We start from the raw sequence: 65,314 nt of genomic DNA, 5'->3' as shown, positions 1-65,314 counted from the left end.
TCTCTCCCTTTTTGATGTTTGACAACCCGTTTAAGTTAGGGAAATAATATAGCAATAATAATGCAAATAAACAAGCAATCTACACATGCATAAATCATGGAACCTAATCTTAGGCTCCCCCCTTCACCTAATCTCTCCCGCAAAAGGAAAACTTCTCCCCCTTTGCAAATAAATGAGCAATCGCTCCCCCTTCATCTAAGCTCCCCCTTGAGTTAGGATTTCTTGCAAAAGTATGTAGGTTTCCCACTTAAACCTAAACTTCTCTCCCTTTGTAATATATCAAAAAGAGCTCCAACAATATCTCAATTATTGGACTCTTTGACCTCTAATGACCATGAACATCATGTATTAATCTCCCATAAGATTACATGCATGTTCACCACTCTTTTGGTCATTTTCTAATGCTGGAAAATATTTTCAGACCATATCAGTTGACTGCTATAAGTTTCAGTTGACTAACATCATCAAAATGAGCTTACAGAGACATTTTGTGCTCAAAATTACTGTAAGCTCACTTTAAGATGTGGATGATTCCACTTCTTCCTCCTTTGAAGATATGGATGATACCTCCTCATCTTCCTTCTCTTCCTCGGATGTTGAATACATGTCAACATCCAATTGGTCCTTCTCCCCTTAGACCAATGAGCCCTTCTCCTTGTGCTCCTCCACTACTTGGAGTTTTGTAGGATCCTCATGAAGCACAATTACCTTTTTCCAAAGGTCGCTTGCGTTCTTGTATTCACCTGCATTCAATACCAAATTAAGAGGTAATAAATTAATCAAAATTCTAGTTACCTCCTTGTCCGCCTCCGATTGCTCCTTTTGCTCCTCGGTCCAATACCGAAGCCAGAGGCGCTTTCCTTTCTTATCCGTTGGAGCTTCAAACGGTTCCTCCAACATAATCCATTGGTTTTAATCCATTTGGAACCAAGTCTTTAACCGCTTCCTCCAAGACTCGAAATTATCTCGATCGTATGGAGGTGGGATTCGGATATCCCATCCTAGAGGGCCTTCGTACTCCATCTTCCTCTAGCGCTTTGCTCCCTCGAGGATTAGTCCGTAGAAGAGTGACCCACTTTGATACCAATTGTTAGGACCTTGACGCCCGCTAGAGGAGGAGTGAATACTATTTCACCCAAAACGTCGCTTCCTGCAATGGTTAGTGTGCACAGCGGAAATATAAGACAAATACTAACAAAAGAAGACAAACTTAACACGTTGTTTAACGTGGTTCGGAGATGAAACTACTACTCCACAGCTGTCCGTAAGGTGGACGATCCCGATCCGTCGGTGAATGACTCCCCGGAAAACCTCTGGCTAGCTCGAGTAACTCCTTGTGGGTGGAGAAACCTCGCCACAAACTCGCACAAGCTCTTGATCACTCAAGAATACCTTGGAGACTCTAATAGGGGTTAACCACCTCTATTTTTGTCAACCTTGGCCAAGCACCCCGAGCTCTATTAAATAGATCTCGAGAGGAAAACACCTACTATTTTTCCCGCCACCAGTCGATTAGTACAACCACCAGTCGACTGGTCCTAAGTGAAATTCGACCGTTACAAGCCAACGGTCGGCTACCAGTTAATTGATGAAAACACTAGTCAACTACTATAGTACTGCTATAGTACACTACATTAACGCTACAGTAAAACCCTAATCGTAGGATTTAATCTCCGAGTATATTCACTTGCCACTCATCCTCGCCTGACCAACCTAGACCTAGCCTTCTAGCCTCCTCTATCAGCCTTGCGCCTCTCGAATGTCTCCTCATCCTTCACGTCTTGCTTTCTGGAGCTTCCATCGACCTTATCATTGTTGTCGAGTCTTCGTTTGTCAAGAGATCGCGCCTCCGGGACTTCATCCATTGTCAAGTCACACTTGGACTTATGTTGCCAAGACTACATGCTTGGACTTACACCGCTAAGACTCATCCTTGAGCTTTCCTCCTTTGCCAAGATCACACTTGGACTTTGCCCAAATATCAAAACCTAGGGTCACTAGATTGCTCCAACAACAACCATATATGCAACCAAACACTAGTTATTTGTAGTGAGCTGAGCATACACCCAAATGCTATCATGGATAGAGCTGCCAAGCAAAGTGCACGATAGAAAGAAAGGAAGGGAGGGGGAAATGAAAGTGGATGGAGTTTCTTTACTTTTTCCGTTTGCTCTTGTGCTGCTCTTTTGCTCATGGTCATGACCTCCTGACATCTAGATCTTATCATTATCATATTGATCGTCTATTGATCTTGGAGATCAGTCTATCAAACCAGACCATGTCATCAATTTGAGTCTAGACTTAAACCTTGTCAACTGAACCCGATCAATTTACCGATCCATGGGATCAGTCTACCGATACTTGGGTTCAATCTAGTGATCCTTGAGATAGATTAACCGAAACAACTTGTGTTCAGTTCAACTTGAGTCAAGTCCAGTTCACCCTGAACTTAGTTCGACTGCATTCAGCTGCCTTTGTCTGCTTTCTTTCTTGCTTCTTGCTTCTAGCTTCAAGATCCTACAAGATAAGCATACAAACACAATAAAATAAGCAAACATAATCCTATAAGTCTACCTGACCTATTGACTTATCTCTTACTTAAAGTTCACTTTTCCAAGACTACCACCTAAGGATCACCCCCTTGGTATCAAACCAAATTCAGTAAATCTACTCGACCTACTAGACTTCTTGCTTGAACTTCCTCGAAGACTTTACTGCCTAAGGTCCACTCCTTAGGATCTCACCACCTAAGGTTCACTATTCTAAGATTTATCTTTGTCAAGCCTCCAGTCCTCCAGACCCGCTTAGCTTGGACTTACCCTTGTCTAACATCATGCTAGAACTTTCTTTTGTCAAGCATCCGGTCATCCTTGATCTATTTGGACTTTTTCTTACTAGTCATGCATTCAGCTTTTGACCTAACTAGACTTTACATTTGCTAGTCATCTAATTAACATTTGACCTGACTAGACTTAGCTCACTTTCAAACATCAAGTTCTGTTTAGATTAATCCCTTAGTCAAACTTGACCAGACATACGTATATTGTCAAATATCGAAATCTTGAAGGTTGATTGCACTAACACTCAAATCTTTAGCTACAATAAATGGTTGAATCAAGATCATTCATTGTCAGTCATCAATGGTCGACTGTTTCACCTGATGGTTATAGATCCTCCATTAATACCTCTGTTATACTTAAGCAATAAGCAAAAGAATAATTTGAGTGATAAAATATTAGTTGATTTTGCTTGGGTAAATTATATCCCGATCGATTTGATATTCGACACACATAGATCAAACTCGTACACAATTCAATTTGATTTAATGCAATCTGGATTCTGATTTTACACCGTTATACATATATTCACAACTTCAATGCTTGTACGTCAAGAGACACCGCGCTTCCTAAATTTACTTAGTGGGCCGAATGTGGGGCTAGACCGTTTATCCTAGGATTGATCGGATTATAAGATCCGGATACTTTATCAAAAAAAATAAAAATTATAACAACTTCAATACCTGTGATAGAGGGTAAATCGACCTCAACCATACTCCCCAACGTGAGATTAAACTCCCATGCACGACTTTTCCATCCACCTCTCTTGTCTGCATATAAATGATAGAGGGTATCTGATCATTTAAATTTTTTATATTTAAATGTTTTAGCTGATCAGTAAGTTTGATATTATAAATTTATTGGTGTATTTACAAATTTAATAAGGGTTTATTGATGATCATAACTGATAAATTTTATTTATATATGTTAATCACAAATGATTCAATATAGAATTAGTAGAAAATCAAATTTATTCCTTAAATTTATGCAGAGACAGGTTAAGCTTACATGTGGTAAAAGATAAGGAGGTAAATCACGAAGTTTAGATTAAGCTTACATGGTTGCATATACATGTTCAGAAGCAACTTGGCAATTAAAGGAAGCTCTTCTCGGCAGCAGCTGCTTGATCTTCTCGAACATGTGGCTCTTCTTCTTCCTCTGTGTCAGCCAGCGGCAAAATGCCCTTGGGGAGGGAGAGGTCCTTGAGCAACGGCACTAGGTGCTGCCTGCAGACGCCGTGCCCCTTGTGGATCTCGGCGCCCCTGCGCTGCTCCTCGATCAGCTGGGAAGCCATTGATCTGATGATGAAGGAAAGAGTTCGCGAGGGGTTGGACTTCTTATAGCGTGGAGCGGCAGAGAAACAGAATGCCCCTGTTCCCTTCTTCTCATTGATGTGCATTACACGACGCGAGATTTATTAATCTCTGCTAGCTTCTTAGAATAGCTTTTAATTACTGAGGCCATTACTCGAGTCTTTGAGCGACGGCTTTTTGTTGGAAATTTTAAATTAATGTTTTACGCATAGCTTAATGGCAAACTTTACAAGTATATTGAACTCCTTGAATTTGATGGTCAACACACTTTTCACTTGATTCATGACAGATCATCCGAGTTGGTATCTGGTGGGATGGTTACCACATGAGGTCGCGGGGTCAAAACTTAAGGTAGTCGGGACATATATCCCTGGTCCCTGTGCAACTCACCCCATCTGTCACATGCTCGCTCAGGATGTTGTGATTTACCTCCCTCGTGATGACCTTGGGTCGGGTACGATGAGGACGCTGGGGACGAACGATTTCGTCTTTTGTCACATGTAATTAATTCATTTAGTCCCCACAAATTTGATAGAGTGGTAACAGATAGAATGTCTTTTCAAACAATTCAAATTAATCATTTTTTAAAAAATAATGATGGATTTAATAGAAATTAATTTTTTTAATTGAATCATAATAGATTTAGCAATTTGTGTTTGTATTTTGGTTTGTTTAATTTATTTGAATAAGAAATTTAAAAATCAAAACTTTGATCACATTAACTAAAAAAAAATATTTCTTATTAAAAAATAAAATAATCAAACTGATTTTTTCAGTCGATTCGATAGAATTATGCTATGTTTATTCGGAGGTGTGGATTATAAAAGGAAAGGAATTATTAAAGGAAAAAAAAATCCTGTGAGGAAGGAAGAGAAAAGGAAAAAATTAGAAGGGAAGAGAAAAGAATCTCTCAAAGGGAGAGAAAAAGAAAGGTTCTTTCTTTCACTATCATCGAGCATGATGAGGACTTCCCTTTCATCTCCGCTAGATTCATCTCCTCCTGAGAAATCAGGATGCAATAGCCTTTTCTCCTTCTCCCTTCTTCTACTTTTTCTTCTTTCTTCCTCTTTAGATCTCCTTTCTTGCTACTCTCACTCACCGGCAGAAGAGGTACCGTTGAGAAATTCAAGAGAAGCAACGGCGATGACCGACGACATCTACCCTCCTCCCTCCAAGCCCACCACCCACCCCGGAGGCCCCCCGGCCTTCCCGCCCACCAAGGCCCAAGCGACCGACGCCGCTCACCAGCCGTCATGCTCTTCGCCGTGCTTGGCGGCGGCATTTTCTTTGCCATCATCATCCTCGTTGCTCTCACCGGTAGCAATTTCTATTCCATTTACCGCCTACCTCGACCTTAACATCACCTCCTGCAACTCCAACAAGAAGCTCGTCTACCACTACGACCCCATCGCCTTCTCCAACCTCTTCGGTGCGCTCCAACCTCGGCGACAGACCCTTCCGTACGTTCGTCCAGGACATGGGGAGCGTGACCCCTCCCTCTGCGTTGGCTTCCATCTCCAGTCAAGCATTGGACAATGCGACGACGTCAGGCTTGCAGTGGAACTGCGATGGGTGGAGGTAGAGACCGGCGTGAATATTGGCGGGCTGAAGACGAAACAGATCGACATGAAGGTGTTGTGCGAAGGGCTTAGCGTGACATTGCCAGCGGGGAAGAAGGCGGGCGTTGCCTCGCCAAGGGATGACTGCACCGTCAAGCTCCGCCTCAAGATCTGGAAGTGGCAGAGGCAGCTACATTAGGCCACACATGTTCTTAAGGGTAGCGTGACAAGGAAGGATGGAAAGAGGCGTTTCGTCTGATTTTGATTGGATAAAATTTTGTTCATAAGTGAATGAGCGGATGGATTTATAAATCCATCCACCTTATAAATCCATCCACCTCTTGTTTTAATCAAGTAAATAATAGAAAAGATATAATATCCATCTTATCTGAAGTAAATGGAGAAAATTTTCATTAACAAAATTTTTACATACCCCTATACCTAAGAGTGCAAGAGAAGCTTACTACAACAACATAGGTAAACTAGTCCGAATGCAATGGTGCAATGACAAAACATCTTAATTTGTAGAGATAAAGTTTTAAGGATGAATTAATGAATAAATTTTATTTAATATATAATTATTCTAAAAATGATGAACTAATAGATTATTTGTTGTAAGAACTTTTAAATTTTCTTAAAAAATTTCATAAGATTAGACTGATCAAGAGTCAATATTATCCAGCTTAATTAATCATTCTTGATTTTTTCTAATAATCGATAGGAAATTTCTATGGACCAAGTGCGCAAAAAAAAATAAATCTTGGTAAACCAGTCCAACGAAATAGTGAAAATCTCTAAATGGGAAAATGCTTGGCGAGACATAGTGATCTTGAACATCGCCGCATGGGAAGATCCCGGGTGAGGCATGGTGATCTTTATCAACGCGGATCCTCTGGACCCGTTCTGCCCTGGTCCCCCCTAGACCACGAAGTCCATATAAATTGATGGATCACGTGTCGCTCACCTGCAAATCCCACGCAGAACGCGTTGAAACTCAGACGTGAAGCCCTAACCTTTCCTCTCGCGCTCCCACACCTCCGTCGGCGGACCGTCGCCATCCTCTCGCCCTCAGAAACGCTCCTCCTGTGATGTCCCTGAGCAAAACCCAGCCGGCGACACCTCCGCCGGCGACGCCGAAATGCAGAAACGCAGTGCTTGCACCACGCAGGAAACGCAGCACTACCTCCTCCGAGCCAGTTCTCCTACTCCTCCGCAGAAAACGCATCAGGCGATGAAATCCATATAGTTTCAGATCTGCCTACTCCTCCGCAGATCTGCCTCCTCCGAGCCCTCGCCCTGTCTCAAGATCCTCAACCTCTGCCGCCGTTAGGGCTAAATTGCGGTACTATTTCACCCTAATCCCATCCTCAGATTTGGTCGCCTATAGTTTCAGATTGTCATTCTAGCTTGTTGTCTTCTTCTTCAAAGTTAATTAAAATGCAAATTTTGGTACTGCTCAAATGCAAATTTTGGTACTGCTGCCCCTTTAGCTACACGTTTAAATATGTTGAACTATCAAGTATCGATTGAATTGCTTAATTTGTGTTTCCCATTTATGCTTATTTGATGCAATTCTTCAAGGTTTGCTTGATGAATGTTGTCCATTAAATCTAACTGATCAATTTGTAAATACGAACATTGTTAATGGCCACATTCTTAATTTCCTTTAGAGCAGATGGTGATTTCCAGACACCCATAACTATACTGTAGAGATAATTATTTTAGTCCTAAAATATAATTTTAAAAAAATTGTTTTTTTAATTTTTTGTAGGATCAAAGTAATTATCATGGATGGTGAATGTATGAGTTGTCGTCGTTTGAATTTTGAAGGAACTGAAGATAGTTGGGAACGTGACTTTGATATTATTAATGAAGGTAATTAGATTCATCTTTGGGAATGTATTGAGCTTCAATATATCGGATTTTCCTTTTTAGACATTTTTATTTGTTTGTGTGTTGTTATAGGCTTGAACATTGAAACAGATTTGGATATACCACAAATGGGGCTAGAATTTGAAACAGAAGAAGATGTATATCAATTTTATTTGGCATATGCTAAAAAGGTTGGGTTTGGCATAAGGAGAGGTAAAACCCATATGGATAAATCGGGTAAATTACTTGATAGGGTTTTTTATTGTTGTGCCCAAGGTAAAAGAGGAAAAGACAAACGAGATCTTTATATCAAAGTAAGTCGTGATGAAACAAGGTTTGGTTGTGAGGCTAAAATGAAGATTAGTATTCGGAAAAAAACCAAGTTTATTGTGGTACAATTTGTTAAAGAGCATAATCATTATCTCTCAAGTCCAAACAAAACACACCTCTATAGAAGTCATAGAAATTATCTTCTTTTGCAGCGATACAGATTGATATGGCAAGTGATGTGGGAATCCTCCCAAAAGCATCTCATGATCTTATGGTGAGACAAGTAGGTGGGAGGGAGAATCTAGGATTTATTCCTGAGGATTACAAAAACTACTTGCGATCTAAAAGAACAATAACATGAGAGTTGGGGATACAGGGGGTGTATTGGAGTATTTACAGAAAATGCAGTTTGATGATCCGAATTTTTTTATGCTATTCAAGTTGATGAAGATGATTTGATTACTAACATTTTTTTGTCTGATGCTAGGATGAGAGCTGATTATGCTAATTTTGGAGATGTTGTTTGCTTTGACACTACCTACAGAAAGAACAATGAAGATCGACCAATTGCGTTGTTTATAGGTGTTAATTATCATAAACAATCCATACTTTTTGGTGCAGCTTTATTATATGATGAAACCAGTTTAACATTTGAGTGGTTGTTTGATACATTAACTAGAGTTATGAGTGAGAAAAAACCAACTACTATTCTTACAAATCAAGATGCAGCAATGACAAAAACATTAGCTTCCAGATGGCCTGAAACACATCATCGTTTGTGCATTTGGCACATTTATCAAACTGTCGCTATACATTTGAGTCGAGTTTTTTCTCAGTTTAGAGACTTTGCTAAAGATTTTGCCTCATGTATATATGATTTTGATGAAGAGGATGATTTTATTTCAGCATGGAATATAATGTTAGCAAAGTATGCACTTGAAGATAATGATTGGTTGAGGCGCATGTACAATATCAAGGAAAAATGGGCTTTGGTATATGGATGACAAATGTTTTGCGCGGATATGACTACAATCCAAAGAAGTGAGAGCATGAATAGTATTGTGAAAAAGTATGTCACTTATAAACACAAGTTTTTAGACTTCTTCAATCACTTCCAAAGACTCCTTGATGATCGTCGATATGAAGAATTAAAAACTAATTTAAGATCAAATACAACTGTTCCATATTTAATGTTTCCAATTGAGATTTTAAAGCATGCTAGTGAAATTTATACTCCTGAGACATACAAGTGTTTTCAACAAGAGTTGTGCCTATCTCATGATTCTAGTCTAGAGATTGTTGAGGATGTTGATACATTTACAAAATATAAAGTAACTCCTCACAAAAAGAGAAATCATCATATAGTTACATTTGATAAGAAGTGTGAAAAAATTGAGTGCAGCTGTAGAAAATTTGAATTTGCTGGAATTTTATGTTCTCATATTCTGAAAATATTTACATGGAAAAATATCATGAAGATCCCTAGTGAGTATGTATTGAAAAGGTGGATAAGAAAAGCAAAAATTGGATATTTTGAAGTTAATGATTCAATGACCAATAATGCTAGTTTGGATCCAAAATTAATTCAAAACATGCGATACAAAGAGTTGTGTGGGTTGAATGTTCAATTGGTTACCAAGGCAGCGGAAAGGGATGACACTTACAAGTTTGTTATAGATGCTATGTTGAGTTTGTGTAAGATGGTGGATGATAAGTTACAAGTTAATGAATCAAATGTCCAACAATCAAATGTGAGCCAAGCATCATGGGAATTTGATTATGGTGAAGGGAACTCTACTGGAGTGAAAGGGATTAAAATGAAGAAAAAAACGATGTCAAGTAAGAGGTTGAAAGGTGGGTTAGAGAAGATTTCAAGGAAAAGAAAAGCAGCGAGGAAAACAAACCAAGCTTCAACAATTGTAATGGTTTCTATTCCATAACTTCACAAAATTTGTTTATTTGGTATTATTTGTTGGTAAATTTGAATAACTTAAATCATTCTATTTTTTTTTATAACACAGGGTGCAGATCAAACTATTTCCAACGTGGCCAGCGTACAATATGACCAGATCAATCATCAAGTTAGTGTTTATTTTATTTATGTTAATCTAAGATAATTTATGTTATAACTATCTAAGATTGTATTTTATTTTTTGTTTTAGCCTATAAATTTTGTGCCAACAATTGGTAGCTCTATTGGTAGTTTTAATATGACTGAGCCACCATTATTGCCATCACAACTTTCTCAGGTATATATACATTTTATTAAAAATAGAACTTATTAAAAAAATGACTGATTAAAATTTTGCTAACTGATTTGATTGAGTCACTTGTATATTTTGCTTAGTGTCTTGTGAAATTAGCAAAGTATGGTTTACAGATCTTTAACTGACAATCTTGTTTGGTTTCACATAGGCCTTAAATAGTAGTACATGTTTGCTGATCTTGTATGGTTTTCACAGGCCTGATGTGAACATTTGTTAACTTTCTGACTCTGTAACATGTTAACTTCTGCCTAATCTATCTTTTGTTTACTGTTATAGGTACAATTCCCATTTGTGTAGTTTGTTGGACCACCTCCTGCGGCATCCTCTCCTTAGACATCAACGATCTCGTATGTGTCTATATCTATTTATATGTGCACTTAAAATGGTAGTTACTCTATTGATATGATTTCCTTTTTTGACAGGTTCCAAATGCTTTGGGAGTCTTAAAAGGAAGACAATACTGAGATTGAACTCTTACATAACTTTCTAAATTGTTGCATCCCCCTTTTGGCAATGGAGTTGTGTTTACTTTTTGTTGGAAAAATATCGTTAGCTATATTTGATGATTCCTAATGTATCCTGGTTTGATGTATATATATATATATATATATATATATATATATATATATATATATATATATATATATATATATATATATATATATATATATATAGCTATATTTGAAGAATGTAATGGACTATTCTGAGTAAGAAATATTGCACAAGAATTGGTATTGTAAGTTTTGTGTTATCACTATGTGCATAAATCTTCTATAGGAATTGGATATAATAGTTGTTCTTGTAGATTAAATGTTCCATGAGAAATTCTGTATTTGACGAATGTTTCCTGTGTTATTAATTCCATTGTCAGTTTTTTATCAATTCCATTAGCTCTATCCCTCTCTTGATAGTCTCTCCTTTCAGTTTAGAGCAAGCTAGAATGTATGTTTAGTGCAGTTGCTTAGTGGAATAGCTTGGCTTGTAGCTCCTCTTGTTTAGTGCAATTGTATGTGGGAAGGGTCGTTTCTGGAATGTAATAGCTGCTACTTGCTCCTTGTTGACTGGAAGGTTAGAGCAAGCTAGGCCATATAAGATAGTTTTGGACTGATCGATGAGGTTAATTGCCCTGGATTATTGCTTCATATGTTTGTTTGATGACTAAGAGGATACCTGTACACCTCATATTTTAAGTATGGATTTATGCTAGTTGAGTGTGTTATGTAACCATAAAATAATACCAACTAACCTGATCATTTGTTTAGTAAAAGGTTGGTGTAGCATTTCCATTTGATGCTTGCATGCTGAATTAGAAATAAAGTGTGATATCACATAATTAATTGATGGCTGTGTCTAGTATAACTTTTTCATCTGTAATGCATGAATGTTAGATTAGAAATAAAGTATGTTTCCACATAATAATTTGTACTAATGGCTTTGAATGAACCGAATTATGTTAGGGGTATCTTTCTGAATTTCTTGAATGCTCCTTTACCTGTTTCACCCTGAGCTCCATATGTGTCATTACCAGTTAGTGTTACATTCATATGGGTTGCGTATTTGCTTCATTCTTACCTGCATAGCCATTTGATTTAAATTGTTACTAACCATGTTTACTTGCTGATATGAAACGTGTCTAAACAAGTTATGTTCCTTTTTGTTGTTGTGTGGATACCATGCTCTTAGTAAAGCTTAGTGGGTTTATGTACACTTGGTAACCAAAACATCATGTTTAAAACACCTAATGGGTGAGAGGTTAACTCGGTATATGCCTAGCTGTAGGAAATAGTTGATACCATGTTTAGGATAACATTTTAGTCAATGGTGCCCAAGGGTTTAATTAAAAATGAAAATGAATTGTGTCTCTATGTCATCTCCTATACAAATTACCATGCTTGAGCTGTGTTATACATAATAGTTCTAAATGTTATAACGGAAATTCTTGCTGCTATACATCAATGTATATAAGGTTAGATGTGATTGAATGGAATGGTCAAAAAGTAGAAACTGAAATGTCATGATTATGCTTTGGAAAATCTAAGGAAAATCCAAGGAAAATAGAGATAGAGAAGAATTTAAAATACCCTTGAAATCCTAGCAAGGTTAGTTGGTGTTGGTTGCTGAGGAACATGCTAGTAGTACACTAGAAATATAAAGAAGATTGTCCAATATAGATTTGAGGAAGGGAGGGAGCGAGCTGTGGACTGCAAATTAGTTTGCTTAGAATCAGTCACGCCTTCATTTTACATGGCAACAGCAAATTAGCCCCAGCAAATTAACCATTCAATCCTTTCCATCCTTATTCAATGATGCTTTGTTCGATTTTTTTTTTACCATGCATAGATTTTTAAGATGATATAGTTCGACATATCATATTGCTCTACAATTGTCCAATCCAAGCTACTGAGAACCTTTGCTGAAAACAACTAAAAATATTATGCCAAGAACCAAACAAACAAACAACTCAAAAACCTACCTTAATCCTCTCCCGGCATGATAGGCTTCCAAGCCAACAATTTTGCTAAAATACAACTGGCACTCCACAAGTAAATTCCCACACTGTAGTTTGTGGCTCCCAAGAGCAACTCTGGGGCTCGATACCAAAGAGTTACTACCCTACTAGTCATAGGATGCTACTAACTGAGCCAAGTCTCATTAGTAAGGTTCATAACTCCAAGTTAACAAATGCATAACAAACCACTATAACAAGTATAACAGAACTAGTTCACTTTGTATAACAAAACAAGTTACATCACTTAGAGTTACATCAAAATGTCAAGTTACATTACAAAATAAGTTACATCAACCACATCCCCATCATCATAATCCAAGTACATACAACTACACCGATAGCAATTCTAAATTTCCTATTCAATGAACGTATTTCGTCATTAAACTGCATAATTACATGATTGTTGTTCCATCATTCAGAACATCATTATATTCAACAACACCCTCATAGCTAACACTTTTCTCCAATTCACTAATCTGCAACATTAATTTTTTATTATTCCTCTTCAACTCATTAATAATTATCTTACTTCTCTCTGACGGTTCTAGGTTATGTCATAAGAAAAAGTCACATCCTCTTTTCTGAATTTCAAATAAATTTAATCAAAACTCAATAATTAAGAAACTCACAACACCATGTTCATATAATGAAAACTTACTCTAAAATTTGGACATGAAAAAAATCGCCGTCCTGGGTTGGATTCCGTCCATGAAGTCTGGAGAATAGTTTGTAACCCACAATAACATAATATATGGGGAGCTTCACATTGCTCGTCGTCCATGCGTCGTCAAGTGAAAGATGATGCTGATGAAGAGCCGGCTGCCATGATATTTCTTTCGTTTTACCTAAACAACAACAATTTATGAAAAAGACATAAATTTGACTAAAACATACAAATTTCGATGGAAAAACTAACAACCGTCCCCAACATACTTAAAATGTCTCAATTCTGTCAAAGAATTACAGCGCTCACAGAAACTTCCACTTTCTCCCATGTCATGTAATCTACAAGTGAGCAAATAACACACTCAACTAAACAAATGATCAGGTGAGTTGGTCTTGTTTCATGGTTACATAACACACTCAACTAGCATAAATCCATACTTGAAATATGAGGTGTACAGATACCCTCTTAGTCATCAAACAAACATATGAAGCAATAATCCAGGGGCATGAAATTACTTTTAAACTTTGTCTAAACTTTGTAAACACATTAATAACAAATTTTATTGTACAGCGTGTATAAGATGACATCAAAGATGTTTAGACTTTCATCAAGCAAAGACAACAAGCTAGAACTTCAATATGAAACTATAGATGGTACAAACCAAAGAAAGATTGGAAGAATCCCAAAAATTGATAACCCAATTACATGTGACTTGAATTGCATCAAATAAGCATAAATGGGAAACACAAATTAAGCAATTCAATCGATACTTGATAGTTCAACATATTTAAACGTGTAGCTAAAGCGGCAGCAGTACCAAAATTTGCATTTGACCAGTACCAAAGGTTGAGGATCTTGAGACAGGGCGAGGGCTCGGAGGAGGCAGATCTGCGGAGGAGTAGGCAGATCTGAAACTATATGGATTTCGTCGACTGATGCGTTTTCTGCGAAGGAGTAGGAGAACTGGCTCGGAGGAGGCAGTGATGCGTTTCCTACGTGGTGCGAGCACTGCATTTCGGCGTCGCCGACGGAGGTGTCGCCGGCTCGATTTTGCTCAGGGAGATCACAGGAGGAGCGTTTCTGAGGGCGAGAGGATGGCGACGGTCCGCCGGTGGAGGTGTGGGAGCGCGAGAGGAAAGGTTAGGGCTTTGCGTCTGCATTTCAACGCGTTCTACGTTTCTGCGCGAGATTTGCACGTGAGCGACACGTGATCCATCAATTTATATAGACTTCGTGGTCCGGGGGGGGGAGGGGCCAGACCAAAACGGGTCCAGAGGATCCGCGCTAGATCTTTATAATGCCTTTATCATATGTTCCAAGTGGTTGGAGGAATTTAGTGTCTTGGTAGTTTATTTAACTATAGATTTAAACTTACATTTTAATCAAACAATTTTGCATTTTTCCAAAGTATGGCATATTTGGAGATAAACGCTGCTACGGGTTTTATAGATTATTCGAGCTTAATGTCAATAAAAATAACTGTTCGTGGCTAAGACTGTCTCAGAAATAAAGGCCATTAAGCATTTGGGTCCTGCAAAGAGGGCTGAGCTACAATGGTCCAAAGATATGGTTGGATCATTTTCAAGGTTTGTCGCATTAACATACGAAACAAATACCATTGAAACTGGAAAAAATGACGCTTGCAAGTTGAAAATCAATTCATTAAAACCAAAATACTGCTTAAAACATTGCTTAGCCACAGTTCTTTCAGACAAAGTTTCTAGTCTTGGGAAGAAACATGTAAAAACAAATCCAAACTAAAATCTTCTAGCGCATAGTAGTTTTATAATGAAAACTCTTCATCGTTGAGACCCTTCCACCTTCAGCGATACTAGAATGAACAATTGACACTTTTGATTAGATTGCAATCCATCACAAAATATAAAATGAAAGTAGAGGTATATTATGAACAAAAAAACACATGCAATGTATCAATTCCTCAAACAAAGGCGATTTGTATATAAAATTCCTACATGTTAGGAAAAAAGTTAAACATGAAATAGGGGGAAAAACAATGCTGGACAAATGAGGTTGATACTTTTCGATATAATATCTAGAGGAAATAAATACATTCATTTTCATTAGCAATACATTTATTTTCATTTTCATTAGGAAATAAATACATTCATTTTCTATTCATTTTTCATTGCAGATTTATGTTACAAAAGGCTACTAAACTTCATACTAGAACTGATCCCTTAAGCAATCAGTACAGGACTTGGTAAGGCATACAGTTAACTGCCACAACTAGGGGCTACTAAACTTATACTAGGATCTGATACATTCAGCAATCAGTACAAAACTCAGTATGACATACATTCGCTGCAACCCTATGGACCTTCATACTAGGATATGTTACCTCAAGCAACCAATACATAACTCATATAGAATGATTTCTAATGCCAACTACCGACTAGCGCTGTGCCACGTCCTGGCTTTAGGGTATTACTTTTATGACCAAAACACACAAATTTCTTCTCGATGTCACTTCAAAGAAGTAACCCAAACAAACATCTTGAACCCAGCAAATTGTTGCATTTCCCATTCCTCTTCTCCTATTGGATCTAAACTTTTTACTCCCGAGAAATTGTGTTGCCCAGAATCTTTTATTTATTTATAAATTGACCAATGAGATATGAAAAAGTGAATGGAATCATTGAATGATCTAGTAGTTTCGGTGATAAAGAAGTACAAATTAAAATAGTCATAAAAAATGTTAACAAATCCAAAACCTGCTAAACTATAAACAAAGATCAACAACTCATAAAATCCTGTCAATATCTAATAATAAATGAAAAAAATGTTAATTAGCATAATGGCATTACCAAGCACTATAGAAGAAGAGAAAGAATCTGTAGAAACATCTAAATTATCTTAGTGATATTGAGTTTTATCTAGCAAAAATAATCAACGATAACCATGAAAGTTATAGAAAGAAAGATGTACAAGTACCTTAATAAAGCCAATTTCTTTGGCGTTGCTGCGGAAGCACTGTCTGCAACACATGAGACCATACTTCCTGATTATTGCATGTGGGTTCCCACAAACACGGCTACAAAAGATAGTAAACAAACATGAGACGCACAGAAAAGATAACAACATAGAGTAAAAGAAAACATCTTTGAGGTTAGACATCTATCTCAATTTAAAGAACAAGAGCGAGTGATCATTCAGAAAAATAAAATAGTTAAAAGATCTCTTACGTCGAGATGAAAAATTTAGCAAATAAAGAAATAAAAATTTTTCAGGGGTAATAACGAGCTGATCAGAGAACATCCATCGAGAAATATACCATACTTTCCAATCAGCTTGACCTTGCGAGAAACAAACCAATTCTATAGAAACTACGATATTGAATGATGGATACACTTACCATAGCCGAGATCCAGGTCCATAGTTCTTGGGATGCGAGTTCCAGATGTTTGAGTGCCCCATCTTCTCTCCGGCAGATCTTCCTCGAATCGAAAAGCAGAACAACCCAAGCAGCGGCGGCAGACGTGAGCGTGGAATCGAGAAGGAGAACCCTTTTATAGAAGAGGAAGCGAAACCCTAACACTTTTTATTATAAATATATATATGCCTGGATTTAAGGGGAATATTTTTTTTTTGGTTTTGTTTTAATTTTAAAGTATATTATATATATTTAGAATTTAAAATTTTAAAATTTAGAAGTTGGATTATAATAGATTTAAATTAATAAGATTTTTTTTTATAGTCCAAGTTTCCGTATTTATATTATTTAAAATTAAAAATGTTATATACTCATGAAGTATATTATATATATTTAGAATTTAATATTTTATAATTTAGGAATTGGGTTATATTAAATTTGAGTTTTTTTTTTTCTTTAGAGTTTAGACTCTCAGTTTTAGATTATAGTATTTAAAATTAAAAATTTTAAATACTTATGGAATATATGTTTGTTTAAGGTAATATTGATTTTTTTTTAAAAAAAAAATGAAATGTGTCCGGATATTATAGCACTTATAGTTTCATAGTGTACCGTTTACACTAGTGCACCTACGACTCCCAAGTGTCTAGGGGTCGGGAAGAGAATAAGAGGTTTGATCCGGCAACTCCCAAGTGTTTGTGAAGTCAGGAAGAGAATAAGATTCTTGATCCCACGTCTTTCAAGTGTCCGCAAAGTCGATGACAAAATAAGAGGCTTGATCCAATGACTTTCAAGTGTTCACGAAGTCGGAGAGAGGCTTACCGACATTATTGTGCCCAAAAGAATGTCCACTGATCCGGCGGTAAGAATGGGGAATCCACTTCCTGAAGGGTCTCAGCTTGAGGACAGATGGAGGGCTGACTAAGTGGTTAATGGCCGCGCTGAGCAGCTGAGTAGGTCCGAGCGTAATCAAAGATAAGCCAGCCAGGCTTGGGTTTTCGACGCCAAGGCAGGAGGATTGAATGGCCGAGCGGGGCGTCTGCCCGGCTGGAACCGAGGGGCCGAGCGGGTGGTCCGTTCGGCCAGGATAAGGGCGAGGATACAAAGGTTAGCCGAGCGGCCTATTCGTTCGGCTCGGGATATGGGATGTCAGCAAAGGCATGTCTAATGATTATGCCGTACACAGGATTTCACGATAGAAGATCTTGCCGTCACATCATGGAGAGGTTGATACAGTAGCGGTATGGCCTTATGGATGCCCTTCTGACAGACCCATACCTGGGCATGGTAGAAAGCAGGAGATTGCTTCGATTGGCGCGCCCAGGCTCCTTGAAGAGGTCTATATAAGTTCTCCATTTCTTCACCGGAGGTACGCGAGTCTTCATTCTGCACCTACCTTCTTCATCCATTCCTCGCCTGACTTGAGCGTCGGAGGGTCGTCGCCGGGACACCCCCCCGGCTCGGTTTTGTTGCAGGTTCGCCGGAGCACTCTAGGATCCAGCAGGGAGCGCCACGTCCCCAGCGTTCGTTGACTCCTGGTTCGGACAGGATCAAATTGCCGCCGTCTGTGGGAACACACCTGCATCCGAACAGAGGCAATGGACGAGGCTGGAAGAATACATAACGTGACACTCTCACAAGAAGAGTTGGACGCTCTGGTCGAGATGAGGGCCGCCAAACTTGTGGAGCAAAAACAAAAAGCGTCAGCCGAGCGGCCGGAGCAGCAAGCAACATCTGCGTCGGGTGGCCGAGCGGAAGCACCTCAAGCCACCGTCGCATTCCATCGGGCCTTATTCCGCACCCCTGAAGCCGTACCAGCTCGGAGAGATAGAGGATCTTCTTCCGACGAAATGCCTAGGCGAGAAGACAGAAAGGGGAAAGCTCCCCGAGCGAATTCATCTCCCGAGCGGATCAATCGCCAATTCTCGGAGGCTATTCTACGAGACCCTTTGCCCAAGCATTACGTGCCTCCGACGATCGGCGAGTACAATGGAACAACAGACCCGGATGATCATCTGGGAAAGTTCGATAACACAGCTACGCCTTCCGTTCGGCCAGGAAGGCGTTATCCAAGCTGGGTGAAAGGAAGGCAAAGAGCTGCGCCGAACGGAAGCGTCAAAATTAGCCTTAACGGCCGTCTAGCCCAGACGTTAAACCGTAGAGCCGCGCCGACCGGCTATAAAAACCGAGCGGAAAATCGACGAGCTCCGTCGTTAAAGATCGAGAGCCGCGCCGATCGGCTATAAACATCCGCGCCGACAAGCTCCGTCGTTAAAGATCGAGAGCCGCGCCGATCGGCTATAAACATCGGCGCCGATCGGCTATAAACATCGGCGCCGACGAGCTCCGTCGTTAAAGATCGAGAGCCGCGCCGATCGGCTATAAACATCCGCGCCGACGAGCACCGTCGTAAAAGATCGAGAGCCGCGCCGATCGGCTATAAACATCCGCGCCGACGAGCTCCGTCGTTAAAGATCGAGAGCCGCGCCGATCGGCTATAAACATCCGCGCCGACGAGCTCCTTCGTTAAAGATCGAGAGCCGCGCTGATCGGCTATAAATATCCGCGCCGACGAGCACAGTCGTAAAAGATCGAGAGTCGCGCCGATCGGCTATAAACATCCGCGCCGACGAGCACCGTCGTAAAAGATCGAGAGTCGCGCCGATCGGCTATAAACATCCGTGCCGACGAGCTCCGTCGTTAAAGATCGAGAGCCGCGCCGATCGGCTATAAACATCCGCGCCGACGAGCTCCGTCGTTAAAGATCGAGAGCCGCGCCGATCGGCTATAAACATCCGCGCCGACGAGCTCCGTCGTTAAAGATCGAGAGCCGCGCCGATCGGCTATAAACATCCGCGCCGACGAGCTCCGTCGTTAAAGATCGAGGGCCGCGCCGATCGGCTATAAACATCCGCGCCGACGAGCTCCGTCGTTAAAGATCGAGAGCCGCGCCGATCGGCTATAAACATCCGCGCCGACGAGCTCCGTCGTTAAAGATCGAGAGCCGTTAAAGATCGAGAGCCGCGCCGATCGGCTATAAACATCCGCGCCGACGAGCCCCGTCGTTAAATATCGAGAGCCGCGCCGACCGGCTATAAATAACCGCGCCGTCGAGCACCGACGTTAAATATCGAGAGACGAGCCGGCGTCTATAAACGTCCGAGCGGAACACCGACGAGCTCCGTCGTTAAAGATCGAGAGCCACGCCGATCGGATATAAACATCCGCGCCGACGAGCTCTGTCGTTAAAGATCGAGAGCCACGCCGATCGGCTATAAATAACCGCGCCGTCGAGCACCGACGTTAAATATCGAGAGACGAGCCGGCGTCTATAAACGTCCGAGCGGAACACCGACGAGCTCCATCGTTAAATATCGAGAGCCGCGCAGATCGGCTATAAACATCCGCGCCGACGAGCTCCGTCGTTAAAGATCGAGAGCCGCGCCGATCGGCTATAAACATCCGTGCCGACGAGCTCCGTCGTTAAAGATCGAGAGTCGCGCCGATCGACTATAAACATCTGCGCCGACGAGCTCCGTCGTTAAAGATCGAGAGCCGCGCCGATCGGCTATAAACATCCGTGCCGACGAGCTCCGTCGTTAAAGATCGAGAGCCGCGCCGATCGACTATAAACATCCGCGCCGACGAGCTCCGTCGTTAAAGATCGAGGGACGCGGACGAGCTCCGTCGTTAAAGATCGAGAGCCGCGCCGATCGACTATAAACATCCGCGCCGACGAGCACCGTCGTAAAAGATCGAGAGCCGCGCCGATCGGCTATAAACATCCGCGCCGACGAGCTCCGTCGTTAAAGATCGAGAGCCGCGCCGATCGACTATAAACATCCGCGCCGACGAGCTCCGTCGTTAAAGATCGAGGGTCGCGCCGATCGGCTATAAACATCCGCCCCGACGAGCTCCGTCGTTAAAGATCGAGGGCCGCGCCGATCGGCTATAAACATCCGCGCCGACGAGCTCCGTCGTTAAAGATCGAGAGCCGCGCCGATCGGCTATAAACATCCGCGCCGACGAGCACCGTCGTTAAAGATCGAGAGCCGCGCCGATCGGCTATAAACATCCGCGCCGACGAGCACCGTCGTTAAAGATCGAGAGCCGCGCCGATCGGCTATAAACATCCGCGCCGACGAGCTCCGTCGTTAAAGATCGAGAGCCGCGCCGATCGGCTATAAACATTCACGTTGAGCGACAAGACAACCAAAACGAAGAGCCGAGCGAGCCGAGCGGCTGAATTTGGCAGAAGGGCCGAACGGCCCCAGGGATATTATAAGCAACGGAAAGGCGACGACCGTCCGCTCGGACACATAGTCCAGTCAGTCGGACTCACTGCCTCCTTCGACTAGACTTGAAGGGGAGGCAAGTGATCCGGCGGTAAGAATGGGGGATCCACTTCCTGAAGGGTCTCAGCTTGAGGACAGATGGAGGGCTGACTAAGCGGTTAATGGCCGCGCCGAGCAGCTGAGTAGGTCCGAGCGGAACCAAAGATAACCCAGCCAGGCTTGGGTTTCCGACGCCAAGGCAGGAGGATTGAATGGCCGAGCGGGGCGTCTGCCCGGCTGGAACCGAGGGGCCGAGCGGGTGGTCCGTTCGGCCAGGATAAGGGTGAGGATACAAAGGTTAGCCGAGCGGCCTATTCGTTCGGCTCGGGATATGGGATGTCAGCATAGGCATGTCTAATGATTATGTCGTACACAGGATTTCACGATAGAAGATCTTGCCGTCACATCATGGAGAGGTTGATACAGTAGCGGTATGGCCTTATGGATGCCCTTCTGACAGACCCATACCTGGGCATGGTCGAAAGCAGGAGATTGCTTCGATTGACGCGCCCAGGCTCCTTGAAGAGGTCTATATAAGTTCTCCATTTCTTCACCGGAGGTACGCGAGTCTTCATTCTGCAGCTACCTTCTTCATCCATTCCTCGCCTGACTTGAGCGTCGGAGGGCCGTCGCCGGGACACCCCCCCGGCTCGGTTTTGTTGCAGGTTCGCCGGAGCACTCTAGGAGCGCCACGTCCCCAGCGTTCGTTGACTCCTGGTTCGGACAGGATCATCCACATATCTCCACAATTACATAATATTGTCCACTTTGGGCATATACCCTCATGACTTTGGTCTTAACTCTCCCCAAAAGGTCTCATGCCAATGGAGATATCATACATCCTTTTAAATCCATGATCTTTATCAAATCTTTTAAATGTGAGACTTTGATGGAACCCCAATAATTCTCTCCTCAAATAAAGGATCACCATTACTCTCATGGTCTGCCTCCCCCCCCCCCCCCTCCCGGTGACATTCAGTCACCCTGACCTATTCCAGGCCTCCTCGCAAGCAACTGGATCCAGTCAATCTTGATCTGCTTTGGGTTTATCCGCGAGCATCCGGTCACCCTGACCTGCTCCAGGCCTCTCCGTGAGTATCTGGGCATCCTGACCTACTCACCTCCCTGCAAGTATCCGATTACCCTGACCTGCTCTAGGACTCATCCTCAACTTCGTTCAAGGCTGCCCCATATAGTATTTTGTCTGGACCATAGCTCTGATATCATTTGTTGTGCCCAAAAGGATGTCCACATATCTCTACAATGGCATGATATTGTCCACATTGGGCCTAGGCCCTCATGGCTTTACTCTTAGGCTCTCCCTAAAATACCTAATGTCAATGAAGATATCATATTCCTTTTAAACCCATGATCTTTATCAAATTTTTTTAATGTGAGAATTTGATAGAACCCCAACAAACATCGTGCTCCAATGGAAGCTTACTCGCATATAGCGTTGATGCGGTAATGATGAAGGGCCCCACCCCGCTGTCACAATGGAGGTCAAAGGAGGTTAAAGTCAAGAAGGTCAACGCATAGATAGCATCAGCCGGTCGGGCGAAGCATGCCCCAACCGGGGAGAGGGCTCCGACCCGTCGTCGCCTTCGCTACGAAGAGAAGTCAAACAACCGACGCTCAAGGGAGACGATGTGCAGAAGCCAAGCGGCTACCCCGCTTGGACAGACAACATAGCTTAATGTGTGCAAAATTCAACTTCGGTCGAGCGGCTATCCCGCTCGGCCCGGTAGCAGCTTCGGCAATAACAAAGTGGACCTTCGGTCGAGCAGACACATATTGAGGAACAACGATGTTCTAGCCGACCAGACGGGACACCAGGGCGGTGAAATTCTGGCCGAGCGGCCAACCCACTCGACCTAGCAGTACACTTCTGATGATATTCAATAATATCCTTTTGAGAGTTGATGCCGCCAACACCGGGCATGGACTGCCACTGCCAGAAGATCGTACGATGGAAGTTTCCACTGTCACTTCAGAGATATGCTCGACGCGTTAAGGTACTGTGTCAGGGACACTTTACTGACAAGTCTTTTCAGGAAAAATTTTGAGAAACGTGCTTGCCTTGGGAAGTGTGCACGCATGCTACCGGAGCTCTATATAAAAGGGGGTCCAAGTATCGACGGAGGTATGTAATATTCACTGTTTGTGCTATAATCTTCTTGTTGCTCTGTTTTATTCGTCATCGTCGGTGACTGACTTGAGCGTCGGAGGGCTAACGTCGAGACCCCTTCCCTGACTCACAGGCTCGGCACTGACGTAGTCTGTGTTGCAGATCCGAGCGGAGTCCACAGGAGGTCAGCGTGAGCATCACATCCCCAACTTTCCATCTCTTCAACTTTTGGGCAGGATCAGTATCAATTCAACATTGAACGATCTTACAGGGATGGCGAAGACCGCGGGAGTCAACGATCGACGATTGCTACAACGCTTCTGTGATTTACCTTTGGCGACCGATGGAAATTTTTTTGTAGGGAGGGCCGATGGACTCTAGAATTAATTGGATCATAAAATTAAATATCTGAATTAAAAAAATAGTCAATTTAATCGAGTAAATTAAAAATATAGTTAAGCAATAGTTATCCACTTCAACAATTTACGAAAGAGGTCCCTCAAGTTTTCCAATTGACCAAAAAAATACATTATACTTTGGTGTTTCGCAAAGGAAGCACTCAATTTACTACTATTCCTGTCTAATACCCTTCCAACATTTCTCTATTCTCTTTAATCTCTCTTCTACATACAATTTATCTTATTTTTCCTCTCTTATATGTATACAATCTCTCTTCTCACCATAACAAAAAACAATAGATAAAACAAAAACGCTAATAGACAATAGATAAAATCTATTGTCTTTGCTCTTTAAAAACTGCTATAATTGGTACTATTATTAAAAATACACTAAATAACTAATAATTTTAAACCATTGTATTTGAATGCGATAGACAACCGTTTTAAACTGTTAACTTTTAATATCAAAGATAACAATTTCGCAACATTTAAAAACGTAATCTTTAGTTGCTTTTTCACAATATTTCAAAATCATTGTCTTTAGTCATTTTTCAATAGTTAGAACCGTTATCTTGGTAAGAAAACCAATTGAGGAAGATTTACAACATAATATCTACTAAGATTTACAAAATTAACTATACACATCAATAAAATTTATCCCAATATGCTCCTTAAACAATCTTAAACTTTACAAAATTAACTGCACACATCACTATCCCGACAACTGGTTCTGATTACTATCATAAATTGCAATAGACAAAGAAATTATAACATAAAAAACAGAGTGCAAACTTGTTGGAAGATCTATATCTATAAAGCTTGTTTATCCTCTGCATCACGTTCAAATATCTCTCCGGGAACAAGCTCTGAGACATGATTATCATCATCTTCTCCACCTTTAGTAGCCGAAGCAGCATAAGGTGATTGTTTTTGGACTTGCTCAGTGAGCCTCCATAAGTTCTCTAAATTATCAAGGCTTGTGTGACCAAGCGAAGATCATAAAACACTGATTGTTTTCATGAAGCATATCAAAATATTACAAGGGCAAGCTCTAGAAGATTTTAACCTGTGAGATACATGGTTCTGAAGTACAATTGGTGCATTTCATAGAAGTTAGCCATGAAATCATATTCCAATGAAAAGACTTACCAAACTTCTTGATGATTGTAGGGAGCAATTTTCTGAAACCAGAAAAATCATGAGATTACACTTCCAAAAAAACATTCACAAGAGAAATTATAGGAGGACATCATATGGAGTTAAAACACAGATGTTTAAACATATTGACGGCATTGGTTTAATCCCAGATCTGTTAGCTATCTGGCAACTTGCGCACTAATACTTATAGTCTACAAATAGGCCAAAATCAGATAGTTTCTCCCTGACGGAACTAGTTAGCTATTTTACTTTTTACTCGAGGCATTTTGCTTAGGCCTCTATTTAGCAATACAGTAACAACTTACTGTTACAAGTGTAGATGTCACTAAAAAGTAACGGGATAATAGCATCATTCATGTCTATGAAAGTATTTTACAATATGATGGAATTCAAGGCAAACCATTTGAAGGATGTTAACTTTTCTATTGAATAATTAACTAAGAGATATTGACACAGTAACAACCAAAAATGTTCACTAAGAGAAGACGTGATATTTACATCAGACATAAGAGGTTTGAATCATACATAATTTGCTACAATTGAATCATCCATAATTAATAAATTGCAGATTCACATCATAAGCAAATAATTGCAGAAAATTCAACAAGATTCTGCAAGATATGATAAGGAGCATAAACCAATGCCGTCAATGGGAAATAATCGAAAACATTTGTGAAGATCTTCCATTTTGCATTGCCATATCTGGATCAGAAAAATAAAATCAATTAAGCCAAAGAGGATAGTAGTAGCTTAAATTCTAATGAAATAAAAGCTAAACAATTTGTAATACTTGTCAAACATGATTCTTACCGGAAACAACCAAAATTTACAACACAAAGAAAGTCCTTTGATAACTTGATACGACACAATCACCATAAGCATTTTAAGAGTTCCAATATTAAAAATTATTCGAATAAATGAATTCTAAATTTGCTAACACAGAGATTGTGTGTGAGAGAGACTTTTGTGATCAATTTGTGCTACATAGACTAAAGAAAATGTTATAAAACTGTTTTATAATTGTAAGTATCCTGGGTTGATTTTGATATGGTCAATCAAGTCAAGTTGAGTCATGTTATATTTTGATCCTTGTGTCTAATTGTACAGGAACTTAGGAACACAAGAAATCGAACGAAAGACGTAGCGGATGAGAAGGATGGCACGAGAAAGGAGTTGACGGATTCAGTACATCCGAGGGATGAGAAGCTGTGAGAGAGTACATCGGTGGACGAGGAGGATGCGCGCAACGTATCCAAGGAACGAGAAGCCGAGGAAAAAATTTGTTTGAGGAGAAGGTCGGAGTTGAATTCGAATAAACTCAATTCTGCACAACCAAAGCATCACCCAAGCAAGCGAGGGAGAGTTAATCCATTTTGAAAGTTAACTGCGTGAGTTGCCTTGTAGAAGGCGCCTCCAACAAGGTTGGAGGTGCCCTCACACCTTTTGGTGGAAGGTGCCTCCAACCTTGTTGGAGGCACCCTCACGCCTTCAATGGAGGAGCCTTGAGTTGTTGGTTATCGTTGGATGACCGTTGGAGTTCGGATAAAACTCTATTCTTATTGGAGGCGCCCTGGACCTTTTTGGGGGCACCTCCAATCAACGGTAACTTTTTCCAGAAGACTATATAAAACCCCCTAGAGCTAAGAATTATTCACAACTTAAACAACAACTATTGTATTCAATTCCTAATCTTATTTTGAGCCATCAAAGTGTGTAAGAGACTTCTCCGCCTTCAACGAAGGAGAACTTTAGTGGACTTTCAACTGTCGTGGATTAACAATCACCTAGGTTGCAACCAAATAATTCTTGAGTCTCTTCTTTTATGTTTTCAATAATTATTTTGTTTAACTAACATTGTGTTCCTGCTAAAGCAAGTTAGCTCAAGATTATTAATTCTAATTTTAGGTTATTCATCCCCTCTAGTCGCCCTACGCGGGACCAACAATAATCATTCGACTCTAAAATATAGCTAAAGAGAGAAAATTGGTCAAAATGGCAAGGACCATTAAAAGATGATTAATAGATCTATAATCAACATGTTGAAAACATTACGAGAAGTAGAGTGTGAGCAAAGAAAACTTTAGTTGGCGCAATTATCAGTAATTTGAGAAATTTAGGCACTAACACGATATTTCTTAGTAGAAGTGCATGCTTAGGACCCGTCTTTTAGGCTATAGTCCCTTCATTAGTTAATTACATTCATTTCCAAACTAAAGTTTAAAAACCTAATTAGAAGTTTAAGCTACACGGCAGAAATCAGGAATTGAGCAATCTATCGATCTTCCCTGTTGGGACCAAAAATGTAGCTAGAGGGGGGAGGGGGGTGAATAGCTCGGTGCGATCTCGTACTCGTCGTTGCTTGTTTCTTCAAGATGATAACAGCGGAAAATACAAGAAATAACGCAACAACGCTAACTCTAAGGATTTACTTGATATCCACCTCAAGAAGAGGTGACTAATCCAAGGATCCACACACTCACGCACTCTCCACTATGTAAACACTCCTTTTCGATAACTACCGAAGGCGGAGAAGCCTTACAAGCTCTCAGTACAAGAAGAAAGGAAAGGGAAACAAAATACAATAAGATCTTACAAGTTTGCACAAGAAACCCTAACCCTAACTTCTTCCTCGCCTCTTGACTTGGACGTGAACCAGCACAAGCCTTCAAGAATCTTCAAGAACGGGCGGTGAGAACTCTGTGGAGAAGCTGTGGAATCGCTAGTGTCGCTGGAGAAGAAAGCCGAGAGTTCTATCAACGAAATCAAACGCCAACGTCTTTATCCAGCGCCAACGGTCGAATCCCAATCGATTGGATTGCTCCCAATCGATTGGATTGCTCCCAATCGATTGGGGAGGTTTGGATCGATCGGCCGATCGATCCAGAGCGCCTCTGTGCTCTCGGGAATTGCCTGGATCGATAGGTCAATCGATCCAGGGCTTATCACGCGAAATCGCAGCTCCCAATCGATCGACTGATCGATTGGAGGCTCTGAATCGATCGGTCGATCGATCCAGAGCTATTCTGTGCGATTGCGAGCTTCTCCCAATCGATCCACTGATCAATTGGGAGGAGGCTTGTCGCGGGGACTCACCCAATCGATCAGCCGATCGATTGGGCATGAGCCAATCGATTGGCTGATCGATCCAGCTCATGATTTTTGCCCAAAACCAAGTCCAAAGTCCCCTAAACCAACATCCGGTCAACCATGACCTATTGGTACATCATGTCTAGCATCCGATCACCCTTGACCTGCTAGGACTCCCTCACTATGTGTCCGGTCAATCCCTTTGACCCACTTGGACTTTTCTCCTCGTGCCAAGTGTCCGGTCATCCTTGACCCACTTGGACTTATCTCCACCAGGTGTCCGATCAACCTTGATCCACCTGGATTTCCCTTGCCTGGCTTCACTCACCGGGATTTTCCTTCTGTCTAGTTTCACTCACTAGGACTTCTCATCTGCCTGGCTTCACTCACCAGGACTTTCGCCTACCTTCACTCACCGGGATTTTCCTTCTGTCTAGTTTCACTCACTAGGACTTCTCATCTGCCTGACTTCACTCACCAGGACTTTCCTTCTGTCTAGCTTCACTCACTAGGACTTCTCATCTGCCTGACTTCACTCACCAGGACTTTCCATACTCTGCCTAACCTCCCAGTTAGGACTTTCACTTAGCTTCACTCATCAGGATTTTCCAGTCAAGTATCCAGTCAACCTTAACCTACTTAACTCTCCTTCACATCTAAACTGGTCAACCTTGATCTAAAAGGGAATTGCACTAACAATCTCCCCACATGAACAATTGCACCTGCAATATCCATGTATTGTCTTCATGTATTGTCAAACATCGAAACCCAAACATCAAGACTCGAGCTTGAACCAATTCAAGCTCAATCAACCAGGTCAACCTTGACCTAGGGAATATTGCATCAATAATCTCCCCTTTTTTGATGTTTGACAAGACCTCCTTTAAGTTAGGCTAATCTCATAGCCTCAACCTCCTTCATGCCAATATATGAATGAGGATTCCCTCCATTCTCCTCCTTTTCTAGAGGGCAAACTCCCTCTTAGGTAATGAATGCCTAACTTAAACCCTACATTCTCCCCATATTGGCACACATAAAAAACTCTCCCCTTGAAGAGTTACCCAACGTTGTTCACAACTTCACTCGTTGTTCACAACATAATAACGAAGGTCTCATACCCTTCATTATTCTTAACGTCCATCCTTGAGCATATACCACTTGGTATATTTACACACGATTCAAATGAAAGTCTCATACCCTTCATTGTCATCAAATGCTTATCCGTGAGCATACACCACTTGAATAATGAAGATATTCACTCTCCATTACATTCAAATGTCCAACCTTGAACATTTTCGCTAAAGAAGGTTAACTACCTTCCAAGGTGTATGAAAAATAGGTTTTCACGTCCTTAAAGATTAACTCCTCCTAAAGACATGCACGTAACTTCTGTCATTGCACCAACAATGACTTGGAATCCCTAAATCTTTAGGAAACCCAAATTTAGAAGTTTTGAGGTTCAAAAATTCAATAATGAAACCAAACCTCAACCTAAACCTCTACTTGGTCTTTCTTAACCAATCCAACCTTGTTCTCATCATGAAAACTCCCTCTAAATGTATACAAATGTGTTTTGAGGGGTAAGGAATGGTTTTATAAACTAAAGATGGTTTAGAATGCTGAACATAAGCTTTCCTAGCCAAAATCAGCATCCCCAATCGGTTGGAGTTGGGTCCCAATCGATTGAACCTGCTTGAATCGATCCACTGATCGATTCAACTAGTGTGGATCGATCGGTGGATCAATCCAGTGAGCTTCTGTTCGTGAGAAGCTCACTCTCAATCGATCGCCCGATCGATTGAGACCCTTCAATCGATCGGGTGATCGATTGAAGGTCTGAAGTTGCTGAAATTTCATTTCAGACAACTTCAGAAACCCCTAGAAAATTCTACAAAATTTCAAAAATCATGAAAATTCATATAGACATTATTTAGGGTATACTTTATCAAGGAAAAATAGTTTTCTATGAAAATACTTCTCATTTTCAAAGATTGACACAAATTTGAAAACTTGTAAAAATCTTAGTGTTTTCTTCAAGTTTATGTCTAACTATTCAATGATGATCACTATCAAAAGATAGTCTTCATCAAGGTTTTTCAAAGGCATTTTAAAATCATTTTCAAAACCAATATCCAACCATGTTCCTTGGGCTCAATGCACATGACTTGTACATTAGCTTTCCCAATGATTGGAAAACACATAACTAGTGCTGTTTTGATGAACTTAAAACTCAAAAGAATGCATTTAATCAACACCTTGAATTTTGTTCATCACCCTAACATCTCACTTGTATTTAATGTGTACGAAACCATATACAAGTCACCTTATAGTTCTTTAGTGAGATGTAAACTTTGGTTTTGCCTTAATCTAGGGATCATGCATATCTATCTAGGCATTTTGAGGTTAGGAACATCCACCAAGGATGTTACTTGTTAATGAATGTCATTTGTCCTTAGTTTGCAAGGAATTAAAATAATGCATGATGCATTACATCAAAAATAAATAATTTTCAAAAGAAAATTTTCTATGACTACATGATGTATGTATGACATAACATGGTATTTTTGTGTTTTTCATAATAAGGCATGAGTGCAAGAATAAAAATGATGTCATGACATATGATGGACAAACAAAGCATGACAAATTAGCATAAATAAAATACCTACAATAACTATCTGAGTATCCTTAAACCTTAGCTAACTTAAAGTTTAAACCCTAGATTTGCCCATTACTTCCCAAGAAAATGCTAAAATCCCAACTTGACATTTATTTACGCTTGATTTCTTGTGCCAATTAAAATTATATCCAAATACTCAAATTATGACACATTTTACTCCATTTAGGAAGTAAATGATAATCCTTTTCATTTTCAAAGGTTAATAATAACCTTGAAAATGCTCTCCAAGTGTCAACTTCATCAAAGTTGGATTAACTACCCTTCTAATCGGAGTTGACACTCTCTAACTCATCTAAGGGGTAGAGAAAATGCTCCTAGGAACCCAAAACCTATTGGTGCTCCTTGGATGCTCTAGGTATTCACTAGGGATAACTTCCCTAGATACATTCCTAGTGACCTTGTTAGGCTTCTTAGAGTCCTTGGTCATGTTTGTTGTTGCAAAAATAGTTCTAGGGATAACTTCTCTTGTATTTTTGACTTTACCACTAGGCCTAGGGTTAGTTCCATAACTATATAGAACTCTATGGTAAGAAGGCACATTCTTTTTGATTTTAGGTTTGTATCCCAAACCTCTATGCCCCTTGGATGACCCTTGTTGTCCTAAACCTAGATTTTGCTCATTTTGCCCTTTTAGGATATTTTCCATCCTTTTTAGGGTCTTTTCTAATTTATCAAGTCTTGACCTCAAGACCTGATTTTCTCTTATTAAATCCTTAGTTTTTGGTTTTTCATTTAATCCTTGAGCAATTTTATTTTTAGGCTTATAACTAAAATCCTTAGAATTCTTGCCTAAATTTTTATCTACCTTCCTAAACCTAGGTGTGGTAGTTTTAGCATGAAGAGCTACATGTTTTTCCTTAATGCTATTATGCTTCCTATTTTTATGGTAAATAGCATTAAAATGATATAAATTAGAACTAGCATGCTTTTTACCATTATTTAAAGGGGTAGGCTCAACAAATGATACCTTGCGTTTTATCTTGGAGGCTCCCCCTTGAGTTGTGCTTCCTCCTTGAGCTTTGACCGCTTTCTTTCCCTTGGAACATTGACTACAATAGTGTCCCTTTTGATTACAAGAGAAGCACACAATGTGTTCCTTGCTCTTCTTTGTTCCGGGAGCGGTCTCTTTGGGCTTCTCCTTGCCCTTTAGTGCCACTTGGCTCTTCTTCTTGGCCAATTTTGGGCATTTGCTTTTGTAGTGCCCATGTTCCCTACACTCAAAACATATAATATGATTTTTATTCTTAATTGAACCATTTTTACCTTCATGTGTAGGGATGACACTTGCTCCTCCATTTGATGTTTCTTGATTTTTGGAGGATGCAACATATTCTTCTCCATTTGACCCGGATGTAGAAGCTTCTCCTTCTTCTTGATCCAATATCAACAAAGGTCTCTCCCCCTCAATCCTAGAGGTGGAGACTTCATCTTCCTCTTCATCCTCTTGTACATGAAATAAGGAATATGCTCCTTCCTTGCTCTTTTGGTTGCACTTCTTTGAAGATGAAGTTTCTAGGACTTCTTCTTCCGATATTGAGCACCTCTCAACCTCGGAGTCCTCTTCTTCTTCTTTTTGATCTTGATTCAATGAATCACCCTCATTTGATTCTTCTTGGATTGGTACAGTGGAGGGGATCTTATGAATCGTTGCCAATTTGCTCCAAAGCTCCTTGGCATCCTTGAATTCTCCAATTTGCTCCAAAATGTGGCTAGGTAATAGATTGACCAAAAGCTTGGTCACTTTATCATTTGCCTCGCTCCTTTGAATTTGTTCTTAGCTCCACTTGCTTCTCTTGAGAACTTTGCCCTTTGAACTTGTTGGAGCTTCGAAGCCTTCTATGAGAGCAAACCATTGCTCTATCTCCACAATCAAGAAATTTTCGATCCTTGATTTCCAAAGATCGAAGCTCATCATTATGACTAGCTCGGCATGATCTCGTGCTCGTCGTTGCTTGTTTCTTCAAGATGATAGCAGCGGAAAATACAAGAAACAACACAACAACGCTAACTCTAGGGATTTACTTGGTATCCACCTCAAGAAGATATGACTAATCCAAGGATCCACACACTCACGCACCCTCCACTATGTAAACACTCCTTTTCGATAACTATCGAAGGCGGAGAAACCTTACAAGCTCTCAGTACAAGAAGAAAGGAAAGGGAAACAAAATACAATAAGATCTTACAAGTTTGCACAAGAAACCCTAACCCTAACTTCTTCCTCGCCTCTTGACTTGGACGTGCACCAGCACAAGCCTTCAAGAATCTTCAAGAACGGGCGGTGAGAACTCTGTGGAGAAGCTGTGGAATCGCTAGTGTTGCTGGAGAAGAAAGCCAAGAGTTCTATCGACAAAATCGCACGCCAACGTCTTTATCCAGCGCCAATGATCGAATCCCAATCGATTGGATTGCTCCCATTCGATTGGGGAGGCTTTGGATCGATCGACCGATCGATCCAGAGCGCCTCTGTGCTCTCGGGAATTGCCTGGATTGATTGACCGATCGATCCAGGGCTTATCGCGCGAAATTACAGCTCCCAATCGATCGGCTGATCGATTGGAGGCTCTGAATTGATCGACCAATCGATCTAGAGCTATTCTGTGCGATCGCGAGCTTCTCCTAATCGATCCACTGATCGATTGGGAGGAGGCTTGTCGCGGGGACTCACCCAATCGATCAGCCGATCGATTAGGCATGAGCCAATCGATCGGCTGATCGATCCAGCTCATGGTTTTTGCCCAAAACTAAGTCCAAAGTCTCCTAAACCAACATCCGGTCAACCATGACATGTTGGTACATCATGTCTAGCATCCGATCACCCTTGACCTGCTAGGACTCCCTCACTATGTGTCCGGTCAATCCCTTTGACCCACTTGGGCTTTTCTCCTCGTGCCAAGTGTCCGGTCATCCTTGACCCACTTAGACTTATCTCCACGAGGTGTCCGATCAACCTTGATCCGCCTGGATTTCCCTTGCCTTGATTCACTCACCAGGACTTCCCTTCTGCCTAACTTCACTCACTAGGATTTCTCATCTGCCTAGTTTTACTCACCAGGACTTTCACCTGGCTTCACTCACCAGGATTTTCCTTCTCCCTAGCTTCACTCACTAGGACTTCTCATCTGCCTAGCTTCACTCACCAGGACTTTCACCTGGCTTCACTCACCAGGACTTTCCATACTCTGCCTAACCTCCCAGTTAGGATTTTCACCTGGCTTCACTCACCAGAATTTTCCAGTCAAGTATCCAGTTAACCTTGACCTACTTAACTCTCCTTCACATCTAAACTGGTCAACCTTGATCCAAAAGGGAATTGTACCAACAATCTCCCCACATAAACAATTGCACCTATAATCTCCATGTATTGTCTCCATATATTGTCAAACATCGAAGCCCAAACATCAAGACTCAAGCTTGAACCAATTCAAGCTCAGTCAACCAGGTCAACTTTGACCTAGGGAATATTGCACCAACATTCTCCACCTCAATAAGTGCAAAACACAGATGAAAGGCGTTCTGACAAAGTGCAATTGGATCAAATAAACACAGGAAACCGATCGAACCTAGGATTGTCAAACCTGGTCCACAGGGAGACGATAAGAGATCGAGATGCGAGCATCCGCTCCGAGAAATTTGGGAGAGGAATAAGTTCAGAGAAGAACATTTAATATATTCTATTTATCAGAGCAGGACTAATTAGCTGAAATAATAGAGCAAAGTAAAAAAAAAGCACCAACATTAATTGGAAAAATATTCAACACTATGCCTATCACATTGCCGAACATGTCCAAGAATTGACGATACGAGTCGTAGCCAAACCTCTTCCCGCTCTTCATCGCCAACCCAACCACTACCTTGTCGTTGAGTCCCAAGTTGAGCACCGTGTCCATCATCCCCAACATCGACACCCACACAAGTATTGCATATGTCAAACAGGATCGTAGTTGAATCCATTTGGTGGCTAATTCTCACTCTCACTCTCTCTCTCTCTCTCTCTTCTGTATTGAAGGAGATATCAAAGTTATTTGCCTTTGCCATGGACAACATACCGCAGCGTCAGAGCAAATGGAGAGGAGGAGCTGCCTTGAAGGATCGCCGAGATGTGCTCCCATGTCCTCCTCCACCTTCCCAAGTGCTTCCAGTATCTCCTCCCAAAGGTCGTTCAGGAGATGCTTCTCAGCCTCCTCGTTTACTCCTAGCAGACCTCCATCGACACTGTGAATCCCGGCAGCACCGACAACCTGATCCTGGACATCTCCGCCAAGTTCGCACCTTAGCTTTCCCACCCGCCTACACGTTATGCAGCTAAAAAGTCAGTAAAAGACGCTCGATCGGACATTGTGTCGAACATGTCGCGTGCGCTTACCAAGTTCTTCATGCTCTTGTCGCCTTCACTCCTCCCCTTGCGGAAGGCGAACACCCTCTGCAAACACCCACCAACAGGAGCCATTTCTCGAGTTTGAAACTAGACTTGGCCGATGAATTGCACTTGCACGGCATTGCATTGCTCAATCATGAGCTCTCTACTTATAGTCGCATGAATTTTGGAGACGAAGCCTATGAGGTGGATGAGACAGAGACACCACCGTGGATTTCACCGGCTCAACGGATCCCCTTCCCCAAATGGCTCGCACTGCTTGCCTGCGACGACTCTGTCCTATTTAAACTAAGGAGAGGATTAGGGTTTTCACCTTTCAACAGCGCCTCACGCTTCACCCTCTTTTCTCGAAGACAGACAAGGAGAGGAGAAGAACACTAGCACTCTGTTTGGGAGGAGGTGAGTAAAGGGGAGGGAAAGATAAACATGGGTAAAGCTTCCCCTTGCATGCTCGGGAATAAGCGAAATTCCTTACACCCCAAATTGGGGTGTAAGGAAGGGTAAGGAGAAATTATTACAATTATATCCTTATTTATTTTTTCACATGCAGATTTATTAAAAAAAATAAGAGGATATTTTTATAAATTTATATATTTAACCTTCATTCCATCCCTTTCCTCTCACATAAACTTTCCCTCCCTTCCAAACAAGGGCAAGATAAATATATTACTTCCCCTTCCTTTCCCTCCCTTCCCCTTCCATCCCCTTCCACTAATGAACCTTACCTCACCCCATCCAAACAGAGGGTAGGAGAGGAATAGGGTTTTCACCATTCCACATGACGTCACGCTTCACCCTCTTTCATTGACAATGATTTTCAAAAATCATTGTCATATTCACAAAAAATTACTCATAGATAGTAATTTTTTTATAAATCGTTATGTTTGATTAAAAAAAATATTGAAAGATAATAATTTGTAAGAGAGTAAAAGAAACAACAATTTGTCCCCAAGATGTAGCATAGCTTGTGAACGTATAATAATTCTGGTGTAATGATCAAAGGTCGATCCCTCGGGGTGATGATCGATATGGTCGATTCCATCATGCGCTCAACGTCTATGTACCTGCATGAACGCCGATTCTAGGGGGGCCTTAAGGTAGTGGATCTACCTATAAAAAATAACAATTTTGATATAAAACTGTTGTCTTTTGAATATTGTTGAATAAGGATTTTTGTAGTATCTCTTTTGGATGCATAAATACATGCATAACATGAATATGATATAATCCCATATCAAGTCCACAATAGGCTTAATATGATTCATATCAGACCCACAAGATTTAGAGTTCAACTGATTCTTTTGATAATATTTTAATACCTCCAGAGAAGCTGAAATAAGAAATGGAGTATACCATTGAACTCCTTGCAGCCTCAGAAATTCACAGGACTTGAAATGAATCTAATCAGACTTGTCTAAGTCTCTTAGTAGATTTTAGTCAAAACCTACTGATCGACCTAAGGACCTCATATTGCAACCATTTCAAATTCTATGAATTTCTGAGGCTGCAAATAGTCCAACGGTGTCGTCCGTTGCATGTTTTGGTTTCTCTGGAAATGTTAAAATTTTATCAGAAAAATTAACTAAAGCATAAACCCATTCATATTAGGCCCAAAATCCATAAGACCTGAAATGATTACAATCTGAGGTCTCTAAGTCGATCAGTGGATTTTGATCAAAATCCACTGATGGATGTAGACGTGTCCGATTTAATTCATTTTAGGTCTTCATTGCTTATTTCGACTTCTTCGGAGGTATTTAAATGTTATCAGAAGAATCAATTAAACTCTAATCTTGTGAGCCTGATATGAATCTGTTGGTGCGGTTAGCACTAACGATTTAACCCAAGTTTTGATGAATGACAAATCAGGTTAAGTTAGTCTGTTGTTGTCTAACACTCTAATCGAGTGTGCAGGAGAAGTCCAGACAGGTCGACGGGCTGACCTGATGTCTGGCACGAAGCCCAGCTAGGTCAACGGGCCTACCGGCTAGCTGGCACGAAGTACAAACGGGTCGACGAGTTGACCGGACGTTTGGCACGAAGTCCAGCTAGGTCGACGGGCTGACCGGATGTCTGGCAGGTAAGTAAGGTAAGTCACTGGAGGGGAGTGACTGCGAGGACGCGTTCCTAGGAAGGGAACATTAGGCGTCGATCCGGCTTAGATCCATTTCGGATATCTAAGTCGAGATCGTGACTAGATTCCGGTCTCGGAAAGACGGAATCTAAGTCATACTCCTTTTTGCTAATTCATACTCACTTTGCTTTTGCTAACAATCTGTGTTGCAGGGTAAATTTGCCTCCGGACTAACGTTTGTCTTGCAGGACTGATTCTGTGGGAAAACAGGGTCCGGGCGCCCGGAAGGAATCCGGGCGCCCGGGAGGCAAACTTCATCCAAACTCGCGCGTCGCCACGTGAAGCTTGCTGGTTGGACCTGCCACGTCCCACCAGGGCGCCCGGAAGGGATTCGGGGCGCCCCGAGCCTCATATAAAAGGAGGGTCAGAGGGGAGCTTCAAAACAACAACGAAAAGAACTCTTAGACTGCTTGCTTTGCTGCTCTGCGCTCCAACAACGCTAACGAAGCTCCGACAACGTGCTCCTGTCCTTGTGGTTTTCTTTCTATCGGTATAGCTATGTTTTAATTTTCATTAGCATTCCTTGTACTGTCTTTGTAATCATTATTTCGAATTGCTAGTGAATTGCCCAACGAAAGTACTCACGGAGTACAGGCCTTCGAGTAGGAGTCGTCACAGGCTCCGAACGAAGTAAAAATTACTGTGTCTATTGTTTTTAAATTCCGCTGCGTTTAACTCTTTTTAACACTATTTTTTAAATCGATATTCACCCCCCCTCTATCGACGTTTCACGATCCAACAAGTGGTATCAGAGCAGGTACCGCTCTGATTTGGTGCAACCACCAATCAAGCAAAGGGGGGTCGTTTGAAAGAAAAAAATTAGATATTGTTTGTCTTTTAAATAAAACCTTACGCCTTTCGTTTTTTTCCCTCCAAAATGGTTTTTAAAAAATACATCGCCATCTTTTCACCATTGTTTAGTATTTAAAAAAATATTACATTTTCAAAATTTTGAAATAATATTTTTTTATTTTATTAATATTTTTTCCAAAAATAGTGAAATATTATTTTTTTCAGCACTGCTAATCCAAGACCAAGTCTTGGGATTTTTTTTTCTGTTTCTCTGTGTGCAAGAATAATGACTCTTCAAGAAGGACGGAACCCCCACGAACCACCACCATACGATCAAGATTTCAACTATTGGAAGCGATTAATGGAATGCTTCTTAGGAAGCGTAAACTTTGATTATTGGCTGATATTGAGAAAACCTTCTCAGAACTCAGAACTAAACACAAATGTAAGTAAAATCATTTGTAATGTTTTACCTAACAATGTTTTATGTAGACTAGAAATGTACAAAGATGCACATGAGCTTTGGACCCAACTGATCAAACTTCATGAGGAGCCGATGGAGCTCGAGGATCAAGTAAAAATCGAATCCGAACTCGGGTTAGATCCAATCGAAAAGCCTACTGAATTAGGGGTTGCGCTCAAGGTTAGTGATATTTACTAAAATACCCCTGCTAATAGTAGTTTAAAAAATATGAGCATTGATCTGGTTATTTCTGAAAATAAATGTGAAAATAATGTAGTTGACAATAATTACAAAAATACCCCTAGGATATTATCTGATAAAACAAATTCAATTAATTTAAAAAATTCAAACTTGAACCTAAATAAATCTGAAAACTCAAATGATAGAGATGACAAGGTCAATATTGATCTAGATAAAATTAATAAATTATTTAATGATCTAGACAATATTAATTTAGAAAATCCTATCCAAACCCAAGATAATTTCATTAATAAAAAATTAAATTTTAATGATAAGAATAATCTAATAAATTCCACTAATTATATCAACTTAAAAAATAAAGAAAATATAAGAATAAAATCAAACACTTTGATAAAATCAAAACTAAATTTAACAAAATTAAAATTAAATGTTAAAAATAACATATTAAATAAAGATAATCTGAAAATTTTAAAATTAACAATTAATAAAAGGTTAAAAGATAAACCTTTAAGGAAATATAATTCAAACAATTTAATTAATTCAAATTTAAAAATGAATAAAAACTTAAACTTTAAAAATAAGCTATCAAAGAAAGTTAATTCAATTAACCTAATAAAAGTGAAATTGAAAGAAAATTTAAATATTAAATACATTCTCTTAAAGAAAGATAATTTGACTAATTTAATTAATTCAAAATTAAAAACTTGAATCTAAATTACAAATTAAATATTAAATTTTAACCAAAACCTAATAAACCCAGAACTAAAAACTAAATTAATGGCCAATAATTCAGGGGGAGGCTCCAGAATAGCTGGCACCTCCAAAACTAACCTACCCGACAGGGTAACTCTAACCAACCTACCCGAAAAAGGTAACCCCAACCAACTTACCCGACAGGGTAATTAGGACTAGTTAAAGAGGGTTCAAGTTTAACTTGAATCATGGTACTGGTGAAGTTTTTTGATGATAGTACGTTGGGGAAGCTTGGGCATCGCATGTCTAGAAAGATATGACTTCAATCTGGTGCATTTGGCCAAGTGGAACCGACCGAAGCTACCTTTAAATGGATCCTAACTAGTTAGACCGAGGTTTAGTACTAAGCTCCGTGGATAGGACTATTCGGAAAACCTCGAAAGGTTGGTTACTTCTAATGACGTCCAAGTGACTCACCAAGCTTAGAAGTTTATCCGAAGAATGCCTATTTGTTGAGACTAAAGCTAAACCTGAATCTAACATAAGTTAAACCAAACTCTGTAATTAAATCTAATTCATCTCACAAAATTATAGGATTCCCTGATTGATAATCTAGATCGGGTGAGATGAAAAATGATTACATTAATTAATTTTCAAATTAAATTAAAATTAAAATTTGAATTTCAAATTAAAATTAAAATTTGAATTTCAAATTAAAATTATATTTTGAATTTCAAATTAAATTAAAATTAATTAAAATTAAATTTTGAATTTAAAATTAAAATTAAATTTTGAATTTCAAATTAAAATTAAATTTCGAATTTCAAATTAAATTAAAATTAATAAAAATTAAAATTTGAATTTCAAATTAAAATTAAATTTTGAATTTCAAATTAAATTAAAATTAATTAAAATTAAATTAAATTAAATTAAAACCAAATTAAAATTAAATTTTTTTAAAAATCTATTTTAAAAATTAAACTTAATTTTTTTTAACTTAAAAATTTATTTTAAAACTTAATTTTTTTTAATTAAAAATTTATTTTAAAAATTAAACTTAAATTAAAAATTTATTTTAACCTAAAAATTATTTTAACTTAAAAATTTATTATTTTAACTTAAAAATTTATTTTAACCTAAAAATTATTTTAAATTAAAAATTTATTTTAACCTAAAAATTATTTTAACTTAATTATTTAAAAAAAACCTTTCAAAAAAATTCTTTTAAAAATTATTTTAAAAACTTTTAAAACTTATTTTAAAAATTCTTTTTAAAAAAAAATTATTTTAAACTTTTAAAAATCATTTTAAAATTCTTTTAAAAATTATTTTAAAAACTTTTAAAAATTCTTTTCAAAAAATTTATTTTAAACTTTTAAAAATCATTTTAAAATTCTTTTAAAAATTATTTTAAAAACTTTTAAAACTTATTTTAAAAATTCTTTTCAAAAAAATTATTTTAAACTTTTAAAAATCATTTTAAAATTCTTTTAAAAATTATTTTAAAAACTTTTAAAACTTATTTTAAAAATTCTTTTCAAAAAAATTATTTTAAACTTTTAAAAATCATTTTAAAATTCTTTTAAAAATTATTTTAAAAACTTTTAAAATTTATTTTAAATATTCTTTTAAAAAAATTATTTTAAACTTTTAAAAATCATTTTAAAATTCTTTTAAAAATTATTTTAAACACTTTTAAAACTTATTTTAAAAATTCTTTTAAAAAAATTATTTTAAACTTTTAAAAAATCATTTTAAAATTCTTTTAAAAATTATTTTAAAAACTTTTAAAACTTATTTTAAAAATTTCTTTTAAAAAAAAATTATTTTAAACTTTTAAAAATCATTTAAAAAAAACTATTTTAAAAATTGTTTTAAAACTATTTTAAAAATTATCTATCATTTTGAAAAAATTTTCTTATTTTTTCACTATAATAAAATTCTGTTAACTTAAAAAAATAGTAATAATAATAAATTATTTCTATAGATTATTTTCACTTTAAAAATTATTATTTTGACTTTAAACTCATTTTTAATCTTAAACATCATTTTAACCTTAAAGTTATTTTTTAATTTAACTGAAAATTAAATCTTAAATTAAAACTTAATATTGAAATTACAATTAAAATTAAAAATTTTAACTTAAACTTAAAATTAAACTTAAAACTTAAATTAACCACTAATATTAATTGAAATCTAAATCAAAACTGAATATGTTAATTGACATAAAACATATTATAAAAATCATCTTAAATTCCTTTTAAATGTTGTTTTAGAAATCCCTTTAAAAAAAAATTAAATAAAAATAATAATAATAATTATAACTAACACTTTCATTGACCAACCCAATCAGGTAATATGAAATTTAAATTATTTCACTAAGTATTAAATTATTAAATCAAGTAAAAACTAATCAATAAATTATTGATAATGCTTAACTGTTATTGATTTAATAAAGTTTATCTTATTAAACCTTAAACAGAAGCTTAAGCGCCTGAATCTAATATTAATTATTGATTAATTAAACTCAAATAAACAATTATATCCAGGATACAGAGATAAATATGTAAATAATATAAGTGTTACCAAATTCCCTACAACACTTAGGTAGACAAATGTGTTAGGGCTTGAAATTTAACACACTCAAACCTTAGTATTATATTAAGGGGGAGTAATAAATAAGGAGGATTAATAAATTAAAGGAGTATCAAATTAAGGGGGAGGTTTATTTTTTAATTATCTCCTTAAGTGTTATTTTTTAATCTTCTCTTTAAAATCTCTCTAGAAAATTCTACCTCAATTTAAAAAAAATAATTCTACTTTGAATATTTTTAGCAAATATTTTGAAAATTTAATGTGAACCGTTCAGGGGGAGAAATAAAACTAATTCAGTTTTTCAAATTGAATTTTAAAAATTTAATTTTGAAAATCAAAGTTTAAAAACAACTTGTTTAAAATTGTGAAAAAAAATTTTCACAAACTTTTTATCCTTTTTACTTAGTCTATGAAAACTGAACTTTTCAAGTATTTTAAACCATGGTTTTGAAACTAGTACTCCTGAACTTTGAAAATTTGATTTTGGAAAACGAATTTTACAAAAATATTTTAAAAATATGATCTTACTTTTACCAAACTCCTTTGAAAACTAAAAGTAAAGTTTAAATTTAATTTAACTTTACTTTGAAAATTGTCCAGAATATAGTTCTTAAAATTTGATTTTACTTAATTTTGACAATTTGATTTGAAAGTTAAATTTTACAAAAATTAGCGTTGTTATTAAAATTGTGGAAATTAGATTTTTCAAAACTTAAGTTTACAAACTAAGCTTCTCAAAAACATTTTCCTTAATTTTGAATATTGAATCGTTTACAAACTTAGTGTTGAAAAATAAATTTCAATCAGTTTTGGAAAAATAAAATTTTCAAACTTAGTTTTGGAATTTTGGTTTTGAAAACTTATGTTTGAAAAGCGTTTCAAAGTTGAAACTTGTTTTGAAAATTTAAAACTTGATCTTGAAATTTAGAACTTATACACTTATGTTTGAAAATTAGATTATCTAAACTTAGCTATTTTTCTAAAAGCTAAAAGCTAAAAGCTAATGCTTTAAACAAGTTTTCAAAAGTTTAAACTCCCCCAAGTTAACTTGACATCATTTCTTACAATTTCTTACTTTGTCTAAAGTCTGTATTTATGCTTACTTGACATTAGTTCTTTTGATGAATGACAAAGGGGGAGGGTTAGGTGGTTAAGTTAGCTAAATCAAAATTGAAAATACAAACTAACTTAAAAACCCTTTAAATGCTTGTTTTTTTCTTGCATATGTTTTCACTAACTTAACCAGGTTGTCATTCCATCAAAAAGGGGGAGATTGTTGGTGCGGTTAGCACTAACGATTTAACCCAAGTTTTGATGAATGACAAATCAGGTTAAGTTAGTCTGTTGTTGTCTAACACTCTGATCGAGTGTGCAGGAGAAGTCCAGACAGGTCGACGGGCTGACCGGATGTCTGGCACGAAGCCCAGCTAGGTCGACGGGCTGACCGGATAGCTGGCACGAAGTCCAAGCGGGTCGACGGGCTGACCGGACGCTTAGGCACGAAGTCCATCTAGGTCGACGGGCTGACCAGATAACTGGCACGAAATCCAGACGGGTCGACGGGCTGACCGGACGTCTGGCAGGTAAGTAAGGTAAGTCACTGGAGGGGAGTGACTGCGAGGACGCGTTCCTAGGAAGGGAACATTAGGCGTCGATCCGGCTTAGATCCATTTCGGATATCTAAGTCGAGATCGTGACTAGACTCCGGTCTCGGAAAGACGGAATCTAAGTCATACTCCTTTTTGCTAATTCATACTCACTTTGCTTTTGCTAACAATCTGTGTTGCAGGGTAAATTTGCCTCCGGACTAATGTTTGTCTTGCAGGACGGATTCTGTGGGAAAACAGGGTCCGAGCGCCCGGAAGGGATCCGGGCGCCCGGGAGGCAAACTTCATCCAAACTCGCGCGTCGCCACGTGAAGCTTGCTGGTTGGACCTGCCACGTCCCACCAGGGCGCCCCGAGCCTCATATAAAAGGAGGGTCAGAGGGGAGCTTCAAAACAACAACGAAAAGAACTCTTAGACTGCTTGCTTTGCTGCTCTGCGCTCCAACGACGCTAACGAAGCTCCGACAACGTGCTCCTGTCCTTGTGGTTTTCTTTCTGTCGGTATAGCTTTGTTTTAATTTTCATTAGCATTCCTTGTACTGTCTTTGTAATCATTATTTCGAATTGCTAGTGAATTGCCCACCAAAAGTACTCACGGAGTACGGGCCTTCGAGTAGGAGTCGTCACAGGCTCCGAACGAAGTAAAAATTACTGTGTCTATTGTTTTTAAATTCCGCTGCGTTTAACTCTTTTTAACACTATTTTTTAAATCGATATTCACCCCCCCCTCTATCGACGTTTCACGATCAAACAGAATCATATCAAGTCCAATATGGGCGTGATATGAATGAATTTAGGCTTTCGCTGATTATTCCGATAATATTGTAACACCTTTGGAGAAGTCAAAATATGCAATGGATGACACTATTTGACTTCTTGCAGTCTTAGAAATTCACAAGACCTAAAATGGGTCAAATCAGACCTGTATAGGTCCATCAGTGGATTCTTTCAATAACATTTTAATACCTTCAGAGAAGTTAAAATATGTAATGGATGACACCGCTAGACTTCTTGCAACCTCAGAAATCCACAGGACCTGTTAGGCCCAACATAGGCCTAACATGAAGTCATATTAGACCCAACATGGGCTTGATATGAATGAGTTTAATTTTTTTGATAAAATTTTAACTCCTCCAGAGAAGCCTAATATGCAATGGATGACGTTGTTGGACTCCTTGCAACCTCATAAATTTACAGGACCTAAAATGGTTATAATCTGAGGTCTCTAAGTCGATTAGTGTATTTTAATCAAATTAAATCCACTGATTGACCGAAACAAGTACTATTGGATCCATTTCAGGTCTTGTGGATTTCTAAGACTGCAAGGAGTCCAACGATATCGTCCATTACATATTTTAGTTTCTTCGGAGGTATTAAAATATTATCTAGACATGTTCGATTGATCTATTTTTAGGTTCTATGGATTTTTGAGACTGCAAGTACTCCAACGATGTTGTCCATTAAATATTTTGGCTTCTTTGGAGGTATTAAAATGTTATTGGAAGAATTCACTAAAGTCTAAACTCATTCATATTAGATCCAATGTGGACCTGATATAAAATCATATCAGGTCACGTTATACATGCATGCACCCATGCATCCAAAAGAGAGAGGAAAAAAGTGATACGATTGGTGCAGCTGACAAGCGAGAGTGAATTGCCTGCACAATAATAATGAACAAAAACCTTTCTCGATCTTTTGAAATAATAAGATACTTGCATAAAAAGAACTGATAAACTAAAAGAAAGAGGCTACCGATTTTTTTACTTAGTTACAGCAGGAAAAGTTGTTAATCCAAGACTCTGAAGCACTACTCAAATTCTCCTTTCGTCGTTGGCGGAGAAGCCTCTTACAAGCGTTGGAAGCATACAAAGTAGTAGAACACTTAAAGAACCTTGTATACCAGTCCTTCTAGACTACTAGGATCAGGGTTATATTTATAGCCCCGTTCGGGGCGCCTGGAAGGGTTTTAAATGCCTGGAGTGGGATAAGATTTTATCCCCGTCGCGACGGCTTGCACCACGTAGAGCTTGGCTAAGTTTTCAACTTCGGGTGCCTGGAGGGGTTCTGAGTGCCCGACACCAAAAAGTCAGCCTCTGTTGACTTTTTGGTTCGGGTCTTCTGGTCTAGTTTCACTCGCTTGGGTCTGAGTCTTCCGCTCCAGCTCCGCTCGCTTAGGCGATCTCGATCATCCAAAATAGGGCTCACCCGAACTCAACTTCCGGCTTTCGAGCAATCTTCCCCTCCAAGTTCTCGTCTCTTGGAAATGTCGCGTGCCTCCTTTTCATCCGCCCGCGTACTCTTCCGTAGCACCTCTTCCCTCAGACACACCAAGCCCGTCGGCTCTCTTCCATGTCATCCTTCTCACTAGTTGTGTCTTTCGATCGACTTCTTGTACTCCTAAGTTCCTGTACATTTAGACACAAGGGTTAAATACCAACAAGATCTAACTTGACTTAGTTGATCACATCAAAACTACCTTGAGGTACTAACAATCTCTCCTTTTTTATATGAGCAAATCCAAATTAAGTTAGGGTTAACCTAAAAAATAACAGTTATAATTTTTTAAAGAAAAAAAAAATTGCAAGTAAAAAAATTTAAAAATATGTACTAACTACCCTCCTCTAGACTTAATCTTCACTACTCTCCCTTTTGATCACATTAAAAGATGGAGTACTTTTAAAATGACTTTGGAAAAGGTAAATATAGAGTCTAAGGGGGGGGGGGGAATGAAAGGTTAAGCTTCAACAACTCTGATTTTATTAACAAGTTTTTAAAAAAACTTTAAATGTTAAAAACATGTAACAAGGGTAAAAATTTGAATTTTAGGGAAAAAATTTCACACAAAACAAACTTGCATTTTGATAACTAATTCATAGAAAATTTTCTAACAGAAATTTTGATAAGCAATTTAAAGCATTAGTTAAATGCTTCACAGTAAGTCAATTAAACATTTAATTGAGTAATTGACTTTCAGGCTGTGGCGAAGCACTAAGCCTTTTTGGTTATTGGAGTATCAATCACTTCTAGACAAAGCCTCTTAAAGAATTTAAATATTTAATTTTCTTTCTGAAAGCCCTAGGTCTAACAGGTCATGTATCAAAAGATAATTTTAATTTAAGCATGATTTTGGAACCCAAAACAGATTCCTTCCTACCTGATTTATCAAAAACTTTCTAGGATCATACTTCTGTGATATTTTTCTAATTTGGCCTTATGATATTTATGATATCAATTTAGGTTTCTATAATTTTTTCAGGTATTTTGATTATCATATGCAAAGTTTCTTGATTTTTCAATTTGGTCCTTCAATTTTTATTTTTTATCTTTTAATTTATCATATATTTCTAGGGGGCATATTTTTGCTAGGATTGTTCTTAATTCCAAAGCTTTATTTTTCAAATTAATATTTTTTATTTTTATTTTATATAGGGATCTGGTCATGGATTTTGATCCTGTCCGAGCGCTGAGTCGATGAACACTGGGGGCGTGGCACTCTTCGCTGTCTTTGACTGGTGATGTGGATCTTCGACGAACCTGCAAAGAAGCCGGGCCGGGAAGAAGTTCCCGGCGACGACCCTCCGACGCTCAAGTCAGGCCACGAAGAAGAAAGGAGGCAGAATAACTGTGGCTACAGTGATGAGAATTCTGCATCCTCCATCGAAGTTTGGGGTCCTTATATAGGACCCCGAGGAGATGCGGGCACGCTTCTCGATACGTGCACGCTTCCCCAAACATACCTCCAAATGAGTGTGTCAGAAAAGCATGCCTGACGCCATTCCGCAATTGTCCGAGCATACCTCTGACGTGACGGTGGAAACTTCCACCGTACGATACTCTGTCCGGTCCGGCCGCCAACCATGCTGTTTGTCGGTGGCAGGCGTCTCGAGGATGATGTTACCAGCTGTCCCTTTTGTCCTTTTGCGTCTCTTGTCTGTTCCAGGGCTAGGCGGTCTTGCTGCTCGGCGCTCCTAGCACTCGGGCCCTTGTATGCCTCGGACCGAGCGGGAAGATCCTCGGTCTTATGTTCGGATGGGATCACACCTCAGTGATCTGTGCTTCGACCGAGCGGCCTGTCCGCTCGGCCCATAAGCTCCTTTACCTTGAGCGTCGGAAGCTCGACCGCAGGTCAAGCTATATTCCGCTCGGCTGGGAGGGTATCTGGGAGGGTATCCGGTCGGCCGGTCAGATGTCCTGTCTGCTCAAGGACCTTAGGGGCCGCCCTTATTGACCTTTGACCTCCACGTGTCATTGACCGCCACCGACGTGGGTCCCCCGTCCTTACCACCATATCACATGTCTTCCCCTCAAGTCTAGTCAAAGGAGGCGCTAAGTCTGACTGACTGGACTGTGAGTCTGACTGGGTGGCATTCGCTTTGCCGCCCTCTAAAATGCCCTTTCGCTCGGCCAGTATGATGTCAAGTGGGGTCGTTCGCCCGAGTTGACCTGCAACCTGTCACCGTCGACGTCCTTAGGATCGCCTTGGAATACGTGTAAATCCCCGCCATTATGGTTGAGCACGCGGGCTCTGCGCCGTAATGGGGCTCATTAAATGCATTCCTATGACTTGACGACACGTGGCGCCGCTATCGTCATCGTACGACGACGGCGTTGCGTCCAATGGGACCTTTGGCGGTTTAAAATGAGCGGCCAGATACGGGCCTCGGTCCTTATGACCTGCATCCGACGGTTCAGGACGATCGGGCCCAACCCTATAAAGCCTTCGCCCCCTCCTCCGCCGCACCTTTGCAGTCATGCATTCAGAAGCCTCCGCTCGCGCTCAGTTCACCGACGAACTTGCTCCCTGGTATTCTGACGACTCCTCGTCCTCTTCTTTCGACCATCCTCTTTTCTGTAAGGATTCTTTGCCTCTTGCTCCTTGGTTCTCGTGTTTTCTTTGCATTCAACGTCGTGTTCGTTGCTTCTTGGTCACTGTTTCGTTCATCTTCTCCATTGAGCCCCTTGCTTTTTTCTCCTGACTTTGCATTTTCCACTATTCTGGCAATGGCTAGTTCTTCCCAGCCCTCAGACCTCGCCCCCGGCCCGTGGTATACTACCATGGAGTCACGGTTCGATCAACGTGACGCAGAGGGCCTAGTGAATGCTTTTGATCTTCCCTTTGACTTCGAACTTATTCTGCCCTCGCCTTCCGCCCGGCCGCACAAACCGCCGCCCGACACTGTTTGTTTTTTCCGCGACCAGTTTGTGGTCGGTCTGCGCTTTCCTCTTCATCCCTTTATCGTTGAAGTCTGTAATTTCTTCAGCATTCCGCTCGGCCAGCTAGTGCCAAATTCCTTTCGCCTTTTGTGTGGGGTTGTTGTGTTATTCAAAATTCATAATATTCCCCTCCGTCCGGAGGTTTTCTACTACTTCTATTACCCTAAGCAATCTGAGCTGGGCACTTATCTGTTCCAGTCTCAGATCAGCTTGGTCTTCTTCGATAAGATGTCCACCTCCAACAAACACTGGAAGGAATACTTTTTCTTCCTTCGTCTTCCCAGACGGCTCCCTTCTTGAGTAAGTGGCAGGTCGGACCACCGACCTCCCCCGAGCTGAAGAGATACAAGACCCGGCCGGACTATCTCCAGGTCGTGAATATGCTGGTCGGCCTCAAGCTCGATATCAATAAGCTCCTACCAGAAGGGGTGATGTATATGTTCGACCTGAGTCCGAGCCGAACCAAGCTTCCGAACACTTTCGGTATGAAGTTCATCTTTGTCTGTAATTTGCGTCTAACTGATTTTCTTCTCTTTCTTTCACAGCTAACATTGTGATGGAGTCCGTCCTGTTTGGCATCTTGAAGAAGAAGGCGGCAGCAATTAAGGCAGCAGCAGCCATGGAAATGGAGCAGCTGAACATCGCTCCGGTCGGCTCTCACGAAGGTGAGAGCGAAGCGGACACTAGGGAGTCGGCCGCTTCGACTGCCCCCACGGAGGCGACGGGCGAGGCAACCACCAGCAGGGGTCTGACTGCCGGCGATTCCGAACCGGAAGATGATATCCCCCTTAACCGGAAGAGACGCAGGATGGAGATGCCCCTGCGCTCGGCTACTTCCGCGATACAGGCATCCGAGCGGGCGGGCGCTCCTTCCCTGAGAGAGCACGTGCCGTCTGTGGAGGCCCTCTCTTCCGACCGGACCCTCTCCCAGCTACAACTGTCAGCAGATCCCATCGCAGCTCAGCCGGTCAGCTCCCTGCCTCCTGCGTCTCGGAGGCCTCGCCGCTCGGCCATACTTTCCGCACTGTCCACTCCAGCATCTGATCCCTCCGCGTCCGCTCACACGACGTGGGGCAGGCGACGTACTATTAAGGCCACCCTACATCTCCCCACCGAGGATTACCTGGCGGAGTCAGATCGGCCCACGGCCCCTGAGCACATGATCACCATCCAGGGGCCGCTTGCCGAGGTATGGGAGGATGCCCGAGCTCGCGTTGCCATAATGCCTACCGGTCTGCTGGCTAACAGTCACATGCGACATGCCACCGGCGTAAGTCTTCTGTCCACCCAAACTTCTATGCATCGCTTCCTCGTTCGACACTAACAAGCTTCTTTTTCGTTAGCGTTGGGTGGAAGACGTAGCGGTGGCTGCTCATCTAGCGATGCTGGAAGAAGAGTTGAAGCATCTCAAGACTTCTGGCGGGCCGTCCTCTTCTTAGGGCCATTCATATGCCGAGTTGTAGAAGGAGCTGGCCAAGACCAAGGAACTGCTAGAGGCCAAGCGGAAGAAGACGGCTGACCAGGCGTACATGCTGGGCCAACTCAAAAAGCAGGTCAAAACTTATGACCGCAAGATAGAACTCGCGACCACTTGGAAGAATAACGCTATCGCCGATCTGGAAGCGAAGAATGTGGAGGCCCGCGCCCTGGAACAGCGGGTAAAAGAGTTGGCGGATCTGTTGGACGGCGAGCAGAAGGGCTGTTCGACCGAGGTGGTGGCTCTTAAGGATGAGCTGAAGGCCCTGCAAGAGGCTCTCGATGCTTCCCGCGCTGCCCTTAAAGAGTACCAGGAGGCTGAGCCGAGTCGCTTTGCTTTAATGAGGCAGTCCTACATCCGCTCGGTCGACTTCGTTTAGAAGGTGTGCGATCGGCTCGTCCTTGCATTTGAGTTGGCCATCACTGCCACCGCGGACCACCTGAAAGCCCAAGGTCACTTGGAGGAATCTTTTGTCATTCCCGTTCGGGAGCATGCAGCGCTTCTCACCACCATACCGAATAGTATTTTTGATTATCTCGAATGAAGTGTCTCTTGCGTCTTTGTATTTATGTCATTCGGTCGGCCAACTTTTGTTTTAAATGCAATTTCTGTTCTGTTAGCTTGCTTCCCTTAGTCGGCATTAACTGTCATGTGGCCTGAGTGGGTGGTATGCCATCACGCGACTACTTTATCTTTATCCTTGGGATTTTGGATCGCTGCTCTCCATGTGTAGATGCAGGGCCTTAGTGTTGCCGCATGATGGTCTTCGGGTCAGGGGATTTATAGTCGCCAGTCCGACTCTAGAGTTTAACGTCGTCACTCGACGGTCTTCTGAGAGGGGTATTTTATGGTCGCTGCTACGACCCTAGAGTTTAACGTCGCCGCTCGACGGTCTTCCGAGCGGGATATTCCTGGTCGCCGCTTCGACCCTAGAGTTTAACGTCACTGCTCGACGGTCTTTCGAGCGGGGTATTTATGGTCACCGCTTCGACCCTAGAGTTTAACGTCGCCGCTCGACGGTCTTTGGGTCAGGTATTCATGGTCGTCGCTTCGACCCTAGAGTTTAACGTCGCCGCTCGACGGTCTTCCGAGCGGGGTATTTATGGTCGCTGCTTCGACCCTAGAGTTTAACGTCGCTGCTCGACGGTCTTTGGGCCGGGTATTCATGGTCGCCGCTTCGACCCTAGAGTTTAACGTCGCCGCTCGACGGTCTTCCGAGCGGGGTATTTATGGTCGCTGCTTCGACCCTAGAGTTTAACGTCGACGCTCGACGGTCTTCGGGTTGGGGGGTTTATAGTCGCCGGTTCGACTCTAGAGTTTAACGTCGCCGCTCGACGGTCTTCCGAGCGGGGTATTTATGGTCGCCGCTTCGACCCTAGAGTTTAACGTCGCCACTCGACGGTCTTCGTGCCGGGGGGTTTATAGTCACCGGTTCGACTCTAGAGTTTAACGTCGCCGCTCGACAGTCTTCCGAGCGGGGTATTTATGGTCGCCGCTTCAACCCTAGAGTTTAACGTCGCCGCTCGACGATCTTCAAGCCGGGGGATTTATAGTCGCCTGTTCGACTCTAGAGTTTAACGTCACCACTCGACGGTCTTCCGAGCGGGGTATTTATGGTCGTCGCTTCGACCCTAGAGTTTAACGTCGCCGCTCGATGGTCTTCATGGAGTTTTTCTGTTCGACACCAAATGCTCATATCCTTTGTCTTTTTTAATCTCTACTCCTGCAACCAAAGGGTACAGACGAACGGAGCATACATGAAATAGATTACACTGGCGCACCTTTTACCCAACACGGTACGGCTGGAGGTGGTTTGCGCTCCATGGTCGTTCTAGCCGCCATCCATCCTCATCTTCCAGGTAGTAGGCACCCGATCGGCGCTTCTCAACGACTCTGAAGGGCCCCGCCCAGCGAGCTTCCATCTTGCTCACATCGCCGACCGACTTCACCTTCTTCCACACTAGGTCGTCGACATGAAATGCTTTGGGAATTACACACCTGTTGTAATTCTGCTTCATTCTTTGCCTTTACGCCATCAGTCGGACGACTGCTTTAGCTCGTGCTTCGTCAACTAGGTCCAACTCCAGCTGCCTCCGCTCGGCATTGTCCCCATCATAGCTCTGGATTCGATCAGACTCTACTCCGACCTCGACTGGGACGACCGCCTCGCCCTCGTATACCAAGTGGAACGGTGTTACCCCCGTTCCCTCCTTTGGGGTTGTGTGAATGGCCCATAGCACGCCCGACAACTCGTCCACCCAGCTTCCTCCCATGTGATCGAGCCGAACCCGAAGCATTCGCAGGATCTCCCGGTTGGCTACTTCGGCTTGACCATTGCTCTGAGGATATGCCACGGAAGTGAAGTGTTGTTCGATGCCGTACCCCTTGCACCATTCTCCGAGCTGCCGACCGACGAACTGCCGCCCATTATCCGAAATGAGCCGATAAGGAATGCCAAATTGACAGATTATATGCTGCCAGATGAATTTCTTGACCATTTGCTCAGTTATTTTGGCCAGTGGTTCGGCTTCGACCCACTTGGAGAAATAGTCGACCGCCACTAGTAAAAACCTCCGCTGCCCGGTCGCCATAGAGAAAGGTCCTACTATATCCATATCCCACTGGTCGAGCGGGCATGACACAACAGACACCTTCATCCCCTCCGTTGGCCTATGGGAGAAGCTGTGGAACTTCTGACAGGAAAGGCAAGTGGCGACGGTCCAAGCGGTGTCTTCCTGTAGAGTTGGCCAGAAGTATTCGGCCAACAGGATCTTCCTAGCCAACGATCGCCTACCCGGATGACCTCCGCAAGATCCTTGATGTACTTCTTGGAGAATATATTCTGCGTCTTCCGAGCTGACACACTTCAGCAGCGGGCGGGAGAACGCCTTTTTGAAAAGTTGGTCTCCAATGAGTGTGAACCGGCCCGCTCTCCTCCTCAGTAGCAGGGCTTCCTCCCGATTGGACGGCGTGGCTTCCGAGCGCAAAAATTCCATTATGGTTGTTCTCCAATCACTTGGGAATGTGAGGCCTTCCATCCGGTCGATGTGTGCCACCAAGGACACCTGCTCAATTGGCTGTTGGATGACGATCGACATTATTGAGCTAGCGAGCTTGGCTAGTTAGTCCGCTGACTGGTTCTTGGCTCGAGGGGTCTTCTGTATGACAACCTCGATGAAGTTAGTCCTGAGCTTTTCAAAGGCCTCCGCGTAGAGCCAGAGCCTTGCGTTGTTTATCTCGAAGGACCCCGAGAGTTGCTGAGCGGCCAATTGGGAGTCAGAGTACAGTATCACCCGGCGGGCTCCCACATGCCGCGCGGCCTGTAGGCCGACTATGAGGGCATCATATTCCTCCTCATTATTTGTTGCCCGGTAATCCAGACGGACGGATAGATGCATCCGCTCTTCTTGAGGAGAAAGCAGCAAGATACCAATTTCGCTACCGAGCCGAGTGGATGACCCGTCCACAAACACTTTCCACAAAGCTTCGGGCTCAGGATTGTGTACTTCAGTTACAAAATCTGCCAAGGACTGCGCCTTAATCGCCGAACGGGCTTGATACTGGATGTCGAATTCACTGAGCTCCGTCGTCCATTTGATGAGCCGCCCGGACGCCTCTGGATTTAGGAGCACTCTTCCCAGTGGACTATTCGTCATAACGATGATCGTATGCGCCAAGAAATAAGGACGAAGTCTCCGAGCGGCGAGGACTAAAGCGAACACAAGCTTCTCGAGACCAGTATAGCGAGACTCAGCATCTTTTAAAATGTGGCTTAGGAAATACACGGGCTGCTCTTCTTCGCTTCCTCTCACCAACGCAGAGCCGACAGCATGCTCAGTGGAGGACAGGTATATGTGAAGCGGCTCGCCTGCGTTCGACTTAGCCAACACAGGTAAAGAATTCAGGTACCTCTTTAGCTCTTCGAACGCCTGATCGCACTCCTCGTCCCATTGGAACTTAGTAGCTCTTCGCAGGATCTTGAAGAAAGGGAGGCTCCAGTCGGCCGTTCTAGAGATGAATCGCGATAGTGCCGTTATCCGACCGGTAAGATGTTGAACTTCTCTCAGATTTCTGGGGGGCGACATATCTTGCAGTGCTTTCACCTTGCTAGAATTTGCCTCGATACCCCGCTAGGTGACAATGTATCCCAGGAAACACCCACCTTTTGCTCTGAACAAACACTTTTGTGGGTTCAGCTTGACTCCATACTTCCTTAGCGTCTGGAAGGTTTCCTCTATATCTTTGCAAAGATCTGCCGCTCGGAGTGATTTGATGAGTATATCGTCTACGTAGACTTCCAAGTTGCGCCCAATCTGCCCCCAAAATACTTTGTTCATCAGCCACTAGTATGTTGCGCTAGCATTCTTTAGCCCGAACGACATCACATTGTAACAGTAAGTGCCGTTCGTGGTGACGAAGCTGACTTTCTCTTGGTCTTCTCGGGCGAGCAGCACCTGGTGGTAGCCCTGATAAGCATCCAGCATGCATATCAACTCGCACCCGGCGGTAGAGTCTACTAGTTGGTCGATCCGGGGCAAAGGGTAGAATCCTTCGGGCATGCCTTGTTCAGGTCTTGGAAGTCGATGCAGACCCTCCATTTGTTGCCCGGCTTGGAGACTAGTACAACATTTGCAAGCCAGCTCGGGAACTGCACCTCCCGTATGTGGCTGCCTCCAGGAGCTTCTCTACTTCCGCTCAAATGATGACATTCTGTTCAGCACTGAAGTCCCTCTTCCTTTTCCTTTGCCAGGAGACTTGTGGCACATTAGGTAAATGTATCCGTATTTTGAATAATCGTCTATAAAATAGACAAAATATTCAAAACCACCTCTCGCCTGGATAGACATAAGACCACACAAATCAGAACGAACCAATTCTAACACTTCTTTGGCTCTATACCCCTTGGCCTTAAAAGGCCTCTTGGTCATTTTACCTTCCAAGCAAGATTCACAAGTTGGAAAATTTTCCAACTCAAATGAACCCAAGAGTCCATCGGCTATAAACCTTTGAATCCTACTTAAGTTAATATGACCAAGCCTTAGATGCCAAATATATGCTTGGTTCATTTCCGAAGGTTGTTTTCTCTTATTAGTGTTAGAAGATGTGTTATAAATTTCCATATTTTGCTTTGTGGGAGAAATTGGATTTAAAGTATATAAATTGCCAACTAATGCACCAGAACAGATAATTACTTTATTTCTCTTTATAACTACATTATTATTAAAGGAAATAGAATATCCATCCAAATACAGTTTAGAAATTGAAATTAAATTCTTTCTAAAACTGGGTACAAAAAGACAATTTCTTAAAACCAATTTTCTATTCCTCAAAAGATAAGTAGACGTCTCCCACTGCAATAGCCGCCACCTTAGTAGCATTGCCCATGTAGACGGTTATTTCTCCTTCATATAGTCGTCGGGTTTCTTGGAATCCCTGCAAAGAATTGCAGACATGATCAGTGGCTCCTGTATCTACATACCAGGTGCTGGTAGATAACACCGCTAAACATGTTTCAACAACTAGAGCATGAGATATACCTTTGTTGTTTTGATTCCTACGAGGACAGTCCGCCTTCCAATGCCCTGACTGCTTGCAGATGAAGCACTTGCCCTTCGACTTCTTCACTCCAGCTTTAGGTCCTGTACTCTGAGATTTATTCACCTTCTTTGCTGAGCTAACTTGTTTCTTCTTCTTCTTTCCTTTCGGTTTAAAAGTAGAACCATTTTCAGCATAATGAATATGAGAATTGTGACGGAACAAACCTTCTGCTGCCTGGTTAGTAATTCCGCCAATGAATATACCCTTTTATTCATATTGTAATTCAGGCGGAATTGCTCAAAACTTCTAGGTAGCGTTTGGAGATCATATCGATCTGGGTTTCCCCATCAATTTCTCCTCCAAGGATTTGTATTTCATTCAGATAAGTCATCATCTTTAGGATATGATCCCTCACAGGAGTACCCTCTTGCATGGTGGCCGTCATTATCTTTCTCATGGCTTCTTGCCTAGAGGCCTGATCCTGGTGACCAAAGAGTTCCTTGAGATTGTTTATAATATCATAGGCTGTTGGTAAATCTTGATGTTGATGTTGCAATACATTTGACATTGAAGCCAAAATGTAACACCACGCCATCTCATCTGCTTTTACCCATTTCCTATGATACTCAATCTCCTCTTGGGTAGATTCACCATTGGGTGTATCAGGGCAAGGCTCAGCCAGTACAAACTTATAGCTTTCAGCAGTAAGAACAATGTCAAGGTTCCTTTTCCAATCTATGTAGTTAGGACCAGTAAGTCTATTCTCTTTTAGTATGATGGCCAGTGGGTTGAAAGTCATCCTAAGAATCACAAATAACTTTTGGTCAGAACTCTAAATTTAGAATAATATTGATTCCTCAAACAATACTATTTTAAATTAACCAACACCTCAAAACACCGTGAATTTTGTATGCCACGATAGTGTGGACGTATACAAATTCAACATTTGTAAAAGGAGGGTTTAACCCATTAATTTTATTATCTTGTCAACCTATCTTTTTGACAAATAAAATTAATAGTTGGTTTCCTTTGGTCACACGAATAATAGCAGTGACTCCGATGGGGAGGATACTATTAGACGTGCCTAAGTGTATACCATTACTTGACACTAAGTCCATTAATAAGATTGTGCCCCTTTCGATGGGGAAGATCACACGCTCTTAATTAACTTCCTATAGTCATCCAAAATGGAAGTTTGTTCTAGTGATCCACAAACAAACTCATCCGATATGGAGGAAGGCACTCAGAGCCAACGCACAAGTTTGTTTGCATCACTTACAAACCAGTAATGGAGACCGTGGAATTTATTTAAAATCTCTCTCCCACTTAGTTATTTAAAGTGAGGAATTTTGACTATGCTAGCCTACTAAACATGTATACTAACATGCACACAACACAGTATAAAAGTAATAAATAGAAAAAATAATTTTCAACTATTATGACTTTTATCTATTGTTGTCCTCCGTGTGTTGTCATCCCTAGCTGCTACCATTTTTGGCCACCGCCACCGGATCTAGTTGTCACATCCATCTTACTCCTTGTTCCGCTGCGCCTCTGGTCCTCAAAAGGTTCCACGCCTTGCAAGATTCGATCCGCGACATAAATAGAATTTTACATTTTTTGATCCTATATTCCTCGAAGGAATGTACATGTATCTAGATCAAAAAATAAAATCCTAATAAAACTAAATACAGCTCCTGCTGTATTTTATAATACAATCATGCACACACAATAAATGCCCTTGACATGTCCAAGGGTCCAATCACACATATAATAGCTATAAGCCATAATAGTTGGATCTTGCATCCACAAAGTTAGCACATCCTACTATTAACCTGCCTAAATTATGTATGACATGTGCATAATTAAACTAATACCAAATACACAGAGGCAAAACCCTAGCTCTGATACCAATTGTTGGTTGCTACTCGGAAAACCTAACGGTTCCACTGTACAAAAATTTTGTACAAAGGTCTGAACATTTTCCTAGCTACCATGTGTTCTTTTAAATTAAACTTAGATCGCCTGCGGAACTTAACACGTTTGATCCTAAGTTTAATTTATTTTTTCTTTTAGGTTTAGACTTGGATCTCCTGCGGAACTTAACACGTTCGATCCAAATCACTTAGGTCACGAAGACAATTAAATATCTATTTCCAAAATCGGCTTCCAGTATTGCATGGTGAGGCACATGACCTTCTTGGATATGGGAGCAACCACCACCGACTAGACAAAGCCTTTTAAGGAAATTAAATATTTAACCTTCCCATAGTAACCCTAGGTTAACCTCTAAAAACAATCAAATCACAAGGAAAATAAAAAAACAAAAGAACACAATTTCGAAAACTAATTCGAAAAACTAGAATCGCATGCCTCTTGTATTTGGTATTTTTACATGGAGATAAAACTAACATGATGCGGAAAACAATATTAGTTATACCTTACTTAGTAGATAATGACCTCTTGATTTTCTACCGTATTCCTCTTCTAATCTCGGACGTTGTGTGGGCAACGATCTTCCGAGACGAGGACCACCTAACACCTTCTTCTTCTTCCTTCAAGTTTCGGCCAAGCAAGACTTCCAAAGGATGAAGATCTTTTTCCACCAACCAAGCTCCAAGGGATGCAAGCTTTCTCTCCTTCTTCTCCAAGCTAGGATCCGACCACCACTTGATCTCCAAGAGAGAAGAGAGTTTCGACCACAAGGATGGAGAGAAGAGAAAAGGAAGAGCCGACCACACCAAGGAAGAAAAGAGGCAGAAAAATAATAGAGGTTGTTCACCTTGAAGGCACGCAAAACCCCCTCTTTTATAATCCTTAGCTTTGACAAATAAGGAAATTTAATTACAATAAAATTTCCTTAACTTTCCTTGACATGAATTAATTAAGAAAAATTAAATAAAATTTCCTAATTACCCATGTCATGGTCGGCCACCTCATGGAAGAGCAAATAAGATAATTTTCAATCAACCAATTAAAATTCCTTATTTGTCTCCGTAAATTTTAAAAAATAAAATTTCCTTTTAAAATCCCTTCATGGTTGATAAAAAGAAATTTCTATAATTTTAATTTTTCAACATGTGAATATTTACAAAAAAGAAAAATAAAATATCCTTTCAATCTACAAATAAGGAAAGAGATTTAATCTCTTTCTTTAATCTTTTGTAGAAACTTATAAAAGAGATATTTTAATTTTTTATCTCTCTTTTAAATTATATCTTCCACATAAGAAAATTTTAAATTTTTTTTTTTTTATTTTAATAGGGCCGGCCACTTAAGCTTGGGTTCAAGCTAGGGCCGGCCACCCATGGACCAAGGCTTAGCCGACCCTAACTTAGTTCTCAAGCTAGCTTGGCCGGCCCCTACACCATGGGTATGAAGGTGGGTATAGTACTCTATAACTAAGAGGCTACGATAGGGACCGAGAGGAGGAATTGGTTTTGGTCTTCCGATAAAATTAAGCATCCCGTGTTCGCCCCGAACACACAACTTAATTTTATCAATAATAATTCATTCCACTAGAGAACTATTATTGAACTACCGCACCAATCCCAAATTACATTTTTGGGCTCCTTCTTATTATGAGTGTGTTAGTCTCCCTGTGTTTAAGATGTCGAATGCCCACTAATTAAGTGAGTTACTGACAACTCATTTAATTAATATCTTAGTCCAAGAGTAATACCACTCAACCTTGTCGTCATGTCGGACTAAGTCCACCTGCAGGGTTTAACATGACAATCCTTATGAGCTCCTCTTGGGGACATTATCAACCTAGATCACTAGGACACAATTTCCTTCTATAATCAACAACACACACTATAAGTGATATCATTTCCCAACTTATCGGGCTTATTGATTTATCGAACTAAATCTCACCCATTGATAAATTAAAGAAATAAATATCAAATATATGTGCTTGTTATTATATTAGGATTAAGAGCACACACTTCCATAATAACTGAGGTCTTGTTCCTTTATAAAGTCAGTATAAAAGAAACAACCTCTGATAGTCCTACTCAATACACTCTAAGTGTATTAGTGTAATTATATAGTTAAGATAAACTAATACCTAATTACACTACGACCTTCCAATGGTTTGTTCCTTTCCATTTTGGTCTTGAGCTACTGTTTATAATTTATAAGGTACTGATAACATTATCTTCTGTATGTGACACCACATACTATGTTATCTATAATATAAATTAATTGAACAACTACAAACAAATGTAGATAATTTGATCAAATGTGATTCTTTATTCAAAATAAATGTTTACAAAAGCTTAGGCTTTCAGTATACACTCTAACAGTGGTTGGTCCCTTCTTGTTTTCCTTCTTCAACTTTGGGCAGTGATCCTTAATGTGCTCCTCTTCATTGCAGTTATAGCCTCTTACCTTCCTTGCCCTTCTTTTCTTTGTCTGTACTTGATTAAACTTATTAGTTTTAAAAAATTTCTTGAATTTCCTTACCATGTATGTTGTTTCATCGGCATCGAAGGAGTTGTCGGCGTCTGATTCATCCTTCTTGGCTTTTAGAGCAATGTTATTTGATTTCTCTTTTTCCTAAGAATCTATATAGCGAGACTCGTGAAGTTCAAAATTTAAAATAAGCTTTCAAGAGTACATACCTCAAGGTCCATAGAGATGTAGTAAGTATCTACTAAGGCTGACCATTCTTGAGTTCTCGGAAAGGAGTTAAGTGCGTACCTTAACGAGTCATGCTTTGTTACCTTTTCTCTATGGTTGTTAAGCTGGGTGATCAGGTCTTTGATTCTTGTGTGGAGTTGGGCTACCATCTCTCCCTTATTCATCCAAAGGTTCGTCAGTTGACTTCGGAGGATGTCCCACTTAGCTAGTTTGGATTCTGAGGTACTTTCATGAAGTTCCAGAAATTTCTTCTAGAGTTTTTTGACGGAGTCGTAGCTTCCGATCCGGCTGACCTCCTAGGACGAAAGAACGCTGAGTAGATACTCTGTCTTTCCATTAGCCACAAAGTCGGCATGCTCCTTTTTTATCCATGTGTATTCTTCTTTCTTGGCTCTGTGCTGATCCGTAGGTGCTACAAAATTGTATTTTATACTTAAGAGAATTTCGAAGTCGGTTTTGAAGAATACCTCCACGCGCTTCTTCCAAGTTGTGAAGTCTCCCTCAAATTTCGGCAGGTAGATGCTGGATCTAACCATTTCTTTTGCTTCAGATGGCGGTTAGTCCTTCTGAAGCAGGCTTGGCTCTGATATTAATTGATAGGATCGGTGCGGCCGACAAGAGGGGGTGAATTGCCTGCACAATAATAACAAACAAAAATCTTTCTTGATCTTTTGAAATAATAAGATACTTGTATAAAAAGAATTGATAAACTAAAAAGAAAGAGACTACTAATTTTTTACTTAGTTACAACTGGGAAGGTTGTTAATCCAAGACTCTGAAACACTATTCAAATTCTCCTTTCGTCATAAGCGGAGAAACCTCTTACAAGCGTTGGAAGTACACAAAGTAGTAGAACACTTAAAGAACTTCGTATACCAGTCCTTCTAGACTACTAGGATCAGGGTTATATTTATAGTTCTGTTCAGGGCGCGTGGAAGAGTTCTAGGCACCTAGAGGGGTATAAGATTTTATTCTCGTCGTGACAGCTCGTGCCACGTAGAGTTTGGCTAAGTTTTCAACTCTGGACACTCATAACCAAAAAGTTAGCCTCTGTTGACTTTTTTGTTTGGGTCTTCTGGTTCGGTTCCGCTCGCTTGAGTCCGGGTATTCTACTCCGGCTCCGCTAGCTTGGGTGATCTCGATCATCCGGAATAGGGCTCATCTGAATTTAACTTTCGGCCTTCGAGCAATCTTCTGCTCTGGTTTCTCGTCCCTCGGAAACGTCACGTGCCTCCTTCTCGTCCGTCCGCGTACTCTTCCGCAGCACCTCGTCCTTCAAATGCATCGAGCCTGTCGGCTCTTTTCCGTGTCGTCCTTTTTGCTAGCTGCGTCTTTCGCTTGATTTCTTGTATTTTTAAGTTCCTGCATCCTTAAACACAAGGGTTAAATATCAACATGACCTAACCTGACTTGGTTGATCATATCAAAACTACGTTAGGGTACTAACAATAAGAAAATAGGAAAAGAAAGAAAAGAGAGATTGCATGTATTAGAGAGGGAAGGAAAGAATTGGCAAAGGACGATTGTGCTCGTCCTCAGCGCCTCCGTCAATTCATTTTAGGACTAACACGGATAAGGTAAATCACATATGACTACTAGCGATTGGAATAGTGAATATATATATATATATAGAGAGAGAGAGAGAAAAGAAGAAAAAAAAGATAGAAATATTAAAGGGGTAGAATGAAAAGAGTATTAAATTAAATGTATCTTTTGAGAAATATTAAAGTATTGTGGAAAAAAGTAATTATTCTGAGTTCGAAATTATTTCTTCACGTGAAATAATTCATCACTGTGTTTGATGTTTCCTTTGATGGAGACATGTAGAATTAAGAACTCTCGTAGCTTTAGCCATCGTCAGTTCGTCACGCTCATTTCTTACTCTCTTTTGGCGCATGGATTTGGGAGTTTCGACATCATGATTCAACGGTGACAAAAGAGAGAGGAAAAAAATAAAAGATGCACTTTGATCGGTTCTTCCGCCTCCTTCTTTCTAAAATCCTTTATGGCATTTTTCTAAGGGGCGGAAGAGTTGCTCTCTCTTTGAGTGTGTCCCAGCCTGCTATGAACAAAAAGGTCTAAATGCAGCTCCTGCAAATTAAAGCTGATACGGTGTGTTATGAACTGTCCCATGGCCATAAGTGATGGGATAGTCAAGACTAAGATGAAGTGACGATGCAGAGGGTCCTGTTGATTTTTTTTTAAAATTCAAAGTATTTTTTTTTTATTTAGTGTTTTTAGTCCCACATTACTAATTAGAAAAACTTGGAAGGACTTATATAGGAAGTCCTTTCATCCTTGCTTAGCAATGATAAGGGGACCTACACACATGTGCGGGCCAAGCCCAAATCAAGTGGATTTGGGGGGTTCGAGCCGGAAATCCATAAACCGGGCGTCACGTACGCGATTAACGCGTGCAGGGGGGTGCAAATCCCCAGCAGTCTGTTTTTGCTGGTTTGGTTCATTCTGAACCAAACCAGTGCTTCGTACCTTCTCGAAGTGAATAAAAGGGGAGCAGCAGCGCCTCTATTACTCACTCAAGCCTCGAGCTCTCTCCTTCTTTCTCCCTTCTATGTGCGATACATTTTCTGCACAGTTTTTCTGCCTTTCTTCTCGTCGAGTTTTTCGCTGCTTTCTTGTCCTGAGGCTTAGTCTTTCGGCGATCTGAGGTTGGGTCCGAGTGTCGTGTCCGTTTTGGAGTGCACCTACGGACGAGACGAGCGGTTGTCGGATCTTGGGGGAGTTTTTGCCAGGGAGCCTTTGCACCGAGAGGCAGCAATAAATTCTCTAAGGACAGTCGGCGTGCCGACGCTTCAACCGGATAACTATATTCTAAACCCGACTCCTTTATTTATCAGTCTATTGCATGCTATTTTTTGTGCAAATATAATACTACTTTTATTGCTTTGTTTACAACATTCTTAGAGAATTTATTGCTTGTATCAATAGACATGATGAATGATAGGGTAATAGGATCTGATGAGGCTAGTGCTAGACCCGAGAAATTTTACGGGCAAAACTTCAGACGTTGGCAACAACGGATGAAATTTTGGCTTACTACCCTAGGGCTATTCTCCGTTATAGAAACAAACCCTCCTTCACCTACTGAAGAGGAACCTGCCCGTAGTGCTGCCTTAGAGAGGTTTAAGCAAAGGGATTATCTTTGCCATGGGAGAATCCTGTCTGCCCTCTCAGACGCACTATTTGATGTATACTGCTCAACCTCTTCAGCTAAAGAGCTGTGGAAATCTTTGGATAAAAAATATAACTCCGAAGATTCTGGTTTAGAAAAGTATACTGTGGCAAAATTCCTGAACTTCAAAATGGTTGAAGGCAAATCTGTGGTTGAGCAGACACATGAATTCCAAGTTCAAATTCATGGTCTTGCTGAAGGAGATATGTCATTACCTGAAAAATTTCAGGTCTTGTCTATCATCGAAAAATTGCCTCCGAGTTGGGAAGATTTTGGCATGACTCTTAAACATCGGAGAGGTAAAATCTCTCTAGAAGATTTGATGATTGCCTTAAATATCGAAGAAGAACATCGGAAGCAATATAAAAATGATGATACAAGAATGCCTATGGATTTTATTCCAAAGGCAAATGTAGTAGTCTCATCTGACAAGAAGAATTTCAAAAATCAGAAAATGAAGAACAAGATGAAACCCAACCCAAAGGTTCAAAAGAAAACTGGAACTAAACCTAAGCCTTGCTGGGCATGTGGACAGGTTGGACATTATGCCAAATTCTGCCCTAAGCGAAAGGACAAGAACCAAAGCAATAAGTCCAACACCAAGGCACAAGTAAATGTCGTGACTGCTAGTGACGACACCAACGATAGGTTTGTTACCTTCAAACCCGAACTAAACTTGATCTATCAACCCAATGAATGGTTAGTTGATACAGGTGCTAATATACACTGTTGTGCTGATCGATCTGCCTTCCTTACTTATCAGGTAATTGAAGGCACTTCCGTGACCATGGGGAACCATTCTGCAGCTAGGGTGTTTGGGATAGGACAAGTTGACCTGAGGTTCACCTCTGGAAAAGTCCTGTCACTGCATGAGGTGCATCATGTTCCAGCGGTCCGTCGGAATTTGATTAGCGGATCAAAGTTAGTTCGTGCTGGTTATGAGTAGAACTTCAAATGTAATAAAGTTGTAATATTACATTTAGGAACCTTTATTGGAAAAGGTTATCTTAATGAAAGTTTATTTAAACTTAATGTAGAAAATGCTACTTTAAATAAAACTTCTAATATTGGTTGTTCATATAACATTGAGTCTTATGATATGTGGCATGACAGATTAGGACATGTCAATTTTAATACCGTAAAAAGGATGATGAATCTTGACATGATCCCTAAGCATGCTATAAATGATAAGAAAAAATGTGAAATTTGTGTGCAATATAAACAACCCCGTAAACCCTTCAAATCAGTTAATAGAAATTCTGATATTTTAGAATTGATTCATACTGACTGTTGTGAGTTTAACGGTGTAATAACGAGAGACCATAAAAGGTATTTTATTACCTTCATTGATGACCACTCTCGTTATTGTTATGTTTATTTGCTAAAAACCAAGGATGAAGCTTTAGATAAATTTATGATTTTTAAATCTGAAGCTGAGAATCAAACCGATAAAACTATTAAGAGGTTAAGGTCTGATAGGGGTGGAGAATTTACCTCGAACCTGTTTCAAAAATTTTGTCAAGATACAGGTATAATCCACGAGGTAACTGCTCCATATAGTCCTCAATCCAACGGTATAGCAGAACGGAAAAATCGAACCCTTGAAGATATGATTAATTCCATGTTAGGCAATTCTGGGTTACCCAACTTTATGTGGGGGGAGGCTCTATACACTGCATGCCATGTGCTAAATAGAGTCCCAATGAAGTCAAGGGATAAAACCCCATATGAGCTTTGGAAAGGCCGAAGGACAAGTTTGAAATACCTTAAAGTGTGGGGGTGCCTTGCAAAGGTACTAGTACCTGAACACAGAAGGAAAAAACTTGGTCCAAAGACCGTAGATGGTATTTTCTTGGGTTATGCTCAAAATAGTATTGCATATAGGTTCCTGATTATTAAATCAGAAATTCCTGGAA

General features: G+C 40.6%; 3 protein-coding genes and 1 long non-coding RNA gene across 7 annotated transcripts; 2 read left to right on the top strand and 2 right to left on the bottom strand.

The window, feature by feature from the left end:
• The first annotated feature begins 5,293 nt into the window (after window positions 1–5,293).
• LOC122003880 lies at window positions 5,294–5,908 on the top strand. The gene has a single exon (XM_042558864.1). It carries the CDS (start codon window positions 5,294–5,296, stop codon window positions 5,906–5,908), a length of 615 nt encoding a protein of 204 aa, XP_042414798.1.
• A 783-nt stretch (window positions 5,909–6,691) lies between these two features.
• LOC122035652 (protein FAR1-RELATED SEQUENCE 1-like) lies at window positions 6,692–10,702 on the top strand. 4 transcript variants are annotated; one of them, XM_042594824.1, is made up of 7 exons: window positions 6,692–7,051; window positions 7,481–7,584; window positions 8,339–9,770; window positions 9,873–9,932; window positions 10,014–10,100; window positions 10,395–10,465; window positions 10,541–10,702. In XM_042594824.1, exons 3-6 carry the CDS (start codon window positions 8,859–8,861, stop codon window positions 10,413–10,415), a joined length of 1,080 nt encoding a protein of 359 aa, XP_042450758.1. In that variant the 5' UTR covers window positions 6,692–7,051; window positions 7,481–7,584; window positions 8,339–8,858; the 3' UTR covers window positions 10,416–10,465; window positions 10,541–10,702. The 4 variants fall into 4 exon arrangements, 3 of the variants coding, with proteins under 3 accessions (XP_042450758.1, XP_042450757.1, XP_042450759.1); XM_042594823.1 differs by having other exon boundaries at window positions 7,675–9,770; XR_006127191.1 differs by lacking the exon at window positions 10,014–10,100 and having other exon boundaries at window positions 7,481–8,920.
• A 2,125-nt stretch (window positions 10,703–12,827) lies between these two features.
• LOC122035641 lies at window positions 12,828–14,476 on the bottom strand. The gene is made up of 3 exons (XR_006127171.1): window positions 13,561–14,476; window positions 13,286–13,472; window positions 12,828–13,208 (listed from the first exon to the last, which is right to left on the bottom strand). It is a non-coding gene; the product is annotated as an uncharacterized LOC122035641 (long non-coding RNA).
• A 452-nt stretch (window positions 14,477–14,928) lies between these two features.
• Window positions 14,929–16,829, bottom strand: LOC122035625 (40S ribosomal protein S29-like). Its single transcript, XM_042594822.1, has 3 exons — window positions 16,668–16,829; window positions 16,247–16,346; window positions 14,929–15,125 (listed from the first exon to the last, which is right to left on the bottom strand). Exons 1-3 carry the CDS (start codon window positions 16,727–16,729, stop codon window positions 15,117–15,119), a joined length of 171 nt encoding a protein of 56 aa, XP_042450756.1. The 5' UTR covers window positions 16,730–16,829; the 3' UTR covers window positions 14,929–15,116.
• Window positions 16,830–65,314: the final 48,485 nt, after the last annotated feature.

This window comes from Zingiber officinale, chromosome 1A, assembly GCF_018446385.1.
Source record: "Zingiber officinale cultivar Zhangliang chromosome 1A, Zo_v1.1, whole genome shotgun sequence".
NCBI lineage: Eukaryota > Viridiplantae > Streptophyta > Magnoliopsida > Zingiberales > Zingiberaceae > Zingiber > Zingiber officinale.
Note: the sequence above shows the minus strand (reverse complement) of the source record. Positions and strands in the feature narration are given on the sequence as shown.

Excerpts from the sequence above, each read along its gene's own strand:
- LOC122003880 (XM_042558864.1), top strand. The coding sequence starts at position 5,294 with ATGACCGACGACATCTACCCTCCTCCCTCCAAGCCCACCACCCACCCC.
- LOC122035652 (XM_042594824.1), top strand. The coding sequence starts at position 8,859 with ATGTTTTGCGCGGATATGACTACAATCCAAAGAAGTGAGAGCATGAAT. Across the intron at positions 9,771-9,872 it reads CAAACCAAGCTTCAACAATT|GGTGCAGATCAAACTATTTC; the intron begins GTAATGGTTTCT and ends TTTATAACACAG. Across the intron at positions 9,933-10,013 it reads ATGACCAGATCAATCATCAA|CCTATAAATTTTGTGCCAAC; the intron begins GTTAGTGTTTAT and ends TTTTTGTTTTAG.
- LOC122035625 (XM_042594822.1), bottom strand. The coding sequence starts at position 16,729 with ATGGGGCACTCAAACATCTGGAACTCGCATCCCAAGAACTATGGACCT. Across the intron at positions 16,347-16,667 it reads GGACCTGGATCTCGGCTATG|CCGTGTTTGTGGGAACCCAC; the intron begins GTAAGTGTATCC and ends TATCTTTTGTAG.